General features: G+C 41.1%; 1 protein-coding gene across 1 annotated transcript; it reads right to left on the bottom strand.

The window, feature by feature from the left end:
* Positions 1 to 13030: 13030 nt before the first annotated feature.
* LOC115458248 (vomeronasal type-2 receptor 26-like) lies at positions 13031 to 63984 on the bottom strand. Its single transcript, XM_030188111.1, has 8 exons — positions 63969 to 63984; positions 62040 to 62244; positions 56978 to 57034; positions 55582 to 55876; positions 45708 to 46508; positions 18345 to 18446; positions 17746 to 17869; positions 13031 to 15006 (listed from the first exon to the last, which is right to left on the bottom strand). Exons 1-8 carry the CDS (start codon positions 63982 to 63984, stop codon positions 14066 to 14068), a joined length of 2541 nt encoding a protein of 846 aa, XP_030043971.1. The 3' UTR covers positions 13031 to 14065.
* Positions 63985 to 72089: the final 8105 nt, after the last annotated feature.

Here is a 72089-nt window from a genome sequence, read left to right as displayed (position 1 = left end):
GTGTGGTTCTTGTTTGAACCTGAATGGTTTATTTTTCCGTTATTGCTTTCATGCACAGCCTGTACTGTGCCGGTTGTTGTCATCTTTTTTCCTTGATTACTTTGGTTCTATGCAGCTGTGTCTGCTCTCTCTCTCTTGTTGGATTATTTGTAGTAAATAATTAGCAGATTTTAGTACACACAGCTTCAGCTTTAGAAATGTTAATTTCTTTCTTCATCTCTCTCTCATTCACCCCTGAATAATTCACTGCTGAGTCACTTTAAAGTTGAAGTAACAAAACATCTGTTTACTCACAGTTTGTAGTTAGATTATAATCAGACAGGCTTATATATACATATTACTATACATTTGTATTATCAGCTCCTTCCATGTGCTTAGATGGTAATGGATGCTCACACCACCATAGATCCTCTCAGGTTAGGAGAGATCATGAGCTCCATGTGCTCCATGTGCTGCATGTGCTGCATCTGCTGTGTCTAACCCCCACAGGAAGTTGCATAGCTGTGTGACCTCTCTAAGTAATTCACATCAGAGGTCACAGAGTAATCACAGAGAAATATATGACAGGCAATGCATGTAAAATACAATTACATTCCAACAAACCCCTTCTCATGCATAACTGTCATGCAATTATTTATTCATACAAAGTCCAAGCTTTATACGCAGATTCACAAAATGTTCTCTGGGTAACGGTTTGGTCATGATCAGCTGTCATCTCACTGGTGTGACAATAGTGTAGACTGATGACCCCTTCTTTCGCCAACTCTCGCACGTTGTGGTATTTCGTTGCGATGTGCTTGGTGCGTGACTGAACCTTGTCATTCTGTGACAGTCGGATGCAGCTCTGATTATCTTCCATTATCTGGATTGGTCTCTTTTCAGCTATTCCGAAATCCAGCAAAAGTTTTTCAATCCACATCAGTTCTCTGCACGCTTCCGATACGGCCCACATATTGCAGCTTCTGTAGAAGACCAAACTCACAATACTTTGTTTATGACTGGCCCATGAAATTTGACATTTCCATACATAAACACATATCCACTTGTGGATTTATAATCAGAATATCCCCTGCCCAATCTGAATCACAGTAACATATTAGTTTTGGATTACTATTGGCGAATCTTAATTTACAATCAATGGTACCCTTTAATACCTTACCATCCTTTTAACTGCAGTCCAATCTGATTTGGTAGGTGAGCTGACCCTTCTGCTCAAAATTCCTACTGCATTTGCTATATCAGCCCTGTATGTGGTAGCTAGATATAAAAGCTTACCTATGGCTGATCTATATTGGATGTTATCTGGTAAAGGTTCTCTTACTGTTTCATCCATCAGAAAATCAGTGATCATGGGAGTGCTTACAACTTGGGCATCTTGCATACCTAAACTTTCAATAAGCTCATTTATTGTCTGCTTCTGGCTTAGAAGATAAGAACCATCATTTTGTTTCTCAATTTCTATACCAAGATAGTATGACACATTACCAAGTTCTTTTATCTCACATTGAGGTTTAAACACTTTACAATGTCCTTGTACTCTTGCTCACTTTCGCTTGCAATGAGCAGATCATCAACAAAAGCCAAAATGTATGCATATTGTCCATTTGTGCACCTAGTGTACAAACATTTATCTGCTTCACCTTGCTTAAATCCTAAATTTGTCAATATTTCATGCAATTTGTCATGCCAACATTCTGCACTTTGCTTTAATCCATAAAGACCTTTGTTTAATTTACACACTAGCTGTCTTTGTTTTGTATTTATGAAACCTGTTGGTTGTTCCATGTACAAGTCTTCAGTTATATCTCCGTGAAGAAACGCTGTTTTCACATCAATGTGTTTGACTTGCATGCCTTTTGAGACTTGCAATGCTCAGAAGTGTTCTGATTGTCGGTGTTTCACTACAGGTGCAAACACTTCATCAAAATCTTCTCCATATTTTTGAAGATATCCCTTTGCCACTAATCTGGCTTTATACCTTTCCACTTTTCCTTGTGCATTCCTTTTAACTTGAATACCCATTTGCATCCTATAGCTTTCTTGCCAGGAGGTAATTTTGTAAGAATCCAAGTATTATTTTTATCCAATGCATCAATTCTTCTTGTGCAGCTTTATGCCATCAGCAGCTTCTTCTGCTGGCATTTTCTCAATCTCATCCCATGTTAAGGGCTCTGAGCTTCTGCTGACTTTGTAGGTAAGACAGTCTTGGGGGTGGAACACCTTTGTTTTCCCTGGATGAGCGTCTGACAACAGGTTGGTCTGACCTTTCCGCATCCTCTAAATCTGAGAGTTCTTCTCCAATTGATTCCCCTTCTCCAACTGTACTGTCTTCTTCAATGATCCTTTCTGTGTCTGCTTCCTCTGTCTGTTCCTCGTTAGATACAGATGAGTTGCTTTCAGACATCTGCCTTGGTATGGCATTATATACACTGGCATGTCTATTATGGTTCTAGTTTCATATTCTGGATGATAAGGCTCATCTGGGATAATCCAGCCTTTATCAACCCTTTTGTTTTCATCAAAATATGTAACATGTCTTATGCCAACAATGCCAGTTTTCAGATTCAAAATTCTATATCCTTTGTGTCCTGGAGCATAGCCAACTAAAATGCCCCTTTCTGTTGTGGAATCCAGCTTATGCCTTCTTTGCTTTGGTACATGAGCATATGCTGTACTTCCAAATGTTCTTATGTGTGACAGGTTTGGCTTCCTACCATGCCATGTCTCATGTGGTGTGCGCTCAGCGCCTTTAGTTGGCATTCTGTTTTGTAGGTACACTGCTGTGAGAATGGCTTCCCCCCCCATAGTCTTTTAGGGAGATTGCTATCTGACAGCATACATCTGGTCATTTCCACAAGTGACCTAAATTTCTCTCTGCAACAGAATTTTGTTCTGGTGTATAAGCTACTGTTGTGATATGCTGAATGCCTTCTTGTTCTAGAAATGTGCGCATGCTTTGTGAAGTGAACTCACCACCATTGTCGGTCTGAAGAACCTTTGGTTTTCTTTCAAATTTATTGCTCACCATGGCTACGTATTTCTTCAGCATGTCTGTGACTTGACTTTTCTCTTTCAGCAAATAGGCCACACAATATCTAGAGAAATCATCCAAGAATATCAGCACAAATCTGTTATTTCCCAATGATGGGATATTAAACGGTCCACATAAGTCACTGTGTATTAAGTCCAGTACTTTATTACTCCTATTTCCTGTGTATGCAGGAAATGAGGGTCTCACACCTTTTGAGTAACACAGTCTATGCATTTCTCCATTTTACCAGCATCTGCACTTATCTGAATGCCGGTGGCCAGTTGCTTACTGTAAAGATCCTGGATCACCTTAGAATCACGATGTCCCAGGCGGCGGTGCCAGATTTCCAGACTACATTTACCATCATTCTTCCTTACTTGCGCCATATGTGAGGCTTCACCTGAAATGTTCAGCTTATAAACATCATTATGCATAAAAGCTTCAGCATACACTTCATCATTTTTAGAGATTGTTGCACTTACTGTTTTCAAAATGAATCACAAATCCCTTCTTATCTAATGTAGATACACTAAGCATATTGCAAACTGCTTGGGGAATATACAAGACATCACTTACAGGAATTTCTTTAACATCATTAGACACTTTGCATTTTAAGAATCCAATACCTTTTGCTTGGATCTTAGCAGTCCCTGCGTTTGCAGTTTTAAGAATACCTTCCTCTGGACACATTTCCTGAAAGAAATCTTTACATTGGTTAAATGGCATGTGCTCCCCGAATCCAAAATCCAAGTACTTCATTTGAATTATTATTTACCATAGTCAAAGATTTTTCTGCCATTAGAAAGCCCTGTGTTTATCTTTGTCCTTCATACATTTCCTGGTTTGAAAATTCTTTAGTTCCATTGGCTTAGGTGAGCTAGAGGGAGTGTTTTGTGTTTCCTTACACCATTTAGATACATGTCCCTCCTTTCCACATGAGTAGCAAATCAGCTTGCCCTTGGGTGGAGTTTTCCCATAGCTCCGCCTTCCTCTGTTCTTTGCCAAGAAATTTGTTTCATTTCTCTCTGACTTGCTTTGAGAACACATCTCCTCAGAATCATTTATTATGCATTCCTGCCTTAGTTTTGATGTTGCCTGTTCAAAAGATTGCCCTTCAATGGCCTCATTTACAGACCTAAAAACATCAAACTTCTTTGATAGTGAGGTAAAAAGAAATGCTCTTTTCAATGCATCACACATGGGAATTCCTGAAAGTTCTAGCTTTTGAAATGAAGACATAAGATGCATAATGTGATCATTACATTTACTTTTATCCCTTAATTTGGTTTCATTCAACTCTGCCAGCCAAATTGGTTGCTGCTTTGCATATGTAGTTGCATACATAGTTCTCAGTTTATGTAAAATGTCCTTTGGTGTATCTTTTCCCTCCACTAATATGGCTTGTTTCTCTGAGAGAGCTTCCAAAAGCATGCACTTCACATAATAGTTTGCATTGTCCCATTCAGCCATATTTTCAGCTGTTCGTCTTGGTCTAAGCATATATTTAATCCTTTTGCTCGAAGGAGACATATGAATCTTAGTTCCCACTGCTGATAATTAAACTCAGTTAATTTTGGCACCTTGAGAGAATAGACAATGGTGAATTTCTTCCCTCAGCCATTTTCTTAGCCTTCTGTCTGCTGTGTGGGGGGAGAGAGAGACAGACTGAATCTTTCCTTTAAAACTTAAGAGAAAAATGTGGCCTTTTTTTCTGCCTGGTAATATTCTCTTCTTTTTCAATTCCTGGGCCCATAACCCTTTGTTGGATTATTTGTAGTAAATAATTAGCAGATTTAGTACACACAGCTTCAGCTTTAGAAATGTTAATTTCTTTCTTCATCTCTCTCTCATTCACCCCTGAATAATTCACTGCTGAGTCACTTTAAAGTTGAAGTAACAAAACATCTGTTTACTCACAGTTTGTAGTTAGATTATAATCAGACAGGCTTATATATACATATTACTATACATTTGTATTATCAGCTCCTTCCATGTGCTTAGATGGTAATGGATGCTCACACCACCATAGATCCTCTCAGGTTAGGAGAGATCATGAGCTCCATGTGCTCCATGTGCTGCATGTGCTGCATCTGCTGTGTCTAACCCCCACAGGAAGTTGCATAGCTGTGTGACCTCTCTAAGTAATTCACATCAGAGGTCACAGAGTAATCACAGAGAAATAATAGGTGACAGGCAATGCATGTAAAAATACAATTACATTCCAACATCTCTCTCTTTCTCTCTCTGCCTGTTTCCCCTTCCCTGCCAGGTTGTGTGTGCTGGCTGAGTTCTGGTAAGAAGTTATTTCTTTGTTTGCTTTCCCTTGTGTCTGCTTTAACCCTTTGTGTGCTGTGTTTATTTGGCTATTTTGAGCACTACTTCTTTGCTGACTTATGTATTTAGAAGCACATTTTCATTTTAGTCTGCTTTAACCCTTTGTGTGCTGTGTTCGTTACCTGGCTCTTATCAGCACTACTCCTTTGCTGATTTGTGTATTAGAAGCAGCCTTTCCCTTTAACCTGCTTTAACTCTTTGTCTGCTATGTTTGTTTCCTGGCTGTTGCGAGTACTGCTCCTTATCTGACTTGTGTATGTCCTTTCCATTTTGCTGGTTTTTCCCTTTGTCTCTAGTGTCTGTTATTTGACGCTGTGGCATTGCCTTATGTATTCCTATGTGTGGCTTCCCTTTATCCTTGAGTGTGTGTGACACAGCCTTGTGTGTCCCAATGAGTGGCATACCTTTATCCTTGAGTGCTGTGTGGCACAGTCGTGAGTTTTCCTTTACTACGGCCGTGTGGCCCTGTCTTGAGATTTCCCGATGTGATTTCTGTTTGAGTTCTCTCTGTTTGGTTCTGTTTGTGATTGAGTGGGTTGCTCTTCTGTTTAGCTGTGACTACTAGCACAGCCCTGAGTGGCCTCTCTGTTTGATTCTATTTGAGTTTGAGTGGGTTGTTCTTCTGTTTAGCTATGACTACTAGCCCAGCCCTGAGCTACCTCTCTGTGTGATATTCTGTTTGAGTTAGTTAGGACTATTCGTCCATATAGCTGTGGTTCTAAGCATAGCCCTGTGCTGTCTCCCTTTGTGGTTTCCCCTATTATCTTTTACTTGTTGATTCTACTATGTGAGCCTGAGTGGGGTTATCTTTTCCCTTCTGTTTCTTTGTGCCTGTTTGTAGGGTGTTTTGACCTCCTGTTTGTGGCACTGCTTAGTGCAGTATGTGAGCACTGATTGAGTAGTACTTGCTCAAGAGATTCTGTTCTGTTTCTTTTCCCTTCCCTCTAGTACAAGTGGGTTCCAGTTTGGCCTTACAGCCCGTCTGCTTGTCCTTCCTTTGTTCCTGGTTCCTGCATTAGTCAAGCTCTATTCCTGGTTTTTGCTTTAGCCAGGCTCTAGTTCTACCTTGCCTGGAGTGTGTACTGTTTATTTGCTATGTCTTGTATCTCATCTGGATTAAGTGTCTGGCCCGCCTCTGCTCTGTGCCTTCCCAGAGGTCTTGTCTGCTGCAGTCCTGTCTGCAGTCCAAGGGCTCACCATCCCGGATTCCATGACATTTATGTTCTGAGCAAATGTCCTTAAACCTTACAGTGCAGGTTAATGTAATTCCCCCTTCATCAGCCTTCATTCTCTTCCCCTTTTTTAAACTCTTTTTTACATTTTCATGTTATGACAAACCCAAAAGTGAAGTCAATAATTGAGATGTACTCGAGTTTTCATAGTCTGCATATACATGCAAGTCAGAAAATGTGTGAAGTATTGTAATGAGTAAATAGCTGTGTGTCTCTACAGCTAACTGACTGGTGAGGTGAAGTTAGGTCTTGATAGGGATTTGCAAATGGGAAATATTACTTGTCTTCATTATGTATGCATTATAATTGGTTAAGATATGTTGTAATGCAGCAGCAATAATAAATTCTACTTCTTCATACAAGAGTCCTATGTCTCAGTGATTTATTTTGAAAAGGGAGAGATTGATGGTAGATGGGTGAAAGGACAAGAAAGAAGGATAATACAGCATGGGAGGAGTGGGAAGTGTAGCCCCTGGTGTTCCTTGCCCCTGCCTGTGAATTTTACATTTTCAAATTGTTAAATATTTCAAAGATTTCGAATCAATAAGAGTGTTCTAATGTAAGAACTGCTATAAGACATTTTTACAATTACAGTAATTAATTTTAAATGTATAAATTTTAATTTTCTCAAAGTTAAAGAGTGCATAACTCAACATTCTTTTGATTCAGTTAATAAAAATAAGAACAGCATTAGCTTGGGGTAACTTTTGATCTCAGAGGGTATGGCAAATTTCTTGACCCTTTGACAGTTAACAGGTGTAATTATAGTACCTAAAAGTTGTAGATGGGAAGTAGGACATTAAAGATGACCTGAAAGCCAACAGGTTATGGTTTTGTTGATCACATACAGTTTTATTTTCCTATTACTAAATAGGTCAAGGAATCCTTTGACTTTTTGAATTATATTTACTGTTAGTTAAGAGCTGGATGACAGCACATAGATTGAAACTCATGGAAAAGAGCCAAATTCTGTCTGACCAAGCTGATAGGACTTGCCCTACTGTATTAGGTTATCAATAGAAATCAAACAAAATAAAACATGGAAAAGAAAATATGATGATACCTTTTTTATTGGACATAACTTAATACATTTCTTGATTAGCTTTTGTTGAATAAAAGCATGAAAGATGGGGAGTGGAAAGCTCCATGATTACAACAAGCTGTTTCAACACTAAATCTCCTGAGGCATGAGAAGAAGGTGACGGACATTAAACATCAGCCAAAGGCACGGCTCCAGAAAGTCTGTAAAGAAGGGGGAGCAATAAGGGAAAACAGATGTAGCATGTTCTGCACATGATTAACAGCGTTGTGGTATTCAGAGACTTGCACAGGAATGTTGTATGAGAGAATTAGTCAGATGCCAAAGAAGAATGGTATAAAAACAGAGTGGAACAAAGAAGTAGTAAGCATTCTGACTGCTTTGTCTAGATATGCTTCCTGAATACCTCCATTGAAGGTATCCGGTAGAAATGTAAATAAACTTTTTATATTAAATATGAAATTCGTCTAGCCTTTTCTTCAAAGTGGCGACCACGGCAGGACTGAAGATTTATGCCGCACACGGAAAAGAAAGGGCGAGACGAATGACAAATTAAGTTTTTGTTGTTAATGAAAGTTTTTACAGGATTTGGAGAGCAAGCGTTGTTTAAGCCTGATTTCTGTGTACCACTGATTTGGGAGTGATCAACCTACTGACGTGGACATACAGGTGACGACTCCTGGGCTTGCTAAAAATAAACGAGAAGACGCGTGAGTAAGCTTACATTGTGGACTTATTAGTGGTATATTTGTTTAGCTTTGTAGTTTTCTGTTTTGTATATTTCCTCTGTTTAGGTGCATTAGTATATTTTTGTAGATTGTGGCTTTATAGGAGAAATTGTAATAGTCAGAATAAAATGGAAGGGAAAGGGGCAGATAAGAAAGAAAAAAACCCCTGTATATACTTTGTATTTAGATTTAGATAGTTCAAAAAAATGCACCCCTTTGCAGCATGTCATAGAATTATTCCCGTTAGAAAAAAAACAGATTGAAGAAACACATGAGAAATGGGTCAAATATGATGCAAAAGATTCTTTTTTGAGCTGGTCTCAGTATGGATCGTTTGATCGTCCAAAATTATTATCTCTCCTGAAATACATACAAGAAAATAAAAATAAGCAGAAAAGTTTAGAGAAACATCTTACAATTTGGAACTTATTTTCTGTAGCAGCAGATCTTTTTCATGCTGATGTAGATAGAATACAACAAGAGGCAGAAATGTATAAAAGAAATAATCCCCCGTCGTATGAATCTAGCAGGGACACGTTGTGCCCCCTAAGGGCGACTGATAAAAAATGAAGGAATCAAAGCCAAAGCGCCCTGTGCCATGCGCTGGGTATTCGGCTCTTGATGACCCCCCCAGTGATTCAGAAAGTGAAAAGGGAGGGGATAATGAGGACAGTGATGTGGGGACTAGAGAACAGAAAAGAGAAGCAAAACGAGTAAGAAAAAAAGAAAAGGGGAAAGGTAGCACAGAGGAAGGCAAATATCCCGATTTGAAAACTCTGGCTACGTCTGAAATGTATGATTTGGCCACACGGTGTCATTGTTTGTCTATGTAGATGATATTCTACTGTCTGCTGAGACTGAAGCAGAATGCCTAGAATGGACTAGAAAATTATTTTTGTTATTAGGAGAGTTAGGATATAAATGTAACAAGGAAAAATGTGTTATAGCTCAGTCTACTGTCACCTTTTTAGGACAAAATGTTTCTGCAGAACATAAGGTCATTATACCGGAGGTTATATCTATTTTAAATGAGACTCCGGTACCGCAAACAGTTACCCAGTTACGTGCTGTTTTGGGAATGTTAAATTACTGCAGACAATGGATACCAAATTATACACAAAAAGTAATAAACATTTGAAACTGCCCGCAGCCACACCAAAGAATACTCTGATTGTGTTGGACGAGCAGGATAAGATAGTATTGGCTAAGATTGTGAGGGATTTGTTATCCCCAGGACCCTTAGCAGTAATAGATATCCAATCACCTGTGCATCTGTGGGTAAAAGACATGGGAAACAGTTGGGCAGCTATGATTAATCAAAATAATGAAGTAAATACACCAGTAGCTTTTTTATCAGGCTCTTTTAATCATGTGGAAAAGGGAATGAAAGAAATACCAAAGTTACTGACAGCTATAGTGGCTGCAGTAGGCAAATGGAGAGCACAAATGCCTTTTGTTCCTATTGTAATACATACCAACCACACGATTAAAACGCTGTTGAGCCCTAGCCAAACAGCATTGACAGCCACTAGATTTGGAAAATATCAAGCAGTACTTTTAGGACAAGATATAAGAATAATACCATTAACTAAAGAACAGAGAAATAAGATAGATCTGCTTTTTCCTGTCGATCAAGAGATTGAGATTGATACTATAGAAATCCCTACATTTCACTGTCTTACTTTTGAACCCTTATCTGATGGGTTAATATGGTTTACAGATGGAGCTTGTGAAAGGACTGTTGCAGGCTTTGCCTGCGTGCAGGTAGATGAGAATCTAAGAAAGATAATGCAAGTACAATATAAAACCCCTCCTGACCATACTGCACAGCATGCTGAACTTTTGGCTGTTATTACGGCCTTACAACACACTGATATGACTCAAAATGTCACCATATATACTGATAGTGGTTACGTTGCAAGTTCACTACAGTATCATATATTAAAATGGCAACGTAGGGGGATGATAACCAGTGCAGGTAAAAATTTACAACATTACACATATTGGAAATTGCTGTTTGAAATTTTGGCAAGAAGGGAACGTGAAGGTAGAAAAACTGCAGTTGTGTGGACCCCGGCCCACACTGAAAGGCCAACCTTTGAGGCACTAGGTAATGCAATGGCTGATGCAGCAGCAACGGAGGTGGTTAAGCAAAGTGAAAAGATTTTGTATAATACTAGACAGACACAGGAAGGGCCACTTACGAATGTAGATAAGATTGAAATGTGGCAGCCAGAGGAACAGGAAAGTGAAAAATGGTTGAAGAAAGGATGTATGAAATTGGGAAGTGAATGGTTTAATGAGGAAGAAGGATTACCTTGCATGCCAATGAGCCAGGCGATTAAGGTATTGACTGGGTGGCATGCAATCATGCATTGGAACAGAGAAACAATGAAACAACAATTTGAACAAAGATTTTGGACTTTGAAAATTGATAACTTGATTCAACAGGTTGTGCAAAATTGCATGGTATGTAATACTAATATACCTAAAAGAGGCCCTAAAATATCGCCTGGGACACTTCCAATACCAGAAGGCCCAGCAAAAGAATGGTATATTGATTTCACTGATATGATTGTTCCAGTGCAGGGAAAAAGATATTTGTTAGTTTGGGTGGATGCTTTTTCAAGGTGGATAGAAGCATTTCCATGTAAGAGGGAGACTGTGCATGAAGTTGTGCAATGTTTAATAACACATATTTTGCCAAGACATGGTTGTCCAACTAAAGTGATTTCTGATAATGGAACACATTTTAACAACGCTATTCTGGAAGAAATGGCAACAGTCATGCAATTGACACACAGAAAGATATCAGTGTACCGTCCTACCTCCAATGGACTGGTGGAACGATACAATGGTATATTGAAAACTAAATTGAGAGTATTACTGAAGGCTTTAAACAAGGAAACAGCAGGTAAACCATATACCTGGCTTGATTTGTTACCATTAGCTTTGATGGTTATGCGGGCTCAACCTAATACCCGTACTAAATTGACCCCATTCCAAATTCAGACAGGACGTCATTTCTTCCCAATGCAGACGGCAAGTACTGATAATACAGCTCAGTACTGGCAAAAGCTACAACCAATGTTGAACCTGACGAGTGATATGATCCGAACAAATGTAGCATCACAGGCAGGGACTACTAATGATGTTTGTGCTTTTAAAGTAGGTGATCTAGTACTAAGAAAGAACTTTATACATAAAACGTGGAAGGATCCTGTGTATGTAGGGCCTTTTGCTATCACGGCCCTTACTCAGACCGCTGCCCGTCTGGAAGGTCATACTTCTTGGATACACTTATCAGATATTCGACGAACTAATAATATTGAAATGGACAAAGAATAAACAAACATCATGTCCCTCAACATGATGGTATTGGGATGTTGTTGTTTGTTAATGGACAATGAACACATATGAGAATAAACTTGTTACAGCGGCCAAGATGTTGAATTTGACTGATTGTATCATATGTGCCCACATCCTTGTCCTTGCCAGCTATGATATATGGGACTACAATGATAAAGTTGGGTGGGCACCGTTATCCCAATAATACCTGTGTAAGGGATGGTGCAAACCTTCATTGGACAAATGAGACTATTTATAAGCAAGCCTTGCTTATGGACAAGTACCCACAGACATCATTTTGGTGTCTGATTAATAGTATGACAACTGGAAACATTCCCCCGATAAAGTGCAATTACACGCACAATGTTGTAACAGGTAATTGGTCTATAGAAGGAAGTACAGTGATTGTAAATGTCACAGCCACCAAAGAAAAGTGTGGCAATAAAACAAGCTGCAATAACACTTTAACTCAATGGTATGTAACAACTGATTCAAGGAATGTTATGCTTTTAATTTGTGTAATTTTTAATGCCACATCAGCTAATGAAAAGTAAGAATGAATGACAGTGTATTCCCCTTTGATGAAGCTCACTGTCCTATAAATTATATACCTCAAGAGATATAAATTTTGTACCCTAGTACAATTGAATCTGTTTAATGCTGTGTAACATGTGTATTAGCATGTTTGCAAAGATGTGCCAGGATGCTTTTAAAATGACAATGGTAACTGAAATCAGAATAGAACTTTAATATGTCAGCCAAAAATATTGAAAAAGCGTGCAGAAACTGAATGACACAAACAGGGGGGAGGAGATTTAGAAGGGAGGTAAAAAGAAACAGACTGGAGCTGAAACAGATGTATGAGTCCTGGAACACACCAGAACTCAAGGGAGGATTTGTTGAATAAAAGCATGAAAGATGGGGAGTGGAAAGCTCCATGATTACAACAAGCTGTTTCAACACTAAATCTCCTGAGGCATGAGAAGAAGGTGACGGACATTAAACATCAGCCAAAGGCACGGCTCCAGAAAGTCTGTAAAGAAGAGGGAGCAATAAGGGAAAACAGATGTAGCATGTTCTGCACATGATTAACAGCGTTGTGGTATTCAGAGACTTGCACAGGAATGTTGTATGAGAGAATTAGTCAGATGCCAAAGAAGAATGGTATAAAAACAGAGTGGAACAAAGAAGTAGTAAGCATTCTGACTGCTTTGTCTAGATATGCTTCCTGAATACCTCCATTGAAGGTATCCGGTAGAATTGTAAATAAACTTTTTATATTAAATATGAAATTCGTCTAGCCTTTTCTTCACTTTCAAAGGTTGCCCTTCTTCGTGTATTGAAACTAGGAGAGACAACTATCCCTATTGTACGAGAAGTTAACCAGTTTTGAATTATTCTTGATTCTACTCTTTCTTTAAAAAGAAAAAAAATTGTTGATCCTTGGTTAAAAAATATAACGGTTGTAAGAAGACTAAATGATTTGTTGTCTGAGTTAAATTATAGAAAAGTAGTGCAGGCATTAATTATGCCATTAATTGACTACAATAATTCTTTACTTCTAGCAGTTTTGCTGAAACATTAACAGCACAGAATGCTATAGCTAGACTTCTGTCTAATACCTTGAGATTTGACCATAATTTCCCTAGCGCTACAAACATTTCACTGGTTACCTGTTGGTCTTGATTTTCAAAGCAGTAAAAAAATGAAGTCCCCCTGCCTTTGGAAACAGTACTGAGGGTGTTTTGTCCATCCTGAGCATTGTGCTCTGTAGAGAAACTTTTACTAGATGTTCGAGCTTTCAAACATATCAGACTAGATGATTACAGGCAAATAATATTTTCCATAGAGGATGCTCAATTTTGGAATATGTTTCTAGTACAGTTGTGTAGAAGGAAAACATACAGCTTCAAAAACAATTTTTTGTTTCAAAAGGCTCTTAATTGAAGATGGTGATAGTAATGGTGATTTGGTCATGCTAGAATGATTTTACTATTTATAAGAAGTTAATAGGTTTTAGGATGTCTCTTCATTTTAGCTATTTTTGATAAATATGTGTATAATGATATAACCCTCCTAGTATCTAGGATAGTGTGGTATAGAAACTGTGAAATAAAATAAATAAATACTGAGCAGATAGACTGTTTTGGAGCCTGGTACTATCTGTATAGGGGATGAGCATTTATGAGTAAAGAACTTATAAGTTTGACAGCAGCAAATACATTTTTACCATCCTTTGAAAATTTGCCTCAATGTTTACAGACTATTTTAAAGGTATTCAGAGTTCAAAATTCAATCATTTTTAACAATGTTGATCAATTTTCAACTTTCCTCATGGGGCAGGGACACAAGATCATGATAAATAAATCCTCCTCCTTATGGTATTTTTTAATGATATTTCTTTTCCTATTATATGTCCCCTTGTATTCAGGTCAGGTCTGAGCAGAATAATGTAACACTTGGGGATGAATATACAACCCAGTAGTCCAGCACTAGAAGCCAGAATTGCAAATATCTCCACAGCCACCATGGATTTGCCTTTGGTGCTCAGGTATGATGGGATGAAGGATACCCAAACACTACAGAACACCAGCATGCTGAAAGTGATAAACTGAGCCTCATTAAAACTATCTGGAACCTTCCTTACTAGGAAAGCCACACTGAAACTAAGAAATGCCAAAAAGAACATGTACCCAATCACACTATAAAATGCTGTAGTGGACCCCTCATTGCACTGTAAAACCATCTTTCCAGTAACAGATTGTGTGTCAAATTCAGGGAACGGAGGAGAGATGAGCAGCCATACAGTGCATATCACAATTTCACCAGAGGTGCAGAGAAGAACTAGATAGCTGGACACTCTTGTCCCAACCCATTTTCTTAAATTGCTGCCGGGCTTGTTGGCACCAAAGGCAATGACTACTGTAACAGTTTTTGCTAATACAGTCGAAACAGCAATTGTAAATATTATCCCAAAAGCAGATTGCCTGAGAAGACAGGTCAATGTCTCAGGCTGACCAATGAATACCAAGGCACAGAGGAAAGAGAACATGAGGGAGATGAGGAGGATGTAGCTGAGGTTCCGGTTATTGGCTTTCACTACTGGTGTGTCCTGATATTTAATTAAGATTCCCAACACTAGGACAGTGATAATGAATAAGAGAATAGAAATTGAAGACAAAGTTTCACCCAAAGGATCATCATAGGACAAGAAATCAATGTCTCTTGGTAAACACTCATCCTTCTTCTCACTGGGCCACCGATCTTCAGGGCAATTCAAGCAGTTCTCTGCATCTATGAAACATAAATTTCTTAAGGATTAATTTGTAAATATTTCATTACCAACAAATCAGTGAGAGAGTTGGGAGAGAGTGTGAGGGGAGATATAGGATTTGAGGGGTGGCAGGGTACTGGGAGGGCCAAGGGCATCACCACAAATCTCACCTCAGGTGGCAGACTGACTTGGGCCATCCCTGTGCACAGATACACAAAGGTAAGAATGAAAGGCATAAAATTAGTTGGGTCATTTTTTTTAACAATAGTTTGCATATGCTTCCACTATAGAATGTGGCTGTTTTATTTTTCCCCAGCTAGGTCTGTGCACACAATCACCCCTATTCTATTAATGAAGCTCAAAACTGTGTGTATAGAAATATGGATATTTGCCCAATTTGTGCACACAATTTAACAGAGCAATGAGCCAATTAGTGCCAATAATTGAGTGCTAACAGTTGATTACTGGTCTTAATTAGCCACATCTAAATATTTTGACATGGATCCTTGTGCTAAGCGCTATTCTATAAATGGCACCCAATTCAGAATAGAGAATATTTATTTATTTATTACATTTGTATCCCACATTTCCCACATATTTGCAGGCTTAATGTGGCAAACATAGTACCATAGGTGTTTGCCAAGAACGGCAGAGAAACAAATACAAGGTGATATTGTGGGCAAGTAAAGGGTCCATTTCTTTCAGGCATAAGGGGATCAGAGAGAGGGAAGGTTAAATAGTGTCCAATACAATCACTGGATTTGCTGCATTGCAGGGCGTTGGCACCTATGTTGGGTCAATAGTTTATGCCTTTCTAAATAGGTAGGTTTTTAGTGATTTCCTGAAGTTTAGATGGTCGTAGATTGTTTTCACTCCTTTTGGCAGTGCATTCCATAGTTTTGTACCTAAATAGGAGAAGCTGGATGCATAGGTTGTTTTGTATTTGAGACCTCTGCAGCATGGATAATGGAGATTTAGATATGTTCGAGATAATCCGGAACTGTTCCTATTTGGCAGGTCTATGAGGTCAATCATGTATCCTGGGACTGCGCCGTAGATAATTTTGTGGATCAGGGTACAGAATTTGAAGGTAATGCGCTCCTTAATAGGGAGCCAGTGCAGTTTTTCTCAGAAGGGTCTGGCACTTTCGAATCGGGTCTTACCGAATATCAGCCTGGCTGCTGTATTCTGGGCTGTCTGGAGTTTCTTTGTGAGTTGATCTTTGCATCCCGCGTAGATTCCGTTACAGTAATCTGCATGGCTTAATACCATTGATTGTATTAATTTACAAAATGTTTCTCTGGGAAGAAGGGTTTTAGGCATTTAAGTTTCCACATTGAATGGAACATTTTCTTTGTTGTGGAGTTTACTTGGCTTTCAAGAGTAAGGTTGCGGTCAATTATGACGCCGAGTATTTTTAAGTTATCTGGGATAGGGAGGGTATGGTCTGGGTTGTTTATGGCTGTGGGGGTGAGCTTATTGTATTGAGATGATAAGACAAGGCTGTGTGGTTTTTCAGAGTTCAATTTCAGTTGGAAGAAATTTGCCCATGAGACCATTGTGTTCAAGCCGAGCTTCATTTCATTGGTAATTTCTGCCAAATCATATTTGAAGGGAATATAGATTGTAACGTCGTCTGCATAAATGAACGGGTTGAGGCCTATGTTGGATAAGGCTTTGGCCAGTGGGATCATCATTATATTGAAGAGTATTGGTGATAGTGGAGAGCCTTGAGGTACTAGGCAGTCAGATTTCCATGGAGGCGATATGTTTGAATTTGATTTTACTTGATATGTTCTGGTGGTTAGGAAACCTTTGATCCAGTTAAGTATATGTCCACCAATCTCGAAGTGATCTAATAGTTTTAGTAGTATGTTGTGGTTTACCATATCAAAAGCGCTTGACATGTCAAATTGGAGGAGGAGGATGTTTTTACCTGTGGCTATTTCCCGCTTGAATTTGGCCAGAAGAGTGACTAGTACAGTTTTGGTGCTCTGAAGGGGGCGGAATCCTGATTGTGACTCATGTAAAAATGAGAACTTGTCCAGATATTCAGTGAGCTGTTTGGTAACTAGGCTTTCCATCAGTTTGACTACTAATGGGATGCAACTGGGCGGTAGTTGGTGAGATCATTTGTTTTTTTTCTTGGTGTCTTTTGGTAAAGTGGTGAGTAGGATGTTGCCGTATTCCTCAGGGAATAAACCTTTTTGTAACATGTAATTTAGAAAGTGTGGTCCGCTAAGAAACAGTTGGGTGCAGATTTAAGTAGATGGTGGGGGCAGATGTCCAGTTTACAGTGGGTATTGGAGAACCTATAATTCGCCTGTGTGACTGATTCAATGGTGAGGAGAGCAAATTTTGTCCATGTATGGTCTGCTGTGTATTCGCAAAAGGTTGGGTTCATTCCATTGATGAAGTTAAAGTTATCGAGGTCGGTAGTGTGCTGAGGGAATAGTGTGCTAGAGAATAGCTTTCAGTGCTCAATCTTTGGCACCTGAATTGGTGCCATTCACTGAATCTAGTCCAATATGTGTTGCTACATAGAATGCTACATTGTTTCAGAAGCTAAGAGGCCATAGCCAAAAATTACCTTTATTGCATAAATCTGAATATTAAATATGATGTAGGATGCATAGAAATATTTATCATCTTGCTATATCAATGTATTTTCTAAGTTTCCAGTACCTATAGATGTATATCTGGTTCACATCAACATTAGGTATTTTATATTTATAAAACACTGTGATGTGTTTGTCTACCTGTGGTATTAGAATACATCCCTTCAGAGCAGGGGACACAGTCAAAGCAGCAGACCGGCTTCTCAGGATCAATGACTTTCCTGTATCCAGGAACACAGCTCTCAGAGCACACAGAGCGGGGGACCTAAGGAGAGGAAGAAAGAGAGAAATAGTCATATTCCCCAATCAGCAGTTGCCTCTCTCTATAAGAGAGCTTGTCTGCTATATCTGCTTCCAATACTTCTGATGTACTAATGACAACATGCTAAATATCCCCCGGTAAATAGAGCATTTCGGAGGTATCACACAACAGTTACATGAGAAGTAATTTAAAGACAGATTGGGAATGTTTGCAACAAAGAGCAGGAATATTTATTCTATAATTATAAAAACTTGTGATTGCAAACTTTTTCAAATCCTTTTCTTCCTCTGCCTTTTCTAAGCTGCTCTGTTCCCACGTTATAAACCCTACTACAAACAGGATGGTGTCAGGCCTGGTTAAAGGGAGTTTTCCATCTGATGGCGGTAAGGTTCACAAAGAGTTGCTTGTCCTTGGGAGCTGAGGGCTTGAAACTTCCAACATGGATCCAGGCGGTGGTCATATTAGGGAACTGAAAGACCTGCATGATGTCATAGTGAGTTGCAACATGTCTTTTGTCATCAAAGAAGATTTCACGTCCATCTGGGTTGTTAAAGTGAACCTCTTTTAGGTATTGGTTGAGCTAGAAAGATAATGTATAGTTAGAAATATGTTTTTTTAGAGAGGGCTTGTCATGGGTGGAGAATGAACATAGTGGCATTAACCAGGTTGTGCTTTCATATTAGCAAATACTAATTGATTATCAGACACTAATGGACCCTTTTATAAAGGCGTATATGTTTCTACACGCGTCCAGTACGTGTCAAATTGGCATTACTGCCTGGCTAGCATGTACGCCTGATGGTAATTCCAAGTTTGGCGCATACCCAAAACACGTGGTAGAAAATAACTGGCAGTTGGCACATGCATGGATAACACATGAGCTCTTACCACTACGTCAATGGGAGTCATTAAGGGCTCAGGCTGTAAATAGACATGTGCTGGTTTAAGTTTTGCCACACATCCATTTCCTGCCCCCCCTCCCCCCAAAATACATTTTTTCCAGACGCAGTGGACAAATGGTTCAATATGAGCAGACAGAGTACCGTAGGCCACTTTTGGTGCACCTTTATAAAAGAGCCCCTTAATTTAAGAGCCTTTAGTGCATCCTAAATGGAAGGTATTAAAGGCTTCCACATTAATTTTTTTTCAATCACTGCCTTCTAATTCAAATATTTGCGTAAGGTCAGAAAAATATAATTTTAAAAAAGTATATTTTATGTCCACTCTAGAAATGGGATTAGTTTGGGGAAAGTGCCGCATTAGCACTCCTTATGTCTATTTCTTAGGGCAGCTTAGTACAAAGGCCCCTTAACTTATGACTGCAAGGTGGCATTCACAAGAGCATGGGTATGTCATGGATGTGTTGCTTAGGGCTCCTTTTACTAAGTGGCAGTAAACCCAATGCAGGCTTACCACTCGCTAAACAGGAAGTACAGTGCAGCCATCGCAGCAGCCCAGCGGTACTTCCCATCCCTAGCTCGCTGTCATTTCTTTCGCTACAAAAATGTATTTATTTGTTGTGCCAGAGTGTACCCGGTGGTACTCGGGCAGTGCCACGTGCTGACTGGTTACCACCAGGTTATCGCGGGAGCCCTTACTGCTTCCCCCAAAATGTCTGCGCTGCAAGTGCTTTACTTGCCATATGGCCATTTCGTGCAGGAAAGTGAGACTTCCTTTTACCAGGTGCGGTAAAAGGTGGCATTGGCACGAATGAAAAACACAGGTCGACGCCACTGCAGACACCTCTTTGCCGCAGCTTGGTAAAAGGGGCCCTTAGTGAGGTGCACAAATTATAGAAGACGTTTTACATAGCACATTACAAGCTTAGTTGAAATTTCAATAAGAAATCTCACCTAAATTTTGGTATGCAAAAGTCGATTTATGTTTGTATTTTATAAGTGATTTATGGAATAGTTGTTAAGGTTGATTTTTGTGTCATCTAGATTTTAGCACCATTCTATAGGTGATTTTTTGGTTTCTGTTTTTGTTCTTTTTTTTTGTTTTTTTTAAAGTATCACTCTGCGTCAGACCAAAAGTTGGTGGAGTCCAGCATCCTGTGTCAAGTGACATTTTCGAACGTGGACGACCATCTCTAAGGGGGCCCATCTGTAAGGATGATGCCACAAAGGGGCGGGGAAACCCGTATTATCAAAACAAGATGTGCGTCCACCCACCCACCCCTAGGACAACTCCTCATTTATAGTCAGTTATTGTAATTAGGGTAACAAGTAAGGAGTGCTCTTATAGAGTTTTAAATACATTTCATTACCATCTAAGAAGGAAATACTATATAAATCATACAATACACTATATAAAGTAAAAGACACTTTTATATTAGGCCAATATCCTTAATACTGTAGCAAGTTTTAAAATATTGGAAAACTCAAAAACACTAAGATGGAGTCAGCAGTTCAGCAGAGAGAGGGGTGCTATCCAGTCTTTTGCATTGAGTGTCACATGTATGATTATCTCCCAGTTGGTGAGATGTCATATGTTTGCGCCCGATGCAAAGAACTTCTAGCTCTTAGAGAACGTGTCCGTTCTCTTGAGGCTAGAGTAGCAGACTTGGTGGAGCTGAGGGAGACAGAGAGGTACATAGAGCAGACCTACAGGGATGTTGTAGAGAGGTCCCACCTCCAGTCTAGTAGCCCTTGTGCTACCTTGGAGGAGGGAGGTCTCCTAGAAGGAGAGCATCACCCTGGTGAAGTAGGAAGTACTCCTGTAGCCAGGACCTGCCCACCAGGGGATGTACTATCCTCTCACACTGAGGATATGTCTCCAAGTGCTGCCCGGGAGGGAAAGGTTAGGACAGCTGTTGTAGTTGGTGATTCGATCATTAGGCATATAGATAGCTGGGTGGCTGGTGGACGTGAGGATCGCCTGGTGACTTGCCTGCCTGGTGCGAAGGTGGCGGACCTCACGCGTCACCTAGATAGGATTTTAGATAGTGCTGGGGAGGAGTCCGCTGTCTTGGTACATGTGGGTACCAATGACATAGGAAAATGTGGGAGAGAGGTTCTGGAAGCCAAATTTAGGCTCTTAGGTAGAAAGCTCAAATCCAGATCCTCTAGGGTAGCATTTTCTGAAATGCTACCTGTTCCACGTGCAGGGCCCAAGAGACAGGCAGAGCTCCAGAGTCTCAATGCGTGGATGAGACGATGGTGCAGGGAGGAGGGTTTTAGATTTGTTAGGAACTGGGCAACATTCTGGGGAAGGGGGAGCCTATTCCGAAAGGATGGGCTCCACCTTAACCAGGGTGGGACCAGGCTGCTGGCGTTGGCATTTAAAAAAGAGATAGAGCAGCTTTTAAACTAGAAATGGGGGGAAGGCCGACAGTCGCTCAAAAGCGCATGGTTCGGGAAAAGGTATCTTGCAAAGATACCTCACAAACAGGGAAGATAGGGTTTCTGGATAGTGAGGTTGCACAACAGACCGTGGTAGGCCAGGTGCCCTAAAATACAACTAAAGATCAGACAAAAGATGTCAAATCAATAGTGTCAGGTACTAAGCATCATGCAAATAAGAACAACAAACATACTCTGAAATGTCTATATGCAAATGCTAGGAGTCTAAGAAATAAGATGGGAGAGTTGGAATATATTGCACTAAATGAAAAATTGGATATAATAGGCATTACTGAGACCTGGTGGAAGGAGGATAACCAGTGGGACACTGTCATACCGGGGTACAAAGTATATCGTAATGATAGGGTGGACCGGACTGGTGGAGGGGTAGCATTGTATATTAACGAGAGCCTTGACTCAGATAGATTACAAATTCAGCAGGACACAAATCACACCTTTGAATCACTGTGGGTTGAAATTCCATGTATAAAAGGGAACAAAATGGTGATAGGAGTGTACTACCGTCCGCCTCGCCAGGATGAGCAGGTAGACACAGAAATGATAAAAGAAATCAGAGACGCGAACAAAATGGGCAATGTGATAATAATGGGTGACTTCAATTATCCAAATATAGACTGGGTAAATGTAACATCGGGACATGCTACAGAGATACAATTCCTTGATGAAATCAAGGACAGCTTTATGGAGCAACTGGTGCAGGAGCCGACGAGAGAAGGAAAAATTCTAGACTTGGTCCTTAGTGGAGCGCATGATCTGGTGAGGGACGTTATGGTACTGGGGCCGCTTGATAACAGTGACCATAATATGATCAGTTTTGACATCGACCTTGAAGTAACTGTACACAGAAAGTCAAATACGTTAGCGTTTAACTTTAAAAAAGGAGACTATGATAAAATGAGAAGAACGGTAAAAAAAAAACTTAGGGGGGCAACTGAGAGAGTAAAAACTGTACAACAGGCGTGGACGCTGTTCAAAAATACCATCCTGGAGGCCCAGGCCATACATATTCCGCAAATTAGAAAAGAAAGACGGAAGTCCAAAAGACACCCGGCCTGGTTGAAATGTGAGGTGAAGGAAGCTATTAGGGCTAAAAGAAACGCCTTCAGAAAATGGAAGAAGGAACCGTCTGAAAATAACAAGAAACAGCATAAGGAGTGTCAAAGCAAATGCAAGACGCAGATTAAGAAGGCCAAGAGGGAGTATGAAAAAAAGATAGCATTAGAGGCAAAAAAACATAGTAAAAAAATTTTTCGGTATATTAAAAGCAGGAAGCCGGCAAAAGAATCGGTTGGGCCGCTGGATGACCGAGGGGTAAAAGGGGCGATCAAGGAAGACAAAGACGTAGCGGAGAGACTGAATGAATTCTTTGCTTCGGTCTTCACCGAGGAAGATTTGGGTGGGATACCGGTGTCGGAAATGGTATTTCAAGCGGACGAGTCGGAGAAACTTACTGACTTCACGGTAAACCTGGAGGACGTAATGGGGCAGTTCGGCAAACTGAAGAGTAGCAAATCTCCTGGACTGGATGGTATTCATCCTAGAGTACTGATAGAACTGAAAAACGAGCTTGCAGAGCTACTGCTAGTGATATGCAACTTATCCTTAAAATCAAGCGTGGTACCGGAAGATTGGAAGGTGGCCAATGTAACGCCCATTTTTAAAAAAGGCTCCAGGGTAGATCCGGGAAATTATAGACCGGTGAGTCTGACGTCGGTGCCAGGGAAAATGGTAGAGGCTATTATTAAAAACAAAATTACAGAGCACATCCGAGGACATGGATTACTGAGACCGAGTCAGCATGGCTTTTGTGTGGGGAAATCTTGCCTGACCAATTTACTTCAATTCTTTGAAGGAGTGAACAAACATGTGGACAAAGGGGAGTCGGTTGATATTGTGTATCTGGATTTTCAAAGGCGTTTGACAAGGTACCTCATGAAAGGCTACAGAGGAAATTGGAGGGTCATGGGATAGGAGGAAATGTCCTATTGTGGATTAAAAACTGGTTGAAGGATAGGAAACAGAGAGTGGGGTTAAATGGGCAGTATTCACAATGGAGAAGGGTAGTTAGTGGGGTTCCTCAGGGGTCCGTGCTAGGACCGCTGCTTTTTAATATATTTATAAATGATTTAGAGATGGGAGTAACTAGCGAGGTAATTAAATTTGCTGATGACACAAAGTTATTCAAAGTCGTTAAATCGCGACAGGATTGTGAAAAATTACAAGAGGACCTTACGAGACTGGGTGGCTAAATGGCAGATGATGTTTAATGTGAGCAAGTGCAAGGTGATGCATGTGGGAAAAAAGAACCCGAATTATAGCTACGTCATGCAAGGTTCCACGTTAGGAGTTACGGACCAAGAAAGGGATCTGGGTGTCGTCGTCGATAACACACTGAAACCTTCTGCTCAGTGTGCTGCTGCGGCTAAGAAAGCAAATAGAATGTTGGGTATTATTAGGAAAGGTATGGAAAACAGGTGTGAGGATGTTATAATGCCGTTGTATCGCTCCATGGTGCGACCGCACCTTGAGTATTGTGTTCAATTCTGGTCGCCGCATCTCAAGAAAGATATAGTAGAATTGGAAAAGGTGCAGCGAAGGGCGACTAAAATGATAGTGAGGATGGGACGACTTCCCTATGAAGAAAGACTAAGGAGGCTAGGGCTATACAGCTTGGAGAAGAGACGGCTGAGGGGAGACATGATAGAGGTATATAAAATAATGAGTGGAGTGGAACAGGTGGGTGTGAAGCGTCTGTTCACGCTTTCCAAAAATACTAGGACTAGGGGGCATGCGATAAAACTACAGTATAGTAAATTTAAAACAAATCGGAGAAAATGTTTCTTCACCCAACGTGTAATTAAACTCTGGAATTCGTTGCCGGAGAAAGTGGTGAAGGCGGTTAGCTTAGCAGAGTTTAAAAAGGGGTTGGACGGATTCCTAAAGGACAAGTCCATAAACCGCTACTAAACGGACTTGGAAAAATCCAAAATTCCAGGAATAACATGTATAGAATGTTTGTACGTTTGGGAAGCTTGCCAGGTGCCCTTGGCCTGGATTGGCCGCTGTCGTGGACAGGATGCTGGGCTCGATGGACCCTTGGTCTTTTCCCAGTATGGCATTACTTATGTACTTATGTACTTATCTTTCATTTCGATAATACAGTCGGGGACGCCCAAATCTCAACATTTAGGTCGACCTTAGAGATTGTTGACCTAAATGTTGAGATCATCGACCTTAGAGATGGTTATCCCCAGTTTTCAGCAATAATGGAAATCGAGGACGCCCATTTCAAAAACGACCAAATCCAAGCCCTTTGGTCATGGGAGGAGCCAGCATTCGTAGTGCACTGGTCCCCCTGACATGCCTGGACACCAACTGGGCACCCTAGTGGGCACTAAAGTGGACATCAGAAATTGCTCCCAGGTACATAGCTCCCTTACCTTGTGTGCTGAGCACCAAATTCCACTCCCCACAACTGTACACCACTACCATAGCCCTTAGGGATGAAGGAGGGCACCTACATGTTGGTACAGTGGGTTTTGGGTGGGTTTGGGAGGGATCACATTTACCACCACAAGTGAAACAGGTAGGGGGAGGATGTGCCTTGGTATCCCCATTGATTTCTAGTTTATTGGACCTACACTCCCAGTGGTCCCACAATTACCAGAAAGCAATCACAAACCCAACACACAAACCATCAGGATTCTTTATCAGTCCAGACAGATAGAAAAAACAAACAAATGTGTTTATTCTCACACTGGAACAATAAACAAAAAATGTGCAATTAACATACAATAACAGGTAGCTGAAATATGGATCTTTTATAACACTATCTATATATTTGCATACTAGCTAAACAATACCTGGGAAGACCAGGACATATAATTCACTGAGCCTCAGCAAAGAAATCTGTCTCTCTTTCTTTCTGGCTAGGACTGAAGCAATAGCTAGCATCTGCTGGATAATAATTTTCAAAACTCCAAGCCTATGAGAGCCCAGAACAGTCAAGTTTCAAATAAAAACTGGTTACATCACTACAGCCACTTCCTATTACCTGTGTGCCAAATAAAGAAAGAGGAGTCAGTTCTCTGTAATAGCTTTAAGCAAAAAAACCATGCACCATCTGCTGGCCAAACAGGAGAAATACACTTCAGAACATAATGCAGGAAAATATTCAATACATTTTACATTTAGCTCACACCTTTTTCAGTAGTAGCTCAAGGTGAGTTACATTCAGATATGCTGGATATTTCTCTGTCCCAGGAAGGTTCACAATCTAAGTTTGTACCTGAAACAATGGAGGGTTAATTGACTTGCCCAAGATCACAAGGAGCAGCAGTGGAATTTGAACCAGCCACCTCTGTATTTCAAGACAGTTACTTCAACCACTAGGCCACTCCTTCACTCCTACATGTTGAAAACACACTGTTTCTACACACCTCCCTCCTAAAGAGGGAAACCCTTGACTGTGGCCTCCACAGAGTACTCATTGGGTCTTGATAATCCAGTGTTAGGGTGGTTCTGATTTTTCTTTTCTAGAGAGGCCATCAGCATTACCGTGTTCATTGCCTTTCCAGTGCTGTATAGTGAAGTTGTATATTTGCAGGGACAGGCTCCATGAAGTAACTTCCAATTCGCTCATTCTGCCTCGCCTCACCCTATGCTTGGAACAACCTTCCTGAGCCCTTACGCCAAGCCCCCTCCCTGCCCATCTTCAAGTCTTTGCTTAAAACCCACCTCTTCAATGCTGCATTCGGCACCTAACTCTTACCGTTCAGTAAATCCAGACTGCCCCAATTTGACTGCCCCTATCAGACTGTCCGTTCACTTGTCTCTTAGATTGTAAGCTCCTTGAGCAGGGACCGTCCCTCTATGTTAAATTGTACAGCGCTGTATAACCCTAGTAGCGCTTTAGAAATGTTAAGTAGTAGTAGTAGTAGTACTTGCTTTTTATTTTGGGAAGTGGGCCAGTTTTGTATAGCTTCCACCTTCGCTGGTTCAGGCTTCAGCTATCCACATCTACTCTGTGCCTAAATATTCACTTCTGCTGTTCCCATCTGCAGTGGCGTTCCTAGCCTGGCTGACACCCAGGGCGGATCGCCGATACGCCCCCCCCCTGGGTGCATTTTTACCTGCCTGGGGGGGGGGGGGGGTGCCGCACACCTGTTAGTTCTGAGTCTGCTCGTTCCCTCCCTGCTGCTCCCTCTGCCCCGGGAACAGGAAGTAACAGGCGCGTGGCACCCCCCAGCAGTGTGCACCAGGGGCGGACCACCCCTACCGTCCCCCCCCCTTGGTACGCCACTGCCCATCAGACATTTGCTGGGTTTTATAGTCAGCCAGGCCTCCCTAATCCAGTCCAGTATTCCACTTAAATGGATCAGGAGGTCATCCCAAGTCTGACTGTACACAGCAATATCATCAAGATAAGCCCTAGCATGCTCCTGGAGTCCATCTAACAGATGATTCACTAAGGACTAAAATGTACCAGGGGTATTTTTCATTCCAAAAGGCATTACAGTAAACTCATACAAATGAAATGGGGTAATAATTGCTGATCGCTCCTGAGCAGTAGCTGTTAAGGGGATCTGCCATAGCTAAGGTCCATTTTCGTCAGTTTCTGGGCCCCAGCTAAATGGTCTAGTAACTTGTCCATGTGGGGCATCTGATAGGCGTCAGATACAGTACAATTTTTTTATTTTATTTTATTTATTGCATTTGTATCCCACATTTTCCCACCTTTTTGGGGGTTCAGTGTGGCTTACAATATGAGTTGAATGTTGGAAATACAATTTGTTACAGATAGTTATGGATTACATTGTGCAGAGTTATGCGAAACAATTGAGGTGTCGTTAAGGAATGTAATAATGGAACATAGACATTGCAACTTTGGAAGGAAACAATGGGAGCTTAGAGGGCGATAAAAAGGCATGAAGGCGTATGGTATATATCTTTCTGTGAGTAAAGGTATGAGTGATGTGATAATATGGGAATGAGAATTCAGAGGTGAATGTATGATGCATTAGTGAACAGTAAGTGTGGACTTTATGTGTTTTGTTTCTTTCCGTAAATTTTTTCGAAAACATGGGTCTTCAATAATCTGCGGAAGGAAGCTTGCTCGTTGGTTGTTCTTAGGTTGCGCGGCAGTGTATTCCAACACTGCGTGCTCATATGAGACAAGGTTGACGCGTGTAGCGCTTTGTATTTCACGCCTTTGCAATTGGGGAAGTGGAGGTTAAGGAAGGTTCGGGATGGTCTTTTGGCGTTTCTGGGTGGTAAGTCTATCAACTCAGACATGTAGGCTGAGGCTTCGCCGTGAATGATTTTGTGGACTAATGTGCATACTTTAAAAGTGACGCGTTCCTTGAGTCTCCTGTAAATCAACACAGAAAAGGAGGTTGTGCCATCTTTCTTGTGAACAAGAACTATGGGAGAGTCCCAGGAACTATCAGACTTCTTGATAACTCCTAGGGCTAGCATCACATCAATCTCCTGCTTCATTTGCCTCCCCACCTCAGCAGATATTCAATAGGGACCCTGCTTCAGCAGGTCATGGCCACCTGTGTTTACATTGTGATTAGCTAAATAGGTAAGTCCTGGTTTAGTGGAAAACACATCTGCATACTTTTGCAGTACTGCTTCTAACACTATCTCTGGGTGGTGGTGAATTGCTCTCCCACTACAATTTATTGTATAGATCCCTCGGGTAAGGTCTCTGCTAAGAGGTCAGGTATGGGCTCACTATCCTGACACTCTTCCGGTAGACTGCAAACAGCTAGCACCATAGCTTTGTGATTTGCATAGGCCTTTAACTACTACTACTACTAACTAGCATTTCTAAAGCGCTACTAGGGTTACGCAGCGCTGTACAATTTAAACATAGAAGGACGGTCCCTGCTCAAAGAGCTTACAATCTAAAAGACAAGAGAACAATCTAAAGACAAGTGAACAATCTAGAGGACGAGTGAACAGTTAATCTGATAGGGTGGATAGATTGGGGCATTCTATATATCTCGAGCGGTTAGGCGCCGAAGGCAGCATTGAAGAGGTGAGTTTTAAGCAGAGATTTGAAGATGGGTAGGGAGGGGGCATGGCGTATGGGTAAAGGAAGATTGTTCCAGGCATAGGGTGAGGCAAGGCAGAATGAGCGGAGCCTGGAGTTGGCAGTGGTGGAGAAGGGTACTGAGAGAAGGGCTTTGTCCTGTGAGCGGAGGTTACGGTTAACATATTTACACTGCTTTCTGTGTTGAGAGTCCATAGATATAACATAGTCATTCAGGCGCCTTATCACCTTGTAAGGTCCTACCAATTAGCTTGAAGTTTATTCTGACAAACTGGGACCAAAACAAGTACCTGCTGGCCCTCATAAAACTCTCTATTTTGGGCCATATGATCATATCAGGTCTTTTGCTTAGTCTGGGCTGCCTGCAAGCTATCTCTAACAAAGCCCACAAGTTCTTCTAATCTCTGCCGCATATTAACTACATATTCAATTACAGGGGTGTCAGAGGTATCAACTTTCCCTTCCCAATGTTCTGTTATTAGGTCAAGGGACCCTCTCACCCTCTGGCCATAAAGCAACTCAAATGGGGAGAACCCTGTAGACTCTTGAGGTACTTCTCTGTATGTAGGGTAAGTATTTTTCTCAGTCTGTCTCCTGTTTCTACAAAAGTCTTTAAAATGTGTTTTAACGTACCATTAAATCTCTCCACCAACCCATTAGTCTCAGGGTGATATGGTGTGATATGTACAGATTTCATTCCACAGATTTTGGAGCAGCTCAGACATAAACTTAGTCCCTTGGTCTGAGAGTATTTCTCATAGATATCCTACCTGGGAAAATGTTTCTAACAGCACAGTGGCAGTTTTCTCTGGAGGATAAGGCTACTGCTTCAGGATATTTGGTAGATATAACATAGTTATTCAGGTGCCTTATGACCTTGTAAGATCCTACAAATTAGCTTGAAGTTTACTCTGACAAACTGGGACCAAAAGAAGTACCTGCTGGCCCTCATAAAACTCTCTATTTTTGGGCCTTATGATCATACCAGGTCTTTTGCTTAGTCTGGGCTGCCTGCAAGCTTTCTCTAACAAGCCCACAAGATAGTCCTTGAAATGCCTCAAGCATAGGCGGTCGGTGGCCCAACTGTTTGGGGAGGCTAAAGGGGGTGGGGTTAGGGGTGGGGCCAGGGGTGGAGCTTAAATCCATAATTGTCTGATAACACACAGAAAAAATAAATAAATAAAAAGTCACAATTAATACCTTTTATAAATTTAGATATTAGATATGTATCATATGTCAAAGAATAAAGTGGTTGCTCAAAGCATATACTAACCACAATCGCTCAACTGTAAAACACTATGCACAAATTTGTGCAAAAACACACTCAGAACCTTATTGTACCATAACACTAGGCAGACCCTAATACACCAATATACCAATCATATTTTTATTTATTTTATTTTATTGCTTGTGTATCCCACATTTTCCCACCTATTTGCGGGCTCAGTGTGGCTTACAATACATTGTGATTGATGGAAGTACAGCTTGTTACAATTCAATATTGGGTTACATTGTGGAGAATTAAGGGAAGACAAAGTCAATTCAGAATATCATTTGGGGGATACATCAATGGAATGTAACAAAGGGGGATGATAAGACGATAGAACAGTAGCCTGAGAACGTTAAGGTGTAACAGTTTTATCTGTGGGTGGAGCTTTAGGTGTGGTGAAAGTATGGGGAGGAGAATTCAGGGGAAGTGTATTGATGCATTTCTATTAGTGTGTATGGACTTCATGTGTTTTGATCCTTACGGTAAATTTTCTCAAAGAGATGAGTCTTCAATAGCTTGTGGAAATCGGTTAATTCGTAGATCGTTTTCAGGTTGCGTGGTAGTGTATTCCAGAATTGCGTGCTCATATAAGAGAAGGTTGATGCATGTAGTAGTTTGTATTTTATGCCATTGCACTCAGGGAAGTGGAGATTGAGGAAAGTTCGGGATGATCTTTTAGCGTTTCTGGGTGGCAGGTCTATTAAGTCAGACATCTATGCAGGGGCTTCACCATGAATGATTTTGTGAACTAAGGTGCATACTTTAAAGGTAATATGTTCCCTGAGTGGGAGCCAGTGTAGTTTCTCACGTAAGGGTTTTGCACTTTCGTATTTTGGTTTTCCGAAGATGAGTCTGGCTGCAGTATTCTGGGCTGTTTGAAGTTTCCTTAATATTTGCTCTTTGCAGCCTGCATATAGTGAGTTGCAGTAGTCCAGATGGCTGAGTACGAGTGATTGCACTAGGCTGCGGAAGACAGATCTCGGAAAGAATGGTTTAATTCTTTTCAGTTTCCACATGGAGTAGAACATCTTTTTGGTTGTGTTGTTCGCATGAGTCTCAAGTGTTAAGTGGCGGTCGATAGTGACTCCAAGGATTTTTAAGGTTTCTGAGATTGGTAGATTAAGTTTAGGTGTGTTAATTTCGGTAAATTTTTTCATGTTGTATTGGGAGGTAAGTATGAGGCATTGAGTTTTTTTTCTGCGTTCAGTTTCAATCGGAATGCATCTGCCCAGGTGTTCATGATGTGTAGACTTTGGTTGATTTCGTTGGAGATTTCATTAATGTCTTGTTTGAAAGGAATATATATCGTTACATCATCGGCATATATGTATGGGTTAAAGTTATGGTTCGATAGAAGTTTTGCCAAGGGAACCATCATTAGGTTGAAAATAGTTGGCGAGAGGGGGGATCCCTGTGGTACTCCACATTCAGGTGTCCATGCTGCAGACATAGTTGAATTTGATGTGACCTGATATGAGCGTAAGGTTAAGAACCCTTTGAACCAGTTTAGGACATTGCCCCCGATGTCAAAATATTCGAGTATGTGTAGTAGGATTCCATGGTCAACCATATCAAAGGCACTTGACATGTCGAATTGTAAGAGGAGTATGTTGGTGCCGGTTGCGATCATTTGTTTAAATTTGGTCATTAGGGTAATTAATACTGTTTCTGTGCTGTGGTTTGACTGGAATCCTGATTGGGCGTCATGCAGCACTGAGAACTTGTTGAGATAGTTTGTGAGTTGTTTGGTTACCATCCCTTCGGTTATTTTGGTTATTAGTGGTATTGATGCCACTGGCCTGTAGTTAGTTATTTCGCTTGCATGTTTCTTTGTGTCTTTGGGTATTGGGGTGAGTAGAAACTTTCCTTTCTCCTTTGGAAAAAGTCCATTTTGTAACATGAAGTTCACATGGTTTGTTAGATCCATTATGAATTGTTGAGGAGCTAACTTCATGAGGTTGTTTGGGCAAATATCTAGTTTGCATTGGGATTTAGTGAATCTTTTAAGTGTTTTAGAGATGAGGTCCTCTGAAAGTAATTCGAATTCGGTCCAGATCCTGTCTGCTGGATATATTCCTTCTTCTGGGTCTAGACAGTTTAGGAGTGTGGAGTATTCAGGAGGGCTGGTGGGTATTTTGAGTCGCAATTGTATAATTTTCTCCTTGAAGTATTTCGCGAGGTCATCGACTCCTGGTGTATCTTTGCTGTTTGTAACTGGTGTGGTGTCTAGTAGTTTATTTACAAGGTTGAAGAGTTTGTGTGTGTCTTTATAGTTTGGTCCAATCATTATTTTGTAGTGAAGTCTTTTAGTCTGTTTTATAGTGTATTTGTATTTCCTCCGAAGTGATTTCCAGGCATTCAGTGTGTGTTCATCTTTCTTTTTGTTCCATGTGCGTTCTAGTTTTCTGACTTGTGTTTTGAGTTCTTTCAGCTCTTCTGTGAACCATGAGTTTGATTTTTTCCTATGTGATGTTCTGGTTTGGATTGGTGCGATTGAGTCTAATGTAGTCTTACATATTCTTGGAGGAATTGAACGGTGTCAGTGTATGTTAACCATTCGTTTTGGTAGACCTGTTGCCAGAATGTTGTGGGGTCTATTTTTCCTCTTGTGGTGTATGTTGTTCGTTCATGTTTGTTGACTGCGTTTCTGTGTATTTTTCACCAGTGGAGGGAGACGTGTGCTTTGTGGTGGTCTGTCCATGGTGTGGGTGTCCATCTTGTGTCTGTAAGTAAGAGAGTTGAGTCTGGGTCGAATTTGTGTGTAATGATGTCTAGTGTGTGTGTCCTTTTTCGTGTGTTGGTTGATTATTAGGTGCGTGTAGATCCCAGAGTTTTAGGAATTCTTTGCATTCTTGTGTGCCTGTTGAAGTGTCGTCTTCAAGGTGTAGGTTGATGTCTCCTATTATGAGGATGTTTGAGGCTGAGACACATGTGTTTGAGATGAAGTCCATGAGTTGTGTTTGGGAGTCTTTCCATTTTCCTGGTGGTCTGTAGAATAGGATTGTATTGAGGTGTCCTTGTAAGTTCGGATGGGTGATTCTTGTTAAGGCGATTTTGAGTTGTGGTGAGGTAGATTAGCCAGTGGTTGTGATGATGAACTTGGATTTGTAGATTATGGCTATTCCGCCACCTCTTTTTCCATTTCTTGTCCAGTGGGTAATTTTGTATTCTGCTGGGCAAGTCTCTATGATGGCGGGATCTGTAGGACTGTGGAACCATAAGTACATAAGTACATAAGTAATGCCATACTGGGAAAAGACCAAGGGTCCATCGAGCCCAGCATCTTGTCCATGACAGCGGCCAATCCAGGCCAAGGGCACCTGGCAAGCTTCCCAAACGTACAAACATTCTATACATGTTATTTCTGGGATTTTGGATTTTTCCAAGTCCGTTTAGTAGCGGTTTATGGACTTGTCCTTTAGGAAACCGTCCAACCCCTTTTTAAACTCTGCTAAGCTAACCACCTTCACCACATTTTCCGGCAATGAATTCCAGAGTTTAATTACACATTGGGTGAAGAAAAATTTTCTCCGATTTGTTTTAAGTTTACTACACTGTAGTTTAATCGCATGCCCCCTAGTCCTAGTATTTTTGGAAAGCGTGAACAGATGCTTCACATCCACCTGTTCCACTCCACTCATTATTTTTATATACCTCTATCATGTCTCCCCTCAGCCGTCTCTTCTCCAAGCTGAATAGCCCTAGCCTCCTTAGTCTTTCTTCATAGGGAAGTCGTCCCATCCCCGCTATCATTTTAGTCGCCCTTCGCTGCACCTTTTCCAATTCTACTATATCTTTCTTGAGATGCGGCGACCAGAATTGAACACAATACTCAAGGTGCGGTCGCACCATGGAGCGATACAATGGCATTATAACATCCTCACACCTGTTTTCCATACCTTTCCTAATAATACCCAACATTCTATTCGCTTTCCTAGCCGCAGCAGCACACTGAGCAGAAGGTTTCAGTGTGTTATCGACGACGACACCCAGATCCCTTTCTTGGTCCGTAACTCCTAACGTGGAACCTTGCATGACGTAGCTATAATTCGGGTTCTTTTTTCCCACATGCATCACCTTGCACTTGCTCACATTAAACGTCATCTGCCATTTAGCCGCCCAGTCTCCCAGTCTTGTAAGGTCCTCTTGTAATTTTTCACAATCCTGTCGCGAGTTAACGACTTTGAATAACTTTGTGTCATCAGCAATTTAATTACCTCGCTAGTTACTCCCATCTCTAAATCATTTATAAATATATTAAAAAGCAGCGGTCCTAGCACAGACCCCTGAGGAACCCCACTAACTACCCTTCTCCATTGTGAATACTGCCCATTTAACCCCACTCTCTGTTTCCAATCCTTCAACCAGTTTATAATCCACAATAGGACATTTCCTCCTATCCCATGACCCTCCAAATTCCTCTGTAGCCTTTCATGAGGTACCTTGTCAAACGCCTTTTGAAAATCCAGATACACAATATCAACCGGCTCCCCTTTGTCCACATGTTTGTTTACTCCTTCAAAGAATTGAAGTAAATTGGTCAGGTAAAATTTCCCCACACAAAAGCCGTGCTGACTTGGTCTCAGTAATCCATGTCCTCGGATGTGCTCTGTAATTTTGTTTTTAATAATAGCCTCTACCATTTTCCCCGGCACCGACGTCAGATTCACCGGTCTATAATTTCCCGGATCTCCCCTGGAGCCTTTTTTAAAAATGGGCGTTACATTGGCCACCCTCCAATCTTCCGGTAATACGCTCAATTTTAAGGATAAGTTGCATATCACTAGCAGTAGCTCCACAAGCTCATTTTTCAGTTCTATCAGTACTCTAGGATGAATACCATCCGGTCCAGGAGATTTGCTACTCTTCAGTTTGCCGAACTGCCCCATTACGTCCTCCAGGTTTACCGTGAAGTCAGTAAGTTTCTCTGACTCGTCCGCTTGAAATACCATGTTTCCGTTTTGAATAGAAGGTCTAGATTCTCTGTGGTAATCCAGTCTAGTATGTCTACTGAGTTGCTTATTGCTGATCTAGCGTTAATGTATCCTATTCGGATTGAGCGGTATGCAGACCGTCAACAATATGAAACAAGGGATCATAATATCACAATTCTCATGTAGAGCCACAAAACACCCTTTTAGGGTGGATAGTGTTCACAATGAGCTCCTTTTATTAACGACTATATGTAGATCCTTCAAGAGGTAGTGTGTCGTGATTTAGGCTCTAAAACCCTTTCTGATGTTTTGGTGCCACCTCAGTAAGGCCAATACACAATCTCTCCACTGCAAAACACTATACACAAACTTGTGCAAAAACACACTCATAACCTTAGCAAACCATAACAGCACTAATTCCAAGGACAGGACGAGCTACAACCTTATGCATGGAAAGGCAGCACTGTAATTACACCGGGCTCTAAAACCTAGTGAAACAAAAAAAAAAAAAAAAACCAAAAAGGGCTGTAAATACTACACACTAGTAGAATACTGCACCTTGATTACACATGAAAAACACATGACACAACAGATATGAAGGCAAAACTGGAAAGTTACCTCAAGAAGTCAGACTCAGCATGCAGCAATACTAGAAAAATTGAAACTTACATGCAAAATATCACAGATGCACATTTCCAAAAGCTGACATATTCCAGTTAATAAATTCTGAATAAAATACTTTTTTCTACCTTTGTTGTCTGATCATTTAGTTTTTCTATTCGCTTGGTCCCAGTGTCTTCTTTCCATTTGATATTTTTTCTCTCAACATGTCCACCATCCTCCTGTGTCCTTATGCGTCCTGTCTACCATCTGTAGCCCTGTCCCTATCCTTTCTCCAGTTTCAGCATCTGCCCTCAAAGTGTTCCGACTCAGCCCTTAAATTCAGCAATTTTCCCCTCCATCCATATCCAGCATTTCTCCCCTCCCCTCCATCCATGTGCATGTACTTCCTTTGTCTTTCCTTCCCTCCATCCTTGTCCAACATTTCTCCTCTGTTCCCTCCCCTCCATCCATCCATCCATCCATGTCCAGCACCTTCCCTCTTTCTCTCATACCCTTCCATCCAGTGTCATCCCTCTTTCTCTCTTCATCCTTCTACCCATTACCCTCTCCCAATCCTTCCGTCTATTGTCTCCCTCTCTTTCCATCCATTGTCTCCCTCTATATCTCCTTCCTTCTAAACAGTTCTCTCTCTTGACCCTTTTCCATTCAGCATGTCCTCTCTATCCCCATCCTTCCAGTGTCTTTCCTCTTTCCCTCCCTACCCTTACGTCCAGTGTCTTCCCTCTTTCTGCCCCCTCCTTCCAGCTTTTCCCTCTTTCTCCCTCCTTTCATTCAGCATTTCTCCATCTGACAGCTAGGGTCTCCCCCAGTTTCTCCCCAGCAGCTTCTCTCTCCTGTCCATGTCCCCTCTTTCTCCCCCTATCTTTCCACTAATCTGTTTCTCTCTGTACCCCTCTTCCATCCAGCATCTTCTCTCTAGCTCTCCCCTGCTCTTTTCCATGGCCCCTCTTTCTCTCCCCATCTCTCTCTGGCTCTTCCCTGCTCTTTTCCATGTCCCTAGCTTTCCCCTGCTCTCTTCCATGCAGGGCCGTGCCAAGGGTCTGTGGCGCCCCCCTGCAGAAGATAAGTTGGCGCCCCCAGCGCCCCCCGCAGATGAACAGTTGGCACGCGCTCGCCCCCCCCCCCCCCCCCGTGAAAATGATCGCTGCCCTCCCATCCACGCTCCTCTCTCCCCTGCCCTCCCGCTCCCATGTCCCAACTGCCCGCCCTCTTCTTCCCCCCCAAGATCCCTTTTAAATTTACCTCCGTCCGGCAGCGAAGGCGCAGTGTCAGTGAAGGAGGCAGCGCTCCCGACGTCTCTACTAGTCTTCCCTTCGCTCAATGTCCTGCCTTCTTCTGACATCATTTCCTTGACATCAGAAGATGGCGGAACACTGAGCGAAGGGAAGTCTAGTAGAGACGTCGGGAGCGCCGCCTCCTTCGCTGATGCTGTACCTTCGCTGCCAGACGGAGGTAAATTTAAAAGGGATCTTGTTGGGGGGGAGAAGAGGGTGGGCAGTTGGGACATGGGAGCGGGAGGGCGAGGTAAGCATGTTGTGGCGGGGCGCCCCCCAGAGGATGGCGCCCTCCTGCCGTGCTTACCTCGCTTACCGTGTTGGCACGGCCCTGCTTCCCTGTCCCCTTTTTCTCTCCCCATCTCTCTCTGGCTCTCCCCTGCTCTCTTCCATGTCCCCTCTTTCTCTCCCCATCTCTCTCTGGCTCTCCCCTGCACTTTTCCACTTTCTCCCTCTCTCCTCCAGCATTCTCATGCATCTCTCCTCTCCCTCATGCATCCCACCTTTCTCTTCCCTCCCCTTCTTGCTTCCATCATTCTTACTCCTTTCTCCACCCCCTCTTTTCCCATTCCCATGCCCTGCCATTGCTTTCCTTCCTCTCTCTTCCCCTTAGATGTGGCATCTCACATCCTCCTCTCTCCACTCCCCTTTCCCTTTGGTCGGTCTGTCTGGCATCGCTTCCCCTCCCCCCCCAGACTAGTGCGGTACTATATCGCTCTCCCCCTCCACTCCTGTCACGTCGTCTTTCAACTTTGAGGCTTCCTTCCCGTAGCAGCAGCAGCAGCAGCATCAGCAATGATGTACGCGCCATTGCTTTCAGTCTGCCCCGGAAGCACTCTCTGTACAGCTTCCCGCGTAGGAGGGACGCTGTCCAGAGAAGGCTTCCAGGGCAGGCTGAAAGCAGAGGCGCTTACATCATTGCTGCTGATGCTGCTGATGCTACAGGAAGGAAGCCTCAAAGTTGAAAGACGACGTGACAGGAGCGGAGGGGGAAAGCGGCACCGCACTAGTCGGGGGGACGGGGGGTAAAGATCGGGACCGGCACGCACCAGTCGGGGGGAGGGAGCTGGAAGTCGACATGACAGGAGCGGAGGGGGAGAGCGATACCGCACAAATTGGGGGTAAAGATCGGGACCGTCGCGCACCAGTCGGGGGGGAGGAAGCCGGGAGGGAGATGTTCACGAGCTGCACCTGCCCCGCCCTTGCTGCAAGTCTCTTATACCGGGCACCTATGGCCTCAAGTGCTCTCTACCAGTGATCTTTCCTCCCAGACAATGCACCCAATCTTCTGAGGAATCTCACTGAGGCGGCACATTTTTTCAAAAGCAGTTAGATATCCATCTATGTCTCCTCTTGTACCATCAAACTGTGAAAACAAGTTGGGTTCAATTCAGGTTGTGGATCCTGTCTCGGCCCTTGGCACAGGGGTTGTGCTTGAACTTTGGAGGTGAGCCATTTCCATCTCTATCTTTAATTTCTGCAGCTGTAACTCCCACTCCTCATGTTGCTGTTCCCACTCCTCTCGCTGCTGGCGCTTTTCCAGATCCTCTCACTGCAGCTGGTCTAGTCGCTGCCACTTTAATATGGTGTGGCATTGGGCCCTGCGAACTCTCAGGTCTTAGCCCAAAAGGGATTCTACTCTTCCCCCAGGAGAACTCTGTGCAGGCCTCTCCTGCATCTTCTCCCCACTGAGGTTATTCGGTTGCTCTTGTGTTAGGTTAGGCATCTCCAGTGTCTGCAAGCTGTTGCCAGTCACCATCAGCACACTGCTAATCTCATAAAACTACCAAAAAATAACTTGAACTGGAAGGGACAATGGGGGCCCAGCACCGGGGTCTTTCTCTCTCCTACTCCTGATGGGACCAAATTGTTTGCATCCCAACAGCTTATCCTCCTATTGCAAAGATTTATTACTTGTTACTGGGTGTAAAGAAGAATTTGAATCAAGCAGTAAGAACGGAAGAGCCATTAGAGGTTATGGATTTTAATTTAACCCAAACTTTAGAAGACGAAAATAAAAGATTGACAACAGCAACACTGATTGTGACTTTTATATTACAACCAGATAGAGATTGGATATTAAAACAATTTTTTCTTAACAGAGAACAACGTTTCCTGATTACTAAGGTCAGAATATTCCCAGATATTTCCAGGGTTGCTCAAAAGAAACGACAAGAATTTCTTAAATTTCCTAAAGGACAAGTCCATAAACCGCTACTAAACGGACTTGGAGAAATCTAAAATCCCAGGAATAACATGTATAGAATGTTTGTACGTTTGGGAAGCTTGCCAGGTGCCCTTGGCCTGGATTGGCCGCTGTCGTGCACAAGATGCTGGGCTCGATGGACCCTTGGTCTTTTCCCAGTATGGCATTACTTATGTACTTATGTGCCCAAAATCGTGCCAAACGAATCTCATTGAATTCTTTGACTGGGTGACAGGAGAATTAAATCAAGGACGTGCTATGGACATAATCTACTTAGATTTCAGCAAGGCTTTGACACGGTTCCCACAGGAGGCTCTTAAATAACTAGACGGGCTGAAGATAGGACCCGAAGTGGTAAACTGGATTAGGAACTGGTTGACGGGCAGATGCCAGAGGGTGGTGGTGAATGGAGTTCGCTCGGAGGAGGGAAAGGTGAGTAGTGGAGTGCCTCAGGATCGGTGCTGGGGCTGATTCTTTTCAATATATTTGTGAGTGACATTGCCGAAGGGTTACAAGGTAAAGTTTGCCTTTTTTGCGGATGACACCAAGATTTCCAACAGAGTGGACACCCGGAGGGAGTGGAAAACATGAAAAAAGATCTGAAGAAGCTAGAAGAATGGTCTAACGTATGGCAATTAAAATTCAATGCGAAAAAATGCAAAGTGATGCACTTAGGGAGTAGAAATCCAAGGGAGACGTATGTGTTAGGCAGGGAGAGTCTGATAGGCACGGACGGGGAGAGGGATCTTGGGGTGATAGTATCTGAGGACCTGAAGGCGATGAAACAGTGCGACAAGGCGGTGGCCGTAGCGAGAAGATTGCTAGGCTGTATAGAGAGAGGAGTGACCAGCAGAAGAAAGGAGGTTTTAATGCCCCTGTATAAGACGTTGGTGAGGCCCCACCTGGAGTATTGTGTTCAGTTTTGAAGGCTGTATCTTGCGAAGGATGTTAAAAAAATGGAAGCGGTACAAAGAAAAGCTACGAGGATGGTATGGGATTTGCGTTCCAAGACATATGAAGAGAGACTTGCTGACCTGAACATGTATACCCTGGAGGAAAGGAGGAACAGGGGTGATATGATACAGACATTCAAATATTTGAAAGGTATTAATCCACAAACGAATCTTTTCCGGAGATGGGAAGGCGGTAGAACGAGAGGACATGAAATGAGATTGAAGGGGGGCAGACTCAGGAAAGATGTCAGGAAGTATTTTTTCACGGAGAGGGTGGTGGACGCTTGGAATGCCCTCCCGCGAGAGGTGGTGGAGATGAAAACGGTAACGGAGTTCAAACATGCGTGGGATATGCATAAAGGAACCCTGTGCATAAGGAATGGATCCTCAGAAGCTTAGCTGAAATTGGGTGGCGGAGCAGGTGGGGGGAAGAGGGGTTGGTGGTTGGGAGGCTAGGATAGGGGAGGGCAGGACTTACACGGTCTGTACCAGAGCCGATGATGGGAGGCGGGACTGGTGGTTGGGAGGCAGGAAATACTGCTGGGCAGACTTATACAGTCTGTGCCCTGAAAAGGACAGGTACAAATTCAAGGAAGGTATACACATATGAGTCTGTCTTGGGCAGACTGGATGGACTATGCAGGTCTTTTTCTGCCGTCATCTACTATGTTACTATGTTTTGCAACTGGGAGCTTTATTTTGGTTCAATTTTCCATCTAAATGTGTATTAAAGCTAAACTAAGTAAAATATGTATTTAATAATGCTAAACAGTTAAGTTTGTTCGTTGATTCTAAAACGGTGACTACACCTAAGTCAAACTAAATAATTGTATTTACGTCAACTCCGTGATTTAAAGTAATTAACCTGGAACCTCCCCTCTAAGCCTCTAATTGTGAAAACTTGTAGAGTTAATTTCTATAATTTCCTAAGAATTGAGAACTGCCCCTGATAGTGGACTATAGATGAGTGAAAGATTGTGATTTCTTGTAATATTGAGTGTAAAGAATATGTAATTAATATGGAATAGTCATCTTTTCTGTAAGATTTGTTCTTGGAAATTTTACAAAATGAAAAAAAAAACGCTGTTTCTTCACGCTATCCCCCTACCTTTTGATATAGAAACTCCTCTAAATGTGAATTTTTAACTTATTATTTTGTAATGAGACAAAATTAATAAAAATAAGAAACTACAAACATAGTAACATGCTATGAATTCTTAAAGGCAATGATCACAGAGTCTGAAAAGATGGTTAAAAGAAAAGCAACAATCTCCAAATCACCAAGGTAGACATATTTGTTAGCAACAACGTTATGAATAGAAGAATCACTCTTATGACAAAGACCATTAGTGCCCAATGTTCCCATAATAAAATCCCATATGGGAACGTTGGGCACTAATGGGTTAACTTTAAAGAAAGAGTAAAATGGACATAAAACCATTAGGTATGAATGAGTATAAGTCCATGCAGTATACCTTGAGGATTCAAATTTATGGTGCGATGGTCAGATCCAGATAGCAGAACTGGCAAACATTCACTTCACAGTCTATTCCAGCACAGACACGCAGTCCTTTGAGTTCATTTTTATTCAACCAAAACTCCCAACTGAAAGGGTATTTTACTTTTCATTTTCTTGTCTCTTTCCATATCATCTCAACTTGGTCTCTCAGCTGTCTGCCTCTTTCAAATTCTACATCTCTGAAAATGCAGCTCTTCCTCACAGGCTGAAACCTCCCCTATGCATCGTATTTAATTATTCCTTTGTCTTAAATTATCTCTCCCTTGTCATTGCAAAAACCCACAAATTTTTTAATTGCCCTTTTAAAAAAGCTTAGGGTATGCTGAGAAACCTGTTTTATAACTATGAGCTTCTTAGCATTTAGTAAATACTCATTTCGCTAGTGAATGCTAAGTTTTAGAATAGTAAAAGGACCCTGAAATTTCTAACAGTGCCCTGATTAAATATGTCTTCTCAGGTAGGAGAATTGCTGCATTTCTCTGCCATCCTATTTGGTCAACAAACTACTCCCTCTGTAACAAACCGAAGCACTTCCCTGGAGTAAGTGACTGTCAGTGTCCAGTTGTAGCCATTATCTCTTGCTGAATTCTTCAAGGGATTAAGCTGGAATTGTTAGTCTTACCTAGTTATGCACAGGTGTACAAGACAAATATCTTTATCTATCTATCTCTCTATCGAGGATTGTAAAAAAAATTTACAAGAGGACCATATGAAACTGATAGTCTGGGCATCTAAATAGCAGATAACTTTTAACATGAGCAAGTGCAAAATGATGCATCTGGGAAAGAGGAACCTGTATTAAAGCTATGTAATTCAAGCTTTCACATTAGGAGTCACCGACCAGGATAGGCATCTAGGTTGTCATCATTGATGATACATTGAAACCCTCTACTCAGTGTGCAGTGATGGATAAGAAAGTAAATAGAATGGTAGGTATTATTAGGAAAGGAATGAGGACATTATAAAGCCTTTGTATAACTCCATGGTGTGACCGCTCCTCAAATATTGCATTCAATTCTGGTCACCGCATCTCAAAAAAGATATAGAAGAATTAGAAAAGATACAGAGAAGGGAGTGAAAATGATAAAGGGGATGGGGTGTCTTCCCTATGAGGAAAGGCTAAAGTGGCTAGGGCTCTTCAGCTTGTAGAAAAGAAGGCTGAGGGGAGATATGATAGAGGTCTACAAAATAATGAGTGGAGTTGAACAGGAAGATGTGAATTGCTTGTTTACTGTTTCCAAAAATACTAGGACTAGGAGGCATGCAATGAAGCTATAAAGTAGTAAATTAAAACAAATCAGAGAAAATATATCTTCATTAAATGTGTAAAGTCTGGAATTCACTTCCATAGAATGTAGTAAAAGCAATTAGTTTAGCGGGGTTTAAAAAAGGTTTGGATGACTTCCAAAAGGAAAAGTCAATAGACCATTATCAAAATGGACTTAGAGAAAATCCACTGTTTATTTCTACAATCAGCAACATAAAATGTATTGTATTGTTTTGAGATCTTGCCAGGTACTTGTGACCTGGATTGGCCACTGTTGGAAACAGGTTGCTGGGCTTGATGGACCTTCGGTCTGTCCCAGTATTGCAATACTTATGTACTTATAGATACATTTGATCTATACACCTGTGTACCCCTAGGTAGGGTTACCATATGGCTCCAGAAAAAGGAGGACGGATTGAGCCAGCCGGGATTTACTTCCATTGCTTTCAATGGAAGTAATTGAGCCAGCCGGGTTTTACTTCCATTGCTTGAAAGCAATGGAAGTAAAACCCGGCTGGCTCAATCCGTCCTCCTTTTTCTGGAGCCATATGGTAACCCTACCCCTAGGTAAGTATTATTGTTTTAGGGCAATGTAATCTATAGTGCATAAAATTTTGCAACATTGAGATCTATTTCAAAACAGTGAAAACTAATTTTGAAAAGTGTATACTACTATGGTGAAATGGTGCATATTATTGATGATTTAAAAAAACATAGAAAGTCACGGGATAATGTGAGTATTATATTTCTCATTTCACAACTGATATCCTGTATATACTTGACTATATATCTATCTGAAGATAAACTGAGAACATTTGTCCCTTAAAAAAAGGATGGGGGAGAGTATGAACTCAAATATAAACTGAGGGGTTTTATTCAAGTATTCCTTTCTTCCCTCCCTCCCCCATAGTATCGTGTATTCCTCACCTCCTCTTCATTCCCCTTTCCTGCTTTCCCTGAGGTGTCACTCCTTGGCCATCCCAACCAAATCAAAAGGTCTCTCACTTCATCCCTCCCTCACCCCATACTCCTGAACTCAGGAAACCCCCTCCCATACACAACCTTAGGCCCACCTCCAGGCCTATTATAGTGGTCTGGTGGACAGTCATGGCAAGGGTGATCCCAGCTCACTGCTGCCAATGCTGTCTTCCTTAAGCAAAATGGCTGCCGTGACTTCCAGCAACAGCTTTGCAAGATTGCTGCAGAAGTTGGTGGAAGCCATTTTGAGATTGGGGCTGGCACAGAAAGGAATGTCCTGCCTGTGATGAATCCAACACCAAAATGGCTGAAATGACCTCCAGTTTGAAAAATGCCAGACAACATGGGGGAAGGCTTGAATATAAACTATGATATATTTTTTGACAGTTTATTTAAACTAAAGAATTTGTTTTATAGCTGAATATATATTGTACATCCATACATAGGCGGTCGGTGGCCCAACTGTTTGGGGAGGCTAAAGGGGCGAGGTTAGGGGTGGGGCCAGGGGTGGAGCTTAAATCTATAATTGTCTGATAACACACAGAAAAAATAAATAAATAAAAATAAAAGTCACAATTAATACCTTTTATTAAATTTAGATATTAGATATGAATCATATGTCAAAGATTAAAGTGGTTGCTCAAAGCATATTCTAACCACAATCGCTCAACTGCAAAACACTATGCACAACTTTGTGCAAAAACACACTCAGAACCTTACTGTACCATAAATATTACACTGGGCATAAGCTAATACACCAATATACCACCCATACGGAAAATGCAGACCATAAACATTATGAAACAAGGGATCATATCATCACAATTCTCATGTAGAGCCACAAAACACCCTAATTCATGTTTAGTGTGGGATAAAATGCCATAAATAAGTAAATAAATATAAATTTTTAATGTTGAGCACCTGATTCTCGAAGTGGACATATTCCAAACACTACAATGAAAATAAAATGATCTTTTCTACCTTTGTTGTCTGGTGACTTTTTCTGATCATGCTGGCCCCGTATCTGATTCTGCTGCTATCTGTCCTCAGTGCACGTCAGGAAGTCATCTTCGTTAAATATCTCCCTGGCAACCCAGGACACCTCCAGCCAACCCCCCTGCTCTCCCAGCAGTAAGGTAAACAAATTAAACCAGAAACCAATTTCTACAACTGGTTACACAAGGCTAGAGGGCTTTCACTGCAGCTCCTGCTGTGAGGATGGAGGTAAATTAACAATTTAAACCCCTCAGGGCAGCGGAACTCCATAGCTGATCCATCCTGCTGCAGCAGGGGAGGCTTAGCCTCTCCAAGCCTCTCAATACCAGATGCCTATGCATCCATAGACTCATTAATAGTTGCATCTGCTTCATTAGCTTAATCTTCCCACAGCTCAGTCCCTCTCAATTCTCCATGGCTCCTTGTATCTGTTAGACACTTGGGTCAAAAGACAGCTGTGCTCCCCAGAGCCCTAGAACCCCCCTTTTCCCCTTTCTCCAGTGTGCAAAAATGAACAGAAATATGGCTCCAGGCTACATACTTTTTCATCTCTATCCCCTAGTTTTTATATTTGATTTTCATCTCTTTTTAATCTTTAGAAAGATTATTTTTGTAGTCTTCATTTACAACCAAACTAAAAAATTTAATTGCAGCTTTCCATATGGATTTATATTAAAATTATATATTGTGTTATGTACATTAATAATCTACAATACTTAGGCCAATAATTCTATATATACAATACCAAAATATCAGCACTGAAAACCAGCTACACACTTAAATTTAAGTACCATTTATAGAATAGCATTTAACACCAGGATCTGTGCTGATTTTTGGGCATGAAGATTAACACCAAGTTAAACCTGCTGTGTATACTCACACCTACATTGGGTGCGTATCGCTGTTATTCTGAATTACTGTGGCAAATTGGAGGAACAGCCCTGATCCACCTATAACCCTCCTATAGCCACACCCCCTTTTTGGATTTACAATTTAAATTTACATGCTTATCCTGGTGCTTAAGGAAGCATGTGCAAATTTAAATTAATACCAATTAGCAACAAAATTAGGGGTCTGTTTACAATACAGTGCTAGCAGCCGTCCATACGCTAGTTCCGACGTGCCCTATTCAAAGTGGGCTATATCGACACCAGTGCATGGACAGCTGCTAGCGCTACATAGTAAACAGGAGCATTTGTTTATGAGTACCTAATAATCAGCACTAATTGGCTCATTTGGCAATTAAATTGCATGTGCAAATTGGGAGTGTGCCAAAATTTGCTTTGGCAATGTTGGGTACCATATATAGAATTTGGGGGTTAGCGAAAATGGATATTACTGTAAGCAAAAAAAAAACATTACATTTGCTAGAAAAAGTAAACCTGCAGATTTTACCTGCCATGGCTTAAATTCCATTTTAAGACTATTTCCAAGTTGGGACTTTGCTGTATAAAAGCTGTGTAAAGCATGAGCCAGGGCGTAGATCATATTATAAAGATTATATGGGAAATTATCCGTATCAAGTCCTGTGCCATCAGTGTTAAACAGCGTCTTCGAAACTGTGATGTTTGCATGGTTTTTGAGCAAATCACAATTAAATACATCTTTGAATATAGATAAGAAATTTGGATCCAGGAATGTAGAGGAGTTGAGATTTTGGAAGCAATGTTCAGAACCTGGAATATCTCCTTTTGGGATTGAAAACCTTAGGGAGCCATTCAATGGAGTACATATTGCAGGTGCAGTATTAAGAGATATGCTATTAAGAGAAGAAGTCTCCACAGAGAAGATAAACAGTTTCATATCAGTAAATTTATCAGGGATGAGACAGAATACTTCTATTGTGAATATGTGTGTAGTGAGCATAATAATAACATTGGCCTTTGATTTGTAGATCTTGTTGAAAATCTCATGAATTCTTTTCACTATTCCTTTAGAAGAGGAAATCATAAAATTTGGAATAGATTCCAAAAAATCTACACAGCCCCCACCCCTGATAATCTGTCTCTTCAGTTCCTCACTGTACATTATATCAGTCTCATCAGTTGAGGTGAGAATCCCCACCCAACTCCATCCAAAGAGTCTCAGAAGTGGAGTCAAACCATGGTAATCAGAATAATCATTTGGAAAACTATGATACAAGTATGGGAACTCAACTTGTTCATTCAGTGATGTTTCTGTCAATCCATAACTGATCTAGGATGGAAAAGGTCAAAGGATTTCAACTTTATAGATTTTAACACTTATTTGAGAGACTTTATACAAAACACTCAATTTGTGCAGTGAATCAGACAATCCAATGAAGGGTCACATAGAAAAAATTAACCCATCTCTGTACAATTTATAGAATACTAGGGTTTTGTGTGTTAGAACTACTGTGCTAAGTAGCATGATATAATTTACACAACATGATATACACAACTTGTAGAACACATAAATGAAAGAGCGCATTTAACGATGAAGAGTATGGGTAGGTATAACTTTACAGAATACTGTGAGATACAAGCCACAGTGCCACATTTAGGTGTGAACATTTACCTCTGTCATTGATTTTGCTGTACAATTGTTATATTTCACCCCAAGTTTATAAACGTAAGTGAGTGCATTCTGCTCTCTGTATATCCATGGCGCAACTTGAAGGTGAAACATGGCCACATTAGGCTTTTAAAAAATGGCTTGTTTTGTTCTTCATAATACTAGTGTTTTTTAACTGTGGTATTCATATCTTTTTATCCATTTTATTTTGTTGGACAGACTGGATGGGCTGTTCAGGTCTTTATCTGCCGTCATTTACTGTGTTACTTTTACCAAGCTGTGGGAAAAATAGCACTGAGGTGGCCAATTGCAGAGGCTACCTTTACAACTGGGGGAAAAAGACTTCTTCCAGTGCAGGCCCATTTCCTGAGGAAGGCATTAAAGAATCTAGCGGTAACCTTCAGTGGTAGAAAACACAAAACAATTTTCTAGCCCGAGAAATGGTGTACGGTGGGGGACCCCACAATTATCTAAAATATGAACAGGTCAAAAAACGCAATACCAACATAAATGTTTATAAGTTGGAACATAAATTTTATGCGACCTATTTCAGAATTATAAACATTTATTGTTCTTGATGATGTCACAGAGTTAGGTGTCCATTGCTAGATTCATCATGGTTTTTTGATGGCACATCAACCAATCAAAAATTAAGGGGACTTTGATTTTTATGAACATAGACATGCACTCTATTTCTTAACTGAGTAGTACATATTTAATGTTTTAGCTCCGCCAACAACATGCCCAGACCACACGCCAATGACAGATGCATGCTTTTTTTTTGTTGTTTTAGATGATTATATCCCAAATGTTAAAAATTAATTAGCAAGATAATTCTTTTCAAATAGAAACTTGAAAACTGAAAAGTAATGAATAAAAGAAATTATAATTTATGTAACAAGTGGATTTTTCAGAGGGGCATTTTCAATGTGATGTCCAGGTCCAACTGAAGAATTGTTGGTGAAAAAAATCTAAATATTTTCACTCTTTACATAGCAATGTTCAAGTTGGAAAAACTGTCTATTTGTATGTTTCAAAAATTACTAATTTCTAGACATTTTTGTGCTCAGTATTTCTTTAGTTACTATTTTCAGAAACAAAATGTCCTAGAGAAAAATGTTCAAAAAGAATTCATAAGGAAGGCTGTGTGGCACCATTTCTAGTAATCTGGCCACACAGTCTTCCCAGAAAAGCAGAGGGGCAGTCTAATGGTCAGTGCAGTGGACTTTACAGAAAGGGATTCAGGTACAAATTCCACCTTTTTGTTTTTAGAGCCCTCCAGGACCACCTGTAGGCCTACTTTACTTAACTATACATCACTACAAAAGCCTTCATGTCTGATGGTGTCTCCTATCTATAGTTACAGTTGGTATTTTGTGGGTTTTGGAAGGCCCACAATTTCCACCACAAGTGTACTAGTTAGGGTGGGATATATACCTTGATCTCTTTCTCTATAGTCTGTGGTGCTCTAATAGAAGAGGCCATGATATTTGAAATGGTCACAGACCCTGGTATCTACATCTTTGAGGGGGGGGGGGGGGGCTGACAAGTGCAGTATTCTGAGAACCCGGGAATGTGGGTTCAACAAGCCACAGGACCGTCTATCACCCCAGGTATAAAATAAGTACCTGTATATAATATGTAAACCACTTTGATGATAACCATGGAAATTCAGTATATCAAATCCCATTACCCCATTTTCCCTCTCATGCCCCAATATCTCCAGTGGTCTGTTAAGCCAATCTTTTGAGATTTAAAAAGGTACATATAAAACAAAAATTCCCTAGATACTTTTATTTTGTTCCATTATCCCAGGAAAATATCCAAAGTCAGTATCCACCCAAATCCCACCTAAAACATGCCTCAGCACATTCCCAACACCACCACCACCCATCTTGTGAAATAGATTAAGTGCATAGAAATTAGTCTCAAATCTGAGTTTTGAAAATCACATAGAGGGGCATAATTGAACGAAAACGTCTATCTCCATGGGCGTTTATCTCCAAGAACGGGTCCGTGAAGGGGCAGACCGAACCGTATTTTCGCAAAAAATAGATGTCAATGTTTTATTCGACAATTTGTGAGCTGGGCGTTTTGTTTTTCAGTGATAATGGAAAATGAAAGCGCCCAGCTCAAAAACGAATAAATCCAAGGCATTTGTTCGTGGGAGGGGCCAGGATTCGTAGTGCACTGGTCCCCCTCACATGCCAGGACACCAACCAGGCACCCTAGGGAACACTTTTACAAAAACAAAAAAAAAGGTTAAAGAGCTCCCAGGTGCATAGCACCCTTCCCTTGTGTGTTGAGCCCCCCAAATCCCCCTCAAACCCCACTGCCCACAAGTCTACACCATTACTATAGCCCTAAGGGGTGAAGGGGGGCACCTACATGTGGGTACAGTGGGTTTGGGGGGTAGGACGACTAAGCATTAAGCAGCACAATTGTAACAGGTAGGGGGGGGGATGGGCCTGGGTCCACCTGCCTGAAGTCCACTGCACCCCCTAACAACTGCTCCAGGGACCTGCATACTGCTGCCAGGGAGGTGGGTATGACATTTGAGGGTGAAAATAAAAAGTTGTGAAACATCATTTTTTGTGGTGGGAGGGGGTTAGTGACCACTGGGGGAGTCAGGGGAGGTCATCCCCGATTCCCTCTGGTGGTCATCTGGTCATTTAGGGCACTTTTTGGGACCCTATTCACGAAAAAACAGGGTCCAGGAAAAGTGCCCTAAATTCTAGCTACAAACGCATACTTTTTTTCCATTATCGGTGAAATGCGCCCATCTCTGTTCGGCCGATAACCACGCCCCAGTTCCACCTTCGCCACACCTCTGACACGCCCCCATCAACTTTGTCCGCATCCGCGACGGAGTGCAGTTGAAAACGTCCAAAATCAGCTTTCGATTATACCGATTTATTCGTTTTGGGGAGATAAACGTCTATCTCCCGATTTGGGTCGCAACATAGGCGTTTTTCTCTTTCGATTATAAGCTGGATAGTAACATAGTAGATGACGGCAGAAAAAGACCTGCACGGTCCATCCAGTCTGCCCAAGAAGATAAATTCATATGTGCTACTTTTTTATTTGTACTGTCCTCTTCAGGGCACAGACCATATAAGTCTGCCCAGCACTATCCCTGCCTCCCACCACCGGCTCTGGCACAGACCGTATAAGTCTGCCCAGCACTATCCCCGCCGCCCAACCACCAGCCCCAGCACAGACCTTATAAGTCTGCCCAGCACTAGTCCCGCCTCCCAACCACCAGCCCCAGCACATACCGTATATGTCTGCCCAGCACTAGCCCCGCCTCCCAACCACCAGCTCTGCCACCCATTCTAGGCTAAGCTCCTGAGGATCCCTTCCTTCTGCATAGGATTCCTTTATGTTTATCCCACGCATGTTCCGTTACCGTTTTCATCTCCACCACCTCCCGCGGGAGGGCATTCCAAGCATCCACCACTCTCTCCGTGAAAAAATACTTCCTGACATTCTTCTTGAGTCTGCCCCCCTTCAATCTCATTTCATGCCCTCTTGTTCTACCGCCTTCCCATCTCAGGAAAAGGTTTGTTTGCGGATTAATACCTTTCAAATATTTGAACGTCTGTATCATATCACCCCTGTTCCTCCTTTCCTCCAAGGTATACATGTTCAGGTCCGCAAGTCTCTCCCCATACGTCTTGTAACGCAAATCCCATACCATCCTTGGAGCTTTTCTTTGCACCGCTTCAATTCTTTTTACATCCTTAGCAAGATACGGTATCCAAAACTGAACACAATACTCCAGGTGGGGCCTCACCAACGACTTGTACAGGGGCATCAACATCTCTTTTCTTCTGCTGGTCACACCTCTCTCTATACAGCCTAGTAACCTTCTAGCTACGGCCACCGCCTTGTCACACTGTTTCATCGCCTTCAGATCCTCAGATACTATCACCCCAAGATGCCTCTCCCCATCCGTACCTAGCAGACTCTCCCCGCCTAACACATAAGTCTCTCGTGGGTTTCTACTCCCTAAATGCATCACTTTGCATTTCTTCGCATTGAATTTTAATTGCCAAACCTTAGACCATTCTTCTAGCTTTTTCAGATCCTTTTTCATGTTTTCCACTCCCTCCGGGGTGTCCACTGTGTTACAAATCTTAGTATCATCCGCAAATAGGCAAACTTTACCTTCTAACCCTTCGGCAATGTCACTCACAAATATATTGAACAGAATCGGCCCCAGCACCGATCCCTGAGGCACTCCACTACTCACCTTTCCCTCCTCCGGGCGAACTCCATTCACCACCACCCTCTGGCGCCTGTCCGTCAACCAGTTCCTAATCCAGTTCACCACTTTGGGTTCTATCTTCAGCCCATCCAGTTTATTTAAGAGCCTCCTGTGGGGAACCGTGTCAAAAGCCTTGCTGAAATCTAAGTAGATTACGTCTATTGCACGTCCACGGTTCAATTCTCCGGTCACCCAATCAAAGAATTCAATGAGATTCATTTGGCACGATTTCCCTTTGGTAAAACCATGTTGTTTCGGATCTTGCAACTCATTTTCTTCCAGGAAATTCACTATCCTTTCCTTCAGCATCGCTTCCATTACTTTTCCAATAATCGAAGTGAGGCTTACCGACCTGTAGTTTCCAGCTTCTTCCCTATCACCACTTTTGTGAAGAGGGACCACCTCCGCCGTTCTCCAATCCCTCGGAACCTCTCCCATTTCTAACGATTTATTAAACAAATCTTTAAGAGGACCCGCCAGAACCTCTCTGAGCTCCCTCAATATCCTGGGGTGGATCCCATCTGGTCCCATGGCTTTGTCCACCTTTAGTTTTTCTAGTTGTTGATACACACTCTCTTCCGTGAACGGTGCTATATCCACTCCATTCTCAAATGAACTTTTGCCAGTCCATCGTGGTCCTTCTCCCAGATTTTCTTCAGTAAAAACAGAACAAAAGTATCTATTTAGCAAATTTGCCTTTTCTTCATCATTATCTACATAGCGGTTTGCAGTATCTTTTAGTCTCACAATTCCCTTTTAGTCATTCTCCTTTCACTAATATACCTGAAGAAATTTTTGTCACCCCTCTTTACCTTTCTAGCCATTTGTTCTTCCGCTTGCGCTTTCACCAGACGTACCTCTCTCTTGGCTTCTTTCAGTTTCCTCCAGTATTCCAGTTTTTTTTTTTTTTGTATTTCTGGAATGCGAACTCTTTAGCCTTTATTTTCTCAGCCACTTGCTTGGAGAACCATAGTGGTTTCCTTTTTCTCTTGCTTTTATTTACTTTCCTTACATAAAGGTTTGTGGCCCCTATTTATAGCTTCTTTCAGCCTGGACCACTGTCCTTCCACTTCTCGTACGTCCTCTCAGCCCATCAGCTCCTTCCTTAGGTATTCCCCCATTTTACTAAAGTCAGCACGCTTGAAATCCAGGACTTTGAGTTTTGAGTGGCAACCCTCCTCTTCAGCCGTCATATCAAACCAAACAATTTGATGGTCACTGCCACCCAGGTGGGCACCCACTCGGACATTTGACACGCTATCCGCATTTGTGAGCACCAGATCCAGCGTCGCTCCCTCCCTCATGGGTTCCATGACCATTTGTCTGAGCAGAGCACTTTGGAAAGCATCCACAATCTCTCTACTTTTTTCCGATTCCGCAGACGGAACCTTCCAATCTACATCCGGCAGATTGAAATCTCCCAGCAACAGCACCTCTCTCTTCTTTCCCAACTTTTGAGTATCTGCGATCAGGTCTTTATCTAATTCTTCCAATTGTGTTGGAGGTCTGTAGACAACACCCATATCGCTTCTTCCTTACCCCAGGTCCCTGTCATTTCGGTTGCTGTGATATCACTTCTCACATATAGAGCTACTCCTCCACCTTTACGACCCTCTCTATCCTTCCTAAATAGATTATAGCCTGGTATGTTTGCATCCCATTCATGGGAACCATTGAGCCATGTCTCTGTGATTGCAACAACGTCTAAGTCTGCCTCCAACATCAGGGCTTGAAGGTCATAAACTTTGTTGCCAAGACTGCGAGCATTTGTGGTCATCACTTTCCATTTACATTTACATTTCCTGGTATGTGTTTCAACATTTGATATTTTGGTGTGTTTTCTGTCCTTGGGTCCCTCCATATCTTTTTGTTCCACCTTAATTTCTTTTGCTGTTTCTTCTGGCTCAGTTCTATTTTTAGGAACCTCACAGAGCTCTAATGGAGCAAAAGAATTCTGTAGGGGTAACACTAGTGAGGGTGTATGCCTCTGTGTCACATGACGAAGTCTGCCTGAGCCTACTGTGAACCATCTATTCTTAGGTGGTTTTATCCTTTGAGGCAGTGGTGTGAATTTGGTTTGATTTTGTGCAGTCTTAGAAGTTGCTTTAAGTGCATCTAATTCCTGCTTTAATTTACTGACCTCTTGTTTTAAACTAGCGAGCTGATTACAGATAGGACAAGCCTTAAGTTTCCAGATGATTGGCCTTGAAACTAAAGCTCCACAATTATTACAGAGAATAAAAGTCATCTTGATTTGTTGAATGGGTATGAATAGGTATTTTATGATGAGGCTTGACAGTGTACAAGATTAACTTTACTCCTCAGCAATTTGAGACAGCTGTAATTCGGGTGGAGTTAAGTTGTGATAAGTAGTATAGTTAGAATAGGGATTTAGGAAGTGTCAGTCTTGGGGTGGGTGGGTATAAACCTAAACTTGTGGAATGTGTTTGCTGTAAAACCTATCTTAGGCCTGTATTAAGCCTCTTTTCTACAAAGCTGATTGGGACAAGGGGAAGACAAGGATAGTAGGTAGAGATGTGCAAAAAAACCACAGTTCTAGGGTAGGAAAAGCCACAAATATAGCCAGCACAAATCTTATCTGAGTTTCTCCCAGCCAGAGACCAGCAACACAGCTCTCCACAGAAAACACACTTGTGCTTTTAAAATGGCTGCAGAAAAAAAAAAAAACAGGTGAACTGAGATAGATGGGGTGGGGGAAGGAAGGAGCTCAGAAACTTGGCAAAAGAAAGATTTCTAATACTTGCTGGCAGTTTGAAATCAGAAATCTAGTTTTCAGATTCACAGATATCAATAAACCAGTTTGAAACACAGTCAGATTATACAATCTTGGACATCTCCCATAAAAAAACGTCCATCTGGGGCTTTGTGCAACATTAGAGATAATGTTTTTTTTTTTGTTTTTTTAAATCAGCACCTAGGTATATTAATTTCCTTCAAGAAATGTGTACCAATTCAATGCTGTAGAAAAACATTACTTTCCTCCAACATAAATGCTAGCTGTCTGATAATGAACTGGGGTGGTCAGAGTTGAAGCATTGACATTGGGTAAAACAGAACCCAGTATATAATGCCAGTAGGTAAACACAAGCTCACAATGACAGTCCAATTTCAGGGCTGACCCAAAAGTACATTCAGACTATGAACTGATAGCAAACTGAATAACATTGGGCATGTGTTTTTGCTTTCTTAACTTTATCAGTTTTGCTATCTAGTTAATAGTCTGGTTAAAGCAGCTAAATAGTTAACCTTTGGTAATGTTAATGCTCTGCTATGTTCTGACCAAGAACTGTCTGGATACCACCAAGGTGGTCAGAGAAAACTTTCAACAACAGCACCATCTCATCAGTGACTGTGAATATCCTTCTTAATAACACTTACAGTATAGGATTAGCAACACCTGCAAATCTGCTAAATGCCTTTGAGTATCACCCCTAGAATTAACATTCGATATACTAGGGAGTTCTACATATGGTGCCTAACAGTATGTGCTATTTCTGCATGATTGTTTGGCATGGAAAAGCATTAGAACAGAAGCAAGACACCAAAAAGGGTCAAAAACTGCAGATCCACACAGAACTATACCTACATGCTCTGTTATTTAATAGCGCCTATTAAAGATGGGATGGAAATGGTCAGGTCAGAGTCCTTCCCTTAAAATACACACAGTGTTAAAGAATTACTGGGATCCACATCCTATTTTCACACTGGCATTTACACCTGGTTTCAGTTGATATAAATCCTCATGCCCAAAGTTGGGCATGAATTATGGAACTATTGCTATTCTATAAAAGGTCCCATCCTTAAGTGCCCTTTACAGAATACAATTTAGCACTATTTGTTTTCAACACCAATTTTTTGGCGCTATATATATATATATATATATATATATATATATATATATATATATAAACTAGCCCATAATATAGACAAAGGCCAAGAGAAGTCTACATCAACATATCTCAGAAGAAATTTACTCAATTATTAACCTTGTCTTTGGCTTTCTTAATTCTCTTTGGGATCTACAAGTGATAGATTATTAGAAAATAACCAAAGTTACAAGTACTGTATATTTCTCAGTATTATTAAGAGATGATTGAAGAAAAATTAAGAAGAAAAATTCACTAAAGCTGTAATACAACCATATATTGGCAATATTTAGTTTAATCCCTGCAAACAAATTTAGGTTATTTCTGCCAATTTCTTGTGAATCATTGTGACTTATCCAAGGCATACTTTTCTGTAAGGAATTTCCTGTGAATTCTGTTCAGAGATTCATGAGAATTTGACAAGTGTTGAATTATTTCAATTCTAATATCCCAGTAAGATATCAAACCAAGAAACCCAACAGCAATAATCCAGGATAACAAAAGATGAACAGGGGAAAAGAGAAATTAACACACCAACATTTTAGAGATTATAAACTGAGACTGGTTGTTGCTATACCTGTGGGTATCTATAGATCCCTGTGAGTCTGGCAACTGCATGTGATGCCAATGAAGGGAGGCTTCCAATGAAACCCACAATATGGCTCTTCGGATAACATGTATAGCCTGGAACGAATTCTTTGTTTCCAGATAATATGCTCAGAATACCACACAGTGAAAACCAAGCATCAGAGCAGGAGTCAATGATATGGAAGCCCAGGGTGATATTGGGTAAGATTTCTACATTTTGGTTGATCTCCTTAATGGCAATAATAAAGGTCGAGAGATGTTGAAGGTGACTGAAGGGATCGACTCTGTGAGTAAACAAACACATCTGAGAAGCGTAAGCTATATATAAACTATACAACTATGATGTCATATCATACCTTATGCTATGAGTTTATCTTGTTGGTAACACTGGATGGACCAAACAGGTCACTATCTGATGTCATCTACTATGTTACTATATAAATTTATACTAACTCAATATATTCCTGTTTTACAGGAACCCCTCCTTCTCCACTACCAAAATATATCCAGCAATTCTGCCACTGAATCTAAGCTAAACCCTGGAAGATCTTATATTTGTGTAGTACTGAGATCTTCCAAAGATCTGCTGAAACATATTAATCATTAACTGCTTAACCCCTGAATATTTTTTGTTACATTTGTACCCCGCACTTTCCCACTCATGGCACGCTCAATGTGGCTTACATATTATATACAGTTCCTTATTTGTACCTGGGGCAATGGAGGGTTAAGTGACTTGCCCAGAGTCACAAGGAGCTGCCTGTGCCTGAAGTGGGAATCGATCCCAGTTCTCCAGGACCAAAGTCCACCACCCTAACCACTAGGCCACTCCTATGCAAGCATACACTCAATTCTAACTTGCAGTAATGGTTGATCTTTCCATGAAGGATCATAAGCCTCTCACTGCTTCATTGCCTTCAGTAAGACATCATGCACCAGGCTATTTTGGGACTTGGGGTTAGAAGCAGGGATGGAACTCATGAAAGCTTAAAGTCAAAAGCAGCCCAAGAGTTCCAATAAGATTGAAACAGGATATTACTATGCAAAGCAGAGAGCTCTGTTTGGGAAATACGTAGAGGACAATGGTTTAAAAAGATCAGGTAAAAAACCCGGGTTAGAGTTATTTTGGGATCATTTTTTCTGTAATTTGGCAACATATGTGCATAAATAGCATGTTGTAATATCCTGACAGGAGTAAAGGAATGTGCATTGACATAATGGCTTGTCCCTTCTGGTAGATGAATACATAAGTGTGGTCAGAGTTTGCAAGTACACAAGTAGATTTTAAAATATGCTATATGTGTAAATATTGTAGGGATAGACATTTAGTCCAGCATTCAGGCAGATGTAAGTATTTACATCTCCAATGTAGGTGCGATTTCTACCTCATGAGATCCTCATACAGCTTAAGCTGCTTCTGAGATAGATTTTCATTCAGGCAACTTTAGGAAGTTAAACACATATGTAAAAGTATAAATGGCTTAATAAATTATTCTTTCTATACAGCATGTCTTGCTATCATTATGTGAACAACAGAAAACAACTGACAAGGCAATGTGGTGCTATGATATCTTTTGTGCAGACCATGCCATTTCCTGGTATACCACTTGAGGTCTTCCATATTTTGGAGCAGGAATAATCAAGGTCAATTATTTCCTATAACAATCTATACAATGGCTATTTACTTTTCAACCAGTTTTGATGATATCTTCTTTCTTGCTTTAAATGCTTTTGGCCAGTTGATATACTGCTGTTATTAATTACTAATCGGTAATTCACAAATAGAGAAGTTGAATGATCCAGCCAGGCTTATGGGAGACTTATTAATGAAAACAAAAACCAACAAAGAGTGGAGAAACAGGATCCGCTACGTGGATAAAAATAGAACAGCAAAAAAGTAGCGAGAGCAACACAACACTTCCAAGACACCATGGGTACGAGTAATAAAATGTTTAATTAGAAGAAAATTTAAAAAGACTCGACACGTAGCCGTGTATTGGCGAAAAATGCCTGCTTCAGGAGTCTACAAGTAAAGAGAGGTATACAATTATAATACATTCAAATAAATAGAACCTAGAACAGTCATATAAACAGCAGTACACAAAAATGCATAAACTTAGAACAATCATATAAATGGTAATGACTGATAAAACAATAAGTTTAAAAAAAACGGAGACATAAAAACCATGTATTGAAAAGATAAACATCCAAAGAAACTGTAAATCACATGAGAACAAAAAGATGAAATTAAAGAAACTCTAAATTGGACCATGAAATAAATAACAGTATAAAATTGTAAAAAAACAGAACTGTAGTTTCATTCTGTTTTTTTACAATTTTATACTGTTATTTATTTCATGGTCCAATTTAGAGTTTCTTTAATTTCATCTTTTTGTTCTCATGTGATTTACAGTTTCTTTGGATGTTTATCTTTTCAATACATGGTTTTTATGTCTCCGTTTTTAAAAAAAATCTTATTGTTTTATCAGTGATTACTATTTATATGACTGTTCTAGGTTCTATTTATTTGAATGTATTATAATTGTGTACCTCTCTTGATTTGTAGACTCCTGAAGCAGGTGTTTTTCGCGAAAACACGGCTCCGTGTCGAGTCTTTTTAAATTTTGTTCTAATTAAACATTTTATTACTCGTACCCACGGTGTCTTGAGAGTGTCGTGTTCATCTTGCTACTTTTTTGCTGTTCTTATAGATTTATTAATAAGACAGATCCCACTTTGAAGATTTGTCTCCCTGCAGGTGCTTTTTAGAGTTAGAATTATCTGGACTTTCAAATACTGGTTCATATTTGATTATTTTTTACTATAATTGTGGAAATTCTTTTGAAGAAGTATATAGGGTTTATTTGTTTTAGCAAAAACAGTAGATCTCAAAACTCCAAGGTGTGCAAGATGTACATTTATTCACACTAAAATAATACCTAAATAATTAAAAGCCCAACATGGTCATGTTTCATATGCAAAAATCATAAATAATTGTTAACCATTCATCCTTAACAATACATACCTAGTGGTGTTGACATACTGGTTTTAAACTACTAAAAACGAAAGAGAAATTATAAACTTTTTGAAGATAATTGAAAAATAAATAAATAGTAAAAATTACATACTAAATAATATTGTGATTGTGCTATGATAGAGGCATCCTATTGATTCTCTGAAAACAGCATATGGGACAGAGGAGATAATACACTTATCAAAATAAATGTACTTCTATTCCCATTTGTCAGAGTTAAGGCACATATCTTCCTCAAAATTTACAAAGTCAAATGAAACCTCATTACAGCAAAGTACTAGTGTTTCACCTACTTAATACATAATGTTCCACTTACTGATAGCTACAGCAAAACCCACAATATCAGAAAGCAAAGCAAATAATTCTACCAACCACATTTCCAAAAGCACAAAAATGGTAGTGAATGTAACAGAACACAGATACAGCTTAATAAAAGATCCTCAAGGAGTTAAAGCAAATAAAAAACTTAGAGCCCTGTTTACCAAGGTGTGCTTGAGCCACGCTAGCGTTTTTAGTGCACATTAAAAACATTAGCACACACTATCCATGTAGATGGCCATAATATGCACGGTTAGCATGTGCTACAAATGCTACTGCACCTTGGTAAATAGGTCCCTTAATATGTAAAGCCGTGAAAACAAGGTACGACCACCTAAACTTCCGGAAATCACTAAAAACCAACTTGTTCAAAAAGGCATACCCCACCAATCCTACCTAAGTGCCTAAACCCTGCATCACAATGAAACCAAAGCCTGTAATGAACATTGCATAACTCTTCCTATCCATGATTCCCCCAATGAGTTTATAACACGTGAACCTTATTCGACCACATCACTTTGTATTTGTTTCTTTACCGGAGATGGCGAATGCCATTACGGTACTATGTAAGCCACATTGAGCCTGCAAATAGGTGGGAAAATGTGGGATACAAATGTAACATATAAATAAAATAAATAAATGTTCCAATTGCTGATAGCTAGAGCAAACTCAACAAAAGCAAAAAGCAATACAAACAGTTCTATCAAACGTAATTCCAATATTGCTATGAGGATCCTTTATTAAACCAGCTGTTGATGTGCTTTGGTAGGTTAACCACTGTTGCTGCTGCTGCTTTTGATGGGAGAAGTATATGTGAATGATTCGTCTCTTAGCACTATTTGAAATATGTTTGAAAGAACTGTTTGTATTGCTTTTGTGACATTTTCTATAGCTATTAGCAAGTGGAACATTATATATTAAGTATTTGAGACACTAGTACTTTGTTGTAATGAAGTTTAATTGACTTTGTAAACTTTGAGGAAGATGTGTGCCTTAACTCTAGAGAGTCCATCTTTTATCAGACATGTGTGAATAGAAGCGCATTCATTTAATAAGTATATTATCTCCTTTTTCCCATAGGCTGTTTTGACAGGATAAATGTAGGATGCCTCTATCATAGCACTATCACAATAATATTTAGGGTCTTGTTTACTAAGGTGTGCTAGTGTTTTTAGCATGTGCTAAATGTTAGATTTGTCCATATATTCCTATGAGTGACTTAGCATTTAGCACATGCTAATCAGCGCATGCTAAAAATGCTAACGTGCCCTTTACCACGGCTTACGAAACAGGGCCCTTAGTGTGTAATTTTTTTTTTTTTTCAGTGATCTTCTATAAGTTTATAATTTCTTTTTTGTTTTCAGTAGTATAAAACCAGTAGGTGAAACGTTTTATCAACATCACTGTGATACGTATTGTTTAAGATATATTTATTTAAGGCATAGCATACACACGGATGGTTAATAATTATGTTTTTACATATGGTCTGTATTATAATTATTTAAGATATTCTTTGATTTTATCATTTATACTAATATGTTTTTTTATGCTTATTGATATTTCTGTTTCAAGCCCCTGACACAGCCTTTGAGAGGGTTAGACATGGCTGTGTCGGGATTTTAATTATGCATTTATTATTTTAGTGGTGAATAAATTGAACATTTTGTACATTTTGAACATCTTAGGGTTTTTTTTTTCAAGATCTAATGCTTCTTTTTTCCATGATGGATCAATTTGATATTTGTTTTCTTGAGTTTTTTTGTTTTTGCATGAGTCCTAAAAGTGGGGAAGTGGGCTATAAGCTAATATAAATATACTTAGACCACAGTCACTAACACTAGTTACATTTTCTACATTGCCTACAGATGATCCAGGTCACGAAGTTGGCAACTTCATAGGCAGGACCCAAACTTCAATTTCTTGAATAGTTTCAGAAAATGTTATGATTTGCTTATTTATAAAAGATTAAAATGCTGTTCTTTAAGGCATAAGTACATAAGTAATGCCATACTGGGAAAAGACCAAGGGTCCATCGAGCCCAGCATCTTGTCCACGACAGCGGCCAATCCAGGCCAAGGGCACCTGGCAAGCTTCCCAAACGTACAAACATTCTATACATGTTATTCCTGGAATTTTTGATTTTTCCAAGTCCTTTTAGTAGCGGTTTATGGACTTGTCCTTTAGGAAACCGTCCAACCCCTTTTTAAACTCTGCTAAGCTAACCGCCTTCACCACATTTTCCGGCAATGAATTCCAGAGTTTAATTACACGTTGGGTGAAGAAAACGTTTCTCCGATTTGTTTTAAATTTACTACACTGTAGTTTAATCGCATGCCCCCTAGTCCTAGTATTTTTGGAAAGCATGAACAGATTCTTCACATCCACCGGTTCCACTCCACTCATTATTTTATATACCTCTATCATGTCTCCCCTCAGCCGTCTCTTCTCCAAGCTGAATAGCCCTAGCCTCCTTAGTCTTTCTTCATAGGGAAGTTGTCCCATCCCCGCTATCATTTTAGTTGCCCTTCGCTGCACCTTTTCCAATTCTACTATATCTTTCTTGAGATGCGGCGACCAGAATTGAACACAATACTCAAGGTGCGGTCGCACCATGGAGCGATACAATGGCATTATAACATCCTCACACCTGTTTTCCATACCTTTCCTAATAATACCCAACATTCTATTCGCTTTCCTAGCCGCAGCAGCACACTGAGCAGAAGGTTTCAGTGTGTTATCGACAACGACACCTAGATCTCTTTCTTGGTCCGTAACTCCTAACGTGGAACCTTGCATGACGTAGCTATAATTCGGGTTCTTTTTTCCCACATGCATCACCTTGCACTTGCTCACATTAAACGTCATCTGCCATTTAGCCGCCCAGTCTCCCAGTCTCGTAAGGTCTTTTAAGGAAGAGAACAGTTAGCATAAATCTGTTGAATGTTAGTGATCTGTTGAGTCAAGACTCTGGAGGAATCTACTTTATTAAGTGTGCACTCTCTTGGTAGACTTGTGTATTTTTGTCATGCATAATAGTGAAAGTTTTTACTTTGTTTCAGATGATTCTATGTAAAAAAATGCAAGTTAATACTTACAATCTGCAGGATTCAGTTTCATTGATGTTTCTAAAGTTTAAGGATGTCTTCCATGCAGGGTGGCTGATCTTAATTATTCCACCCAAGATCAGGTCACCTTCCTGAAAGTAGCTGTTTTCTGGATGATAACCTTGCTCATTCATAAGGTTAGTTGTCTGGCATCGGCTAACTATTGCATACACTGTCATCAAGACCTTACTCAATCCTAGAAATAAGAGACATAAAATCATTTTCTCAATCAAAAGTCTTCTGTGCCAGCTCTAGTTGTATCTACATCAAAGCTTTTTTGTAACTTTGTCTTAACAGAGTCATCCTTTACCGAATGCAGAAGGAATACAGAGCTGCCCCTTAAAATAATGTGTTCTGCTGTCTCCCTTGACTCCAGTGATTTGTTACTTGGTCTGAACAAAAATCTATTTCAGGAGAAAGTATTATTAGTTTCTCTGTCCTTGGTCCATGGTGCCCTCTAATTGCAGGCCACATGTATATAAAAATACAGAGCTGTGATGATACATTGGTTCAGGTCTCCTGTGGACTGGTCTAAAATAGAGTAATATAATTGTCCATTTCAGCTAATTCAATAGAGGGAAACATGAACTTCTTAACTTGTTATTGATCCTGTGTTCCAATAATTATGTTTGAGCGAAGAATGACACTGTGAATGAGAAAGTTGAGAAAAACAACTCTCAGAAAATGTCACCATACCATACCATCATTTGGTTACTTTAAAGGGTTCTCTAAGAAAGAGAAATATTTAGAATCATTTTCTTTTCATCAACAACTTTGCACAACTTCTTCTCACCCTCATGCATATTCAGTCACATCTCACTCTTACGCTTTTACAAACAGCTCCATTTTTCAGTAACCTTTTAAACACTTGCAATTTCTATATATCAAAATAACAATCTGTCAAGTTCAGCCATAATCCAATATGTTGATTTTTAGCTGCCCAAAAGTCCCCACACTGAGAGCAGGACTCTAAATTGCATAACATACAGTGAGGGGCATAATCAAATGTGAACGCCCATCTCCATGGGAGTCTATCTCCGAGAACGGGTACGTGAAGGGGCGGGACAGACCGTATTTTCGAAAAAAATGGGCGTCCATCTTTTTTTTTTTGATAATACGGTTTGTGCCGGGCTAATGCATCGGATTTGTGCGGATTTGAGCTGGGCGGTTTCGTTTTTCAGCGATAATGGAAACCAAAGGTGCCCAGCTCAAAAACGAACAAATCCAAGGCATTGGGTCGTGGGAGGGGCCAGGATTCGTAGTGCACTGGTCCCCCTCACATGCCAGGACAACAACCGGGCACCCTAGGGGGCACTTGTAAGAATTAAAAAAAAAGTAAAATACTTCCCAAGTAGATAGCTCCCTTTCCTTGGGTGCTGAGCCCCCCCAAATCCCCCCAAAAACCACTGCCCACAACTCTACACCATTACACGTATGGCTGAAGGGAGCCACCTAGATGTGGGAACAGTGGGTTTTGGGGGCAGTTTTGAGGGCTCCCATTTACCACCACAAGTGTAACAGGTAGGAGGGAAGGGCCTGGGTCCACCTGGCTGATGTCCACTGCACCCACTAACAACTGCTCCAGGGACCTGCATACTGCTGTGATGGAGCTGGGTATGGCATTTGAGGCTGGCATACAGGCTGGAAAAAAAGTTCTTAAAGTTGTTTTTTTTTTTTGGTGGGAGGGGGTTAGTGACCACTGGGGGAGTCAGGGGTGGTCGTCCCCGATTCCCTCCGGTGGTCATCTGGTCATTTAGGGCACTTTTTTGGGACTTGTTCGTGAAAAAAGGGTCCAAAAAAGTGACCCAAATTTGCGCTAAAAACGCCTTTCTTTTTTTGATTATCGGCCGAAGGCACCCATCTCTCCTCAGCCAATAAACACGCCCCAGTCCCGCCTTCACCATACCTCTGACACGTCACCGTCAACTTTGCCCATTTCCGCGATAGATTGCAGTTGAAGACGCCCAAAATTGGCTTTCGATTATACCGATTTGGGCACCCACGGGAGAAAGACACCCATCTCCCAATTTGGGTCAAAATATGGGCGTCTTTCTCTTTCGAAAATAAGGCTGATTGTGTTAAAAATGCAAGACAACATGTAAAATCTTATATCAACGTAAATGTCTAATATTAATATGCAAATAACTTGGGATCAATATTCAAAAACCTGCTAAGGTCAGACATTAACTATATTAGTCTGCCACTTAACTTAGAACAGTCTTTACTATGAAAAGCCTTATGCACAAAAGTTTAGAACCATGTCAAGAAATGCTTCCAACCCTGATTCTACTGTACTTATTGATCAGGAAAACACAAGAGGTCAATTCTGAAACACACCTATTTGGTAATCAATTACACTTGTCAGATAAATGCAATTCTTTGTAGTTTAACATACAATATTGAATGAATACCATAGTTATTAATTTAAAAAGTGTGGTGGATGGACTTGGGGCATTCTGGGACCAAACTCACTTAGAAATATATTGGTCAATATTCAACCAGTACCAGTGGGCTTTTTTTCTTTTTAACTGTTGGCTGAATTCAACCCAGATATCAAGTTCTGGTCCGTGTTTAAGAATTGGCATTGACGATTAAGACATGACCAGACATTTGTTTCCCAATGGCAGTTAGATAGGTCCTGGCTGATATCATTACCCACATAGTCCTGCCTGAATATTGATAGGACTACACTGAGAGGGATCAGGGAGTTCCCCTACACCACCCTATTTGGTTCCAATCCACCTTGGTCCTTAGCCCCTATTCTAATCCCCTGCACCTGAGCATTTCTCCATCCAATCCTCTGCTTAAGTGTGAAACTCTCCTGATGTGGCACCCCCTGGTTCTGATTCCTGCCCCGTTTCTGATCCCACCTTACCACTGCAATCTGGTCCCCAACACCTCAGCATCCCCAGTGGTGCATTCACTGGCTTACTCAGCGGACCCAGATGTTGACGATGTCAGTCCATTGGACCAGAAGTGGGTGAACAGGAGGGGGTTCCTTTGCCCCTCTTATCACTATATTTCCTCTTTCTCACCATTTTAAATCAGGACAAAAATCAGCAGGAAAATCATCAAGTATTGATGTTGTCATTAATTTTGACTTACATGCAGATCTGCCTAGAAGCTAGAAGCTTTGAAAATCATTGAGAGGACATTAAGGGGCAGGATCACCACATGTCACCTTCCAAACAGGTTCATTCATATGTTAGCCACCATTGCATTGACAAAGAATTTCTTTGCATTCCAGGGCACATTTTTCTAGCAATCCAAAGGCACTGCTATGGGGGTATCCATGGCACTGGACCTGGCAAACCTGTACGTTGCTCATTTGGAAGATAGTCTGTTAGAAACGTATCTGTTCACCTATGAGGTCTGATTTTATAAATGGTATGTTGATGACATTATCATATGGAAGGGATCTATTTCACCTGGCTCAACTCCAGAAAACAACATTTGAGATTTCATATGCAATACCATCATGACACCGTTTCTCTTTTAGATATTTTAATTCACAGAACTCCATATTCATTCATTACTACCATATATAGAAAACTGACAAATAAAAACACATATCTCCATTTTGAAAGCTCTTATCAGTGGGCATTGAAACATCATCCACCATATTCACAATTCCTTAGGTTGAGACGACTGTGTACAGAATTTTGGTGACTTCAAAGAGGATACCCTGAGAGGTCAATTAGAGAAGGATATCACAAAGCCCTCACAACTGAATGTGAAACTTTACCTGCATCACAAGAAGACAGATCACTGCCGGACCTGGTATGCACTCTGAAATTAGTTCATTTATCTTAACACATTAAAAGGATTATTACAAGATTTTGGTCAATTCTTGAAAATCACTCATGTTTGAAGGATAAAACCACTATTTTTGTACAAACTCATAACAAGAACCTTTGAGAGATTTTGGTACCATCTACATTGCCTGATATTATACCTACTTCCGTCAGCATGAAGGGGCATTATCTGTGTGGACACTGCTCAATTTGCACACATTCAATGAAGATTACAGATTTAACAGATCCAGAAACCAGCAAAAAGTTCAGCTTAAAACATTGTTCAGATTGTAATACTTCTTTTGTAGTTTACGTGATCATATACCCATGCAATAAACTTTACAATGGAAAAACTAAAATAAAATGGTCCTAACAAGAATCATAGAAGTTGAATAAAACACTGTATCCAGTCTGCACCACTCACTGAATATTAGCAAACAGCTGACCAAACAATTGAAGATTTAAAAGTTTTTCTTTTAAAACATCTGACCAACAAATGGCACCAAGGTGATGTGGAGGGGCATAATCAAACGGCGCCGGCCATCTACATGGGCGGCCATCTATATGGCTGGCGCCGTTAAGAGCAGTCCCGAACCATATTATCGAAAAAGATGGCCAACCATCTTTCGTTTTGATAATACGGTTGGGGCTGGCCAAATGCCTTGGATTTGGCCGGGTTCAAGATGGCCGGCTTCAGTTTTGCCGATAATGAAAACCGAAGCCGGCTATCACAAACCCGGCCAAATCCAAGGCATTTGGCCATGGGAGGGGCCAGCATTCGTAGTGCACTGGTACCTCTGACATGCCAGGAGACCAACCGGGCACCCTAGGGGGCACTGCAGTGGACTTCACTAATTGCTCCCATGTACATAGCTCCCTTCCCTTGGGTGCTGAGTCCCCCCAAATCCCCCCAAAACCCACTCCCCACAATGGTACACCACTACCATAGCCCTTATGGGGGAAGGGAGGCACCTACATGTGGGTACAGTGTGTTTTGGGTGTGTTTTGGAGGGCTCCCATTTACCACAACAAGTGTAACAGGTAGGGGGGGATTGGCCTGGGTCCGCCTGCCTGAAATGCACTGCAGTACCCCCTAAAACTTCTCCAGGGACCTGCATACTGCTGTCAGGGAGCTGGGTATAACATTTGAGGCTGGCATACAGGCTGGCAAAAAAATTGTTTTGTTTTGTTTTTTTTTGGTGTGAGGGGGTTGGTGACCACTGGGGGAGTACATGGAGGTGATCCCCAATTCCCCCCGGTGGTCATCTGGTGATTTGAGGCACCTTTTTGAGGCTTGGTCCAAAAAATAAAAGGACCAAGTGAAGTCGGCAAAATGCTTGTCAGGGCCGGCCTTCTTTTTTCCATTATCGGGTGAAGCCGGCCATCTCGTACCCACTCCCCCATCCCGCCTTCTGTAGGCTGCCGACCCAACCCCATGAGCTTTTGCTGGCTCTGCGACGGACTGCAGTTGAAGCCAGCCAAAATCAGCTTTCCAATAAACCAATTTCGCCGACCTAGAGAGATGGCCGGCCACCTCCCGATTTGTGTCGGAAGATGGCCGACCTTCTCTTTCCAAAATAAGCAGGATAGAAACCATACTAGAGAAGAACAGAAATTCATTTTCTACTCAGTAGTTTATATCCTGTGGGTTTGAAGTATGAAATCGATTACATCCTGTAGATCTGTTTTTGTCATCTACTGTATAATATGCCCATGTGAGAAGCTTTATGTAGGACAAACTTCACGTCCATTATATGTAAGACAGGTGGAACACAAGAGTGCTATTAGGACCCAGAAAAACACTTCACTTTTAGCTAATCATTGTGTCATGTTTAAACATGTGTTTGAAATGCTTCAGTGTCTTATGTTACAACAGATTAATGTGTTTCTACATTAAATAGAGCAAAATGAAAATTTGAATAAACCACACAAGAAACTAAGGGGTCCTTTTATAAAGCTGAAGTAAAAGTGGCCTGTGCTAGTGTGAATGCATGGCATTACTGTGCACCAAGGCCACTTCTTACAGCAGCTGGAATTGTCCTAAAGGGAGATCAAAATAAAAATATTGGCAAGCAGCGATTTGCTGTCTGAGCCCTCATCACCACCTATTAAAGAGGAGGTCAGGGCTCACGCACTAAACAATGGTAATTGGCCATTTAAATTGCTTTGAATGTCAGAATAACATTGTGGTAATGGAAAAACATTGGTATCTTCACCGTAAGAGAATTATGGAGCCTCAAGAAATTATAATTACCTGGGAAATCCCCATTTCCACAAATAAAAACAGTTAGATGCAAGGAACTCATATATAATGACAAAAGACCAGCATTGATGATAGAGGTGTTGGCTTCAAGCAATTAAATCTGTGAATTAGATGGAGAGGGACAAGGCCCTTAAATATGGTTTATGATATATTTAACTTAATATACTGCCATTCATGTACACACAGCAATGTGGTTAATACTAAATACTAAAAACTACATTCAGATACAAAGACAAAGTAGCAGAAAGGTACAGAAATATTTTTCATTGTATTGGGAGCAACAGGCTTGATTTAAATTTCAAGCAAAGCTAGATAGGTTATATATATATGTTACATCTAAGCAGTGGATTTTCATCAAGTCCATTTTAATAATGATCTATGGACTTTTCCTTTAGGAAGCCATCCAAACTTTTTTTAAACCCCGCTGAGATCATATTTCACATACTGTGACTTAGAAATGGTGTCATGGTATGCACAAAATTAGCAAATTTGTCAAAATTAACAGATATCCCTGGAGAGTTCTGCCGTAAAAACTCTATGGCTGCACAGAACTCATTGATCAGTCAATGGAATGTTTGCTCTTTTAAAGTCTGAGGAAAACAATTCTACTACTGAGGTGGAAAACAGATAAAAAGGCAGAGACAGCTCAGAAATGGATGCCTGAAACATGCTATATCTTATTGACAAGATATATTTTACAAGGTAAAAAACCAAGTTCTCTTCAGGGAGTTTATCAGGCCAAGTACTGACAGAAAACAAGATGGAGAAAGTTTCAAAGCTAGAACAAGGGGAAAAGCAGGGGGGCTCCCAAGCCCAAAGAACAAGAGCATGAAGACCAATGAGACAGAGCCATCAGGTAGCAAGGCAGTCAAGCCAGGCTGAGAAGGAGAAGAGGTTCAGGCAACATTACATCAATGATAACAGTTTTTAAACAAATAGACAAGTGTGTCTGCACTATCTGTGAACTATATTACACATAATGCATTGCTCCTCTAACTTACAGACAGATCTGCAGCAACACATTAAACACATTTCAGGAACCTACTATAACTAAGGCAAGGCCGTCAAGGGACAGAACACTCCCCGCCTGGTATCGGTAGACACCACTATCAATATTATCACAATTTAACAGCTTAATAACATGCAAAGTCCATTATCTGAACTCAGTCAATCCGTCAGCTGTAGGGTCATCTTCTTCAACACTGAGGACCTTCAACGAGAGGCAAACAACAACAACAACAACACTAAACACAAAAGAGAGAGAGAGTCTAAGTCTCTGTATTCATGGATGGATGCTGGCTCTTTGTGCTTGCGTTTCTTCATGTGGTACGAAAAGCACAACTTCAGTGATGAGTCTGCAGAAGTTCTTTGCTGTTCCTTGTTTCACAGTTCTAACTTCAATCTTTCTGACATTTCCATCTTTGCTGGGAATAGTTTTTGTGACTAATGCCAAGGGCCAATCGTTGCGTTGAGTCTGGTTGTCCTTGAGTAAGACAATGTCGGCCATGAATATTGGCCTTACTGGTCTGCCATTTGTTATAGATCTGTAGGGTCGGGAGGTACTCTCATCTCCAGTGGTTCCAGAAGGTGTTGGCAAGGCTCTGAACTTGTCTCCATTGCCATCTGCATAAATCTTTCTCATTAAAGTCTCCAGGCGGGTTTGGAGGCATACTTGTTTTTTGTGTTAAGAGCGTGGCTGAAGTCAGGACCAAAGGCGATTCTGGATCAGAGGACACTGGGATCAAAGGTCTTGCATTAATAATGGCGGACACTTCTAGCAGCAGTGTGGTTAGAACCTCATGGGTGAGGCGGTTAGCCCCTGTCTCTGATAGCATAGAATTAAGGATGTGACGAGCAATCCCAATCAAGCACTCCCATACTCCCCCCATATTTTGAAGTATGGGAAGGGTTGAATATCCATGTACAGTGGCAATCGCTCAGGTATCTTTCAATGGCAGGAGTGCTGATCTTCTCTGAGTTTATTTTGAGTTCTTTGCAAGCACTCACGAAATTGGATCCACAATCTGGATCTGTTTTGCTGGACCACGGATTGAAAATAACCTTCTGAGTGCATTTATGAAGCTTAACGTGTCCATTGACTCTATAACTTCGATGTGGACATCACGTATGCACATGCACGTGAACATAACGGCTCACCGTTTGCTGTTCACACTTCTTCCTCTGGTCCATCTCGAGATAACTGACCATGGCCCAAAGATGTCTAGCCCCACATAAGTGAATGGTGGATCAACGCTCAGTCTTTCAGGTGGTAAGTCTGTCATTCTTTGGTCTTGGCATTTGCCACGCAGTTTATGGCACTTGACGCATCTGTGGATAATTGCAGTAATTCAACGCTTAGCCCCAACGATCCACACTCCTGTGGTCCAAAATGCTCCTTCGGTAAAGTGTCGACCTTGGTGCTTGACTCGCTCATGGTAATGGCGCACGAGAAGGGTGGATACAGGATGTCGACCTGGAAAGATCAGAGGATTCCTTTTGCTATTCTCTGTCTTGGCATGGGTAAGACGGCCGCCTACTCTTAACATACCATCCTCATCCTTGAAGGGGTTTAGCTTCCAGAGTGAGCAGCCTTTCAAAATATTCTTTCCTTTGCTGAGGCATTGGAGCTCTGTAACAAATGTTTCTTGCTGCACACAACGCAGAACCACCTTTTCTGCTTGGACGAACTCTTCTGCTGACAAAGGCTTGGTGCAGAGGTGCCAGTGATGACACTTACTCGATTTCCTATCAGGTCTTTGTTGTAAAGAACGCGTGATATGTATAAGGTGGGCTATGGCTCTCCTCAATGTCACCCACCACAAAAATCGGTTAAAGCAGTGCGTCCCCAAATTATTTTTAGTTGAGATACTTCTGGTGAGAGTCATCACTATTGAGCAAACTTTAACATCGTCTTCTGGGTTCACCAGTTCAAAGGAGTTTGCAATAGTTAAAGGGTCGCTTAATGGTTGCATAATAAATTTCGGCCTGGTTAACCAAGTAGTTTCCGTTAAGTGCTTTGCTGAGACAGCTCTTGTGGCATGATCTGCTGGGTTCTGGTCGGTTGACACATAGTGCCATTGGACAGGTCTTATGGATTTCCGGTTGCATTCTACTCGGTTGCTCACATATACATAGAATCTTCTACTCTGGTTATATATGTAACCGAGTACGACTTTGCTGTCTGTGTAGAACTTAACATAATCTAAATGGATGTCCATTTTGCTTACAATCAGTTTGGCTATTTCTACTGCCAGGACTGCTCCACATAGTTCCAGGCGTGGCACAGTCTGACTGGGCCGCGGGGCTAGCTTTGCTTTGCCGAACATGTACACTGTTGTAGGCATCTATGGTTTTCAGGTATGCTACTGCAGCATAGCTTTCTCTGATGCATCCGAGAAGAGACGCAAACCTCCTTGTGTCATGCGTTCATGAGGGCAATGGAGATGTATGTACGTGGGATATGGATTTCTTCTAGTGATTTTACAGAGTTTCTCCATGTATTCCACACTTTTTTCTCTTCTTGCAGCAATGGGGCATCCCATTCATTTGAACTTGAAGAGAGCTCACGAAGCAACGATCTCCCTTGGATAGTGATTGGCACCACAAATCCTAGTGGGTCATACAGGCTGTTCACTGTAGACAAGACGCCTCGTCAGGTATATGGTTTCTCTTGCATGCAGACCCGAAAGGTGAAGGTGTCCCTTTTCAAATCCCAATTTCTTCAAGTTTGTAGCATGGTCTACTGCAGAGAACGCTCTCATTACATTGGCGCTGTTGGATAAGATTTTGTGAAGCTTTAAATTAGCTTCTGCTAACATCATCTGCGTTCTCTTCAGCAGGTTGATAGCTTCTGTTTCAGTGGGCAAAGATTCCAACTGATCAGCCACATAGAAATCTCTTTCTATGAACTGTTTGGCATCTGTACCATATTTCTTCTTTCCTTCTCGTGCAGTTTGTCTAAGCCCGTAAGTGGCTACTGCTGGT

This window comes from Microcaecilia unicolor, chromosome 14, assembly GCF_901765095.1.
Source record: "Microcaecilia unicolor chromosome 14, aMicUni1.1, whole genome shotgun sequence".
In the NCBI taxonomy this organism is placed as follows: domain Eukaryota; kingdom Metazoa; phylum Chordata; class Amphibia; order Gymnophiona; family Siphonopidae; genus Microcaecilia; species Microcaecilia unicolor.
Note: the sequence above shows the minus strand (reverse complement) of the source record. Positions and strands in the feature narration are given on the sequence as shown.

Coding starts and splice junctions, on each gene's coding strand:
- LOC115458248 (XM_030188111.1), bottom strand. Junction 57,035..62,039: donor GAAACTGAATCCTGCAGATT/GTAAGTATTAAC, acceptor AACTTCCTAAAG/TTGCCTGAATGAAAATCTAT. Junction 46,509..55,581: donor GGATCTATAGATACCCACAG/GTATAGCAACAA, acceptor TTTCCATCCTAG/ATCAGTTATGGATTGACAGA.